Source organism: Arvicola amphibius, chromosome 8 (assembly GCF_903992535.2).
Source record: "Arvicola amphibius chromosome 8, mArvAmp1.2, whole genome shotgun sequence".
Lineage (NCBI taxonomy): Eukaryota > Metazoa > Chordata > Mammalia > Rodentia > Cricetidae > Arvicola > Arvicola amphibius.
In genome coordinates, this window is record NC_052054.1 from 112718584 (window position 1) to 112790672 (window position 72089).

The following is a 72089-nucleotide window of genomic DNA, read 5'->3' on the forward strand; positions in this document are numbered from 1 at the left end:
TGTTTTCACTCTACAAATCTAGCAGAGTGTGAGGGAAGGTAATCAAATGTAACACATAATAAGCACAAAGATTTACATGTTTTAAACTTGTATTAGGCAGTTTCAACACTTGGCTCATGCTGAACCCTTTGAGCCTGTACCCACGACAAACCCAAAAACATCTACGGCATCTGTGTGGCTGCCAGTTTCAAATCCTCGCACAATGATAAGACAGTGGAATTTTTAAATAAACCAAATGGGCTTTTTGGCCAAGCCTTTTTTCTGAGTCATGTGAAAATGTCTTTAACGCTGTTAACCAAGGTGGCTTGTGTTTTTCTTCACACTCTCAAAGGACTGAGGGGGAAGTGGGTTTGATCATTTGCCCAGCAGTACTCGGAGAATACAGTGTCCCAGGCAGGCAACCCAGCACTCAGCAGCCTCATTAGCATAATCTAGAGAGTCACATCCCATGAGGCCATACTTCCAGTCAAGGGTGGAGTCACAGGAATTGGCAAACCAAAGCGAAAGCCAAATGGAAAATCACAGACTCAACAACAGGGTGGTCCCTTTCTTTAGGCATCAGAGGGTACTGGGTGCTACAATACACCATAATTTCAGTTTTAGAAGTGAAACACAGGGAATCCACTTGAATCAGACCATCTTTGTTCCAGGAAGTTTACTAGATAGACATGCCCTTTGTAAATAAATTTTAAAACGAACTCTTTTCAGTTGTGCTGAAGGCAAAGTTCAGGAGTGCTATTGGGTGTTGCAGTGACCTTGGGCTCAAACCTTATTAGCAATCAGAGTGGCTGTACCCCAAATACACAGTGAGTTGTGAGATATGATTTTATTTGGGGGGTCTAAGCAACCCTCTGTAAGGCAAGTAGTGACCCCAAACATGCCCTTTCAAGGTTTTAAATGTTCAGTTCAGCCTATTTATGCTGGGGCCATCAATAAGAAGAGAAAACAACCAAATAGAAAATTGCACAGAAGTAGGAGAGTAGAGACTAGCTGGGTGGCCTGGGTTCCACACTAGAGACCAGTTCAGTACTGGAAACATCTCACAGCTAATGACAGTAGAAGACCCTTCCTAATTTAGTTACCAGGGCAACCTGATTATGTCCTCAAGGCAGGGTCATCTTAAGACCTCCAGGGGGCCATAAATACTCAGAAGAGCATGTTTCCCATCCAATCATCATCCAAGCCCAAAATGTCACTCAAAACAATATTTATACTAAACCATAAAATAAGGATAAGGAAGGACAACCAGGCATAAGAGCTAGCTTTTCCCATAATGCCTATTTTAATGCTTCTCCAATCTCATATTTATCAAGACAACTTTTTTAAAACCACAATTTCGGTGGCCCATTCTAGTCTGGATTTAGTGTTTTCAACTCTGCTTTGAGGAAATGGGTCAATATTCATGAACTCAAAGTTGGGTGGCCTTGGGACCCTGGGGGCAGATTTCTATGTAAATAACGAAGCACCAAAAGGACCCTCAGTGAACGCAGCTGTTTCACACTTCACTTTGGTATAGTTAGGGCCACAAGTGCTTCCTGAGTCTCTCAGACCTGTACTGAGCCACCTCAAGTCTCGTTTTCAGCTACACCATGAAAGCGGAGGAGAGCAGTATCCTGATGGTAGAAGACCTGCAAGAGAAAACACAGACTGCAGCCATAGCAGGCAGAAAGAGACTACATCGGACAGAGAAAGAACAACGGTGGAAAGTCAGGAGAGGTTTGTGATGGGTTAAGGGTAGAAACTAAGCGGGAAAGGAGAGGAGAATGTTTCTTGCTGCATTATAGGAATGAAGGTGATGATCCTAATGAGACCATGGGGTGGGGGGGGACAGTTAAGGAGTAAAGTACAAGGACGGCTATGGTGCCTGTGGCACACTACAGGCTGACTTGTTGCTTGTGTCTCCTTGTACACTCAGGTATACATTAATAGGGGCCTTTGTGTCTATCCAGAGCTTAGAAGAAGAACCGGGGGTCTCCAAGTGAGTGAAACTAAGAACCAGATGAGAACGCTCTGGGTATAAAAATCAATCACTCCGTTTGGAAGGAGTCGCAGGAGAGTGAGTTCATTGCTTATGTAGAGCTGCGACCGAAATGAGCTGGCAGAAACAAGTGAAAGGAGAAAGAAATTGTCTCACACACAGTTTCAGAGGATTCAGTTCATGGTTGCTTCTCCTTGGGTAGAACATCATGGTGAAAGAAAAATGTAGGGAGGACCTTGATCTCATGGTAGACAAGAAGCACAAGAGGAGGGGACTAGGGAACTGGATGTGAACTTTTAAGATCCCCAGGGCATCAGTTTCTTTTCCGTTGCTGTGGTAAATGTCCTGAAAAAAAAGCAGTTTAGGTTTTACTTTGGCTTTCCAGAGGGTTTACAGCTCATCGTGGGGGGGGGGGGGGGGGGGAGGAAGGCGTGGCAGTTGGAGCACAGAGCAGTCTTCCAGGCAGGAAGGAGACAGAGAACAAAAAGTAGAACCAGGTTATAAAACCTCAAAGCCACTGTGGCGATTTGAAAGAAGAGGTCCCCCAAAGGGATGGGTGTGATTAGGAGGTGTGACTTTGTTGGAGTGGGTGTGGCCTTGTCGGAGGAAGCAGGTCCGGCTTTGAGGTCTCATATATGCTCAAGTCATACCCATATATGCTCAGATCATACCCAGTGTCTCAGACCACTTTTTGTTGCCTTCAAGTCAAGATGTAGGACTCTCAGCTCCTGCTTCAGCACCTGGTCTGCCTGTACCCCACCATGCTGCACCATGATAATAATGAACTAAACCTCTGAAAATGTAAGGCACCCCAATTAACTGTTCTTCCTTTATAAGAGTTGTCATGGTCATGGCATCTCTTTGCAGCAATAGAAACCGCAACTGAGACACCCCATGACATACTTTGTCCAGGAAAGTTCTATTTTCTAACAGGTCCATGACCTCCACAAACAGCCCTATCACCTGGGGACCAAGTGTTCAAACATATGAGTCCCTCTCCACACACTGCCGTTGCTCCTGGTTGTTCCTACAGATGCCAGATCAGCACCCATGCCCAGTGTGGATGGGTGCCGTGTGTCTCAGCTGTTTAAACCTAGAGCAAGATGGCAAGAGTCTCAAGAATGTGCAGCTCAGAAAAACAAACTTTATGCGCCCTAAGGATTTAAGTAAGGCAGAGAAATTTCACGACTAGCTAGACAAATTGCTTGGTCCATTCCTGGGGTCTCTTATATCTGAGTCAGACACATTTGAGGACACTGGCATTTCTCCTCTCAATACAGATCTTGCCATTTTCACGTAAAAAAAAAAATTCCCAAATGCTCCTTCTTCATTACTTCCAACTTAGAGAAATCCAGCTGGGTTTTCTGTCTCTGCCTTTTTCCTCATCACCAAAACTTGAAGCCGTATCTGTGCCGTGGTAACGTCCCAGGGTTGGAAGGCAACATCCAAAGGGCATCTCTTCAAACAAATCATCCACTTATAATCTTTATCCCTTCTTCTCTTCCTTACTATTCGACATGTCAGGTATTGCCTCCATGTGTCTTGAGATCTATGTAAGATGGGAACAAAAATTCCAATTCTATAATTTATTCAGGTCTGAAGCCCTCTTCCACAATTTTATTTAAAAACAAACAAACAAACAAAACAGGGAAATGTTTAGTCTCACCATCTATAAAACAATCTAGCATCATTCTAATTTTATGGATCTTCTTGATATTCCTTCTTTGCCACCACCATGGACACAAAGACAAGTGTAAGGTCTTGCCCTGCCCCTACCCCATTTCTCCAATTTCTAAAGGAAGCAAGGGAGAGGAGTCATTGACTTCATTACAGATTCTAAAATAATGCTGAAATATACATAACCCATTTAAAAATTTGGTTTCCTGGGGGATAGAATCGTAGCTCATTGGTATAGTATTTTTTAAATCACATATGAGACCCTAGATTCTGTTTAGAGTGCCAGCTCCCTCCACCACCAAAAAAAAAGCAGCCTCCCCTCCCAATCTGTCTCAGCATTAGGCCATTTGCCTGTCGGACATTTCTTCAAACTCCCTTGTGTCCAACATTGCTCGGACTCTCTAAGAACAGAACTATTCTGTGTTGGCTTCTGAATATCCCTCCTGGCTCTTTAATTGACTTCAGGCTCTTTATCTCCGGCTATCCCAAACATATTAGTAGAGTGTTATTAAAAACAAAAGCAGTTGTGTCCACCCAGAAGGCTCGGTGACAACCCCTAGGATGATGTGGTTTTCATACTCATTCTCCCTACACACAGAGCAGTTGGGCAACCCTGTAGCTACACTGAGACCTGTCCTATCTCTGCAATTCCCACACGCATTCAAGAAGCCCTTGCCATCTGGTCCATGAAATAGCCCCAGCCAGATGCCCAATATCAAAGGCACAAGGGCTTTGGAAGTACTGACAGTGAAAGACAGCACAGAGCTTCCCAACCAATAAGTCACATTTCATTCATGTGCCGGGAGACCAGGTGGATAAACATGGCAGGATGTTAACAAACCGAAGACCATGTTTATAACCAGGAAATATTCCCAAAAGTTGAAATTCTGTCTGAATATCATTATGTGGTTCAACCTATACACTTATGAAGCCAGTAAATATTATTTTGAGAAATCTTGGGGTTAAATTGAATAGTGTCTCTGTAGCGGCAGTTGGAGGAATTTGGAAATAACCGAAAATAGTCCTTTTAGAATAAATCAGTTTTAATAAAAGGAGAATAAGGGAACTTACAAAGCCAAGGCTCCAGCAAAGCAGAGAGTGACGCGGTGGGGGGGGGGGGCGGTGAACAGGGCGTCTATCCCCAACCCGGTTCTTTTTAAAGGTACCTTTCTCCCTGGGGGCAGCCACACCCCCGAACGCAGGGATTGGGCCAGCTGCCCCAACAGTGTCTCCCCTGTCCATCATGGAAACCTTGCCGGCTAAACGGATCATTATCTTATTATTTATTTATTACTAGTGACAAGTTCAGTTTGGAAAATGTATACAAAGTTCTTAATCTTATTTTTCAGAGTCTTTTCAACAAAGAACGAAAGTATACAAGAACTATGTTTTCATCTGCTAAGTAGAATGCAGTTGTTTCTGTTTTGCTTACTGTTTCTTCTTGATTTCTAATAATTTGTTAGTTTTTAATTATGTTTTTTCTCTCTCTCTCTCTCTCTCTCTCTCTCTCTCTCTCTCTCTGTGTGTGTGTGTGTGTGTGTGTGTGTGTGTGTGTGTGTGTGTGTGTGTGCAGGTACAAGAAGGGTGCCATGGTGCAAATATGAGATCAGAAGAGAAGACAATTTGAGGGAGTCAGTTTTCTCCTCTCACCATATGGGTACTAGGAATTCATCTCTAGTAATCACTCAGTGGCAAGTCACGGATCAAACTGACCTCAAACTCATGAAGATCCACCTGCCTCTGCCACCTGAGTGCTGGGATTAAAGGCATGTGCCACTATGCCCAGCCCCTGTTAGTTTTTGAAGGCAATAATTATCTCAAATTTGATCATAATTAGCTCAAAAAACAGGATTCTAGGCATAAGTCTTAGAAAAACAGAATTAGAGCTTTTATAGTTTGGCTCATTAGTGTACCTCTAAGGCTCGTGTGCTGAAGACCTGATCCCCAGCTGATGGAAGGTGATGAAAACTTTAGATGAGACTGAAATGGAAGAAACGCATCCCCGGAAGTGTGTCATCAAAATGTAGAACCCCATTCTCTGCCCACACCTTCTTCCCTCTGTCTCCGTCTCTCTGCCCTGGCCATAGACACTATAATGTGACACATTCCGCCCTCTTAGGAATGATCCACCAAAGGCCTAGAGGGATGATATCAAGAGACCATGGGCTAACATTTCTCAAACCATAAGCCATAATGAATGTTTCCTCTTTACCAGTTAACTAATTATCTCAGATATTTTGTCACAGCAAGAATAAGGGCTATAGAATTACATGACTATTAATTTTCAAAACATATTTAAACACATGTAAGCACAAGAAGAATCTTGTAATATTTTAGAATCTTAAATATAGAACTAAATGTAAATTTCTTTTATTATTGATATTTCATTTGTATTTTAATAAATAAAGTTTGCCTGAAGTTCAGAGAGTAAAACAGCCCCACTGGTCAGCCTTACAGACCAGGCAGTGGTGACACACACCTTTAATCCCAGCTCTAGAGGAATGTAAGTTGGAAGGAGACGGCTCTCAGTCACAGTCTCATTCTGGGGTTCCTGGAGGCAGGATCGCTATTTCAAACTGAGGTCGAGGTAAGAGCCAGTGCCTGGTTGTTTTGTTTTTCTGACTTTCAGGCAAGTTTTATTTACTAAAATACAGATAAAATATCACTACAGTTTTATTGTTCTTTTGGGTATTTGTGGTTTTCAATAGTTTAATAGAAATTAGTTTTTAATGTTTTTTTTTTAAATTCAGTTAGCCCAAAAACTTTTTTTGAAAGGTCAATATTTGGGGAACCACAAAAGGCCTATAATCCTCTTTATTATCATTCATTTAATTGGATTTAAGCTTTTCTGACATTTATTTTCTCATCACAATGATCAAGTCTTTGATAAAAGCCAAAAGGCCATCACACGCACAGAACATATAGAAAAAGTTAAAAATGTGGTTATGGCCCTATTTAGGCAATGTTAAGGATAATAAAAAATTTGAATCCATGAGTCACAGTTGTTCTTTGCTGCTGTCTAAATAGCTTTCTACGGGCTAACGTTATCAAGGGAATCAACAAAGCCAAGAAAATCAAACCCAGCACCTTTTACACACTACCTACCTCACAGAGAAAACCTTTAGAATTTTAAAATTAACCTCAAATATAAGACTGGAAGCAAAATCTTTTTCCTTCAGCTGCCTCCTTCTGGCAGGCGCATGATTGATCTTTGTTCTTGGACAACGAAGAGCCTTCTACCCAGCAGAGAGGGGGCATCAACACAGCAGAGACTGAAGAAGAGCGGGGTGGTGACAGCTTCGCATTCCATCACCAGAGATGTCTCAGTAAGATGGTTCTGTGTGGGACTGGCACTAATAGATCCGTCCTGTCAGGAACAAAGATCACATTATTCATTGGATCAACTTGTGTGTTGGTTACAACAGTAGGAGACGGATCCAAAGATACTATAATCACAGTATCTCTTGCTATCCATGAAGGAATAGCTCCAAGATTCCCTTGAGGGTATCAAATTCATGAATGCATCAGTACCTTATTTTCAATGGTGTCATATTTGCATATAACCATGAACTTCCTTCCAGGTACTTAAATCATCCCTAGGCCTTTATAACACCTCAGACAACGTAAATTCGATCTCAGCTATTGTACTATATTGTTTACAGAATAAAAATGTGACTGGGAAAAGCCTCTTGACATGCCTGTGGGGGTTATCGGACTTCCTCTTTATGACGGGAACTCACCCACCAGCGAGTACAACTCTCCCAGGCTGGGATGCTGGTACAAGGAGAGCAAGGCGTGGATCTGCTGTGTGCATGTATGCTGCTCTGCTCCCTGATTATAGATGTGATGTAATTAGTTGCTTCAAGATCTTACCACCTTGAATTCTGCACCGTAATGCATGATACCCTTGAACTGAGACAGAATTCTCTTTCCCTTAAGTGACTTTTGTCTGTGTTTTATCTCAGTATCAAGAAATAAAACTGAGCCCAAAGACAAGAAAAGATAGGTCTGTACATGTTAAGTACAGATACACACACAAAAAAATATATTCTTAACCTACAGTTGATGAGATCCACAAACACAGAACCTGGAATCCAATGAGCCAACTACACACTTAGCAACTAAGAATGAGTGCTAAAAACCTCTCATGGTATCCCACGTTATGCATTTGAACAGCTTATATGGATATCCTCGCCTCTGCATGGAGGTCATAATTCTGAACTTCTTGATCTCGTGACATGACACAAATCACATGTCTAAGACATCATCAACTGTAACCATTTCTGTTACAGAATTATGGATTCACAAGGTTAGTGGCTGTGTGGATTCAGGATGGAAAAGAGCTCAGAACAGAGGTGACATTTTAGAGAACTGAATGTACTATAGAATCTGCTTACAAGGACAATGAAGAGTCTTCTCCTTAGCAGAGGTGGGGCATCAGCACGGCAGAGATTGAAGAATAGTAAGATGGTGACAGCTTCACACCCCATCACCAGAGACTTCTCAATAGGGTGGTTCAGTGTGGGTTTGGTACTAATAGATCTGTCCTGTAAGGAACAAAGGTTTATCAAGTGCCCGCCAGAAGGAGGTAGCTGAAGGAAGAGCAGGAGAAATGGTGTCAGAAGGACGCAGGGTGGGAACAGCTAAGATTGTTATTCAAGTGATTCTTCTGTGACTCCTGATGTCGACAGATACTGATCTCATCAGCTAGGATTGATGGGCAGGAGCCAGGTTCCTGGTGCTCTGTAAGGGCTCACAGATGGTTACTGAACAGGTGACAAAAGCCAGCACAGACAGACTCAGTGACGCCCCCAGCAACCTGCTTCCACCCGTCAGCGATACTAGACAATGACTTTCCTCTCCTGAGCCCCCAGATGGCTTCCGGACACCCTCCTGTCCACCCTCGGTTCCAGCGAGACACTCAAGACAAATATCAGCTCTGCCTTTACACACTTTCCTGGCCTTTTAACGTCTCTGGGTGACTGTCACATTATCCACGGAGAGAACCAAAGTGAAGTTTAGCCTCCAATAACTTTCAAAGAGGTTGGGAGAGTCTTCTGGCTAATTATGATGCTCAGTGGTTCCTGTCACAGTGACCTTCGCTTCAGACATACAGAGATACATAATGAGATACAGCAGCCTTCGTGGAGTTACCCAGTCTGAGCACGTTCACACGGTAATGCCAAGCAGTTGCTCAGTCCTTAGCCATCTGCCCTCCCCTTCCTGATCATCACACTGCAGAGGTGACAACGGGACCTCCTACTTCAGCAGGCTTGTTCTTTCAAAAATGGCAGTTGGAAGGAAGCGCTCGATGCAGCACTGACAAGCGCCTGAGAACACAGGGGATGTGACCTAGATTCAAACACATCTCCATTGTTTATTAGCTCCGTAGCTTTGGGAGGCATTACTGGATTGGGACCTCTCCAAGTTCATCTGTTGAGGTTCTAACCCTCAATGCCAAGTGCATTTAGAGACAGGAGCTCTGGGGAAAGCATTAGGGTTAAATGAGGTCGCAAAGATGGAGTCCTAGCCCACTGAAAGTGCTGTCAATTGTAATACAAGGAAGAGACACCAGGCTACTCAGACGTAAGAGCATGTGAGAATCCACAGGAAACAGACCTGAGATAGGCTGACCTTCCAATCTCCAGAAGTGTGAGGATACACATTTCTCTTGATTAAGCAGTCCAGTCTGTGATATTCTGTTACCATGCTGACAGGCTTTGTAATCTGTCTTGGATCCTTTCGTTATAGAAATAATCAGAGACACAGCCTCAAAAGGCTAGTATGAAGGAGAAATGAGCTAATATCTATGAAGTGATATTAGGCTGGCCCAGAAAAGAGGCTACACACACACACACACACACACACACACACACACACACACACACACACGTCTTCATTTTAATGGTTCAACTCATCACTTTCACAGATTTATAATGTGAAGTACCATGAAGTCACAGCCAGACTTGAAAGTCAGAATCCTCTGGGTCAGGATTTAATAGACTGGTGACTGCGTGGTCGTAACCTGGCATCATTTCAGTCTTCTCTATGCCAGCTGCTATTGTGAGGACACCTCTCTGGCCTCACTATAGCACAGGGTAGCAGCTAGGGGCACTGGGAGAGAGCTTAAAGCGAGTTATAACCAAGAATCAGTCACTGCTCCAAGTGGATGAAGCAGGCAAGGTCTCTACGGTCCTGGCACAACCATTTTACCATGGGAGGCAGATACTGGAGAAACACAGCACAAATAGAACAGTTTCAGAGAACAGCTAACTACGCTGACTGGGAACAGGATGACAGGTGTCTTAGTCGGGGTTTTCACGACCAAGACCAAATTCAGTATGGGGAGGAAGGGGTTTATTTTGCTTACATTTTCATATCACAGTTCATGAATCACTGACAAAAATTGGGGCAGGAACTCAAGCAGGGCAGGAACCTGGAGGCAGCAGCTGATGCATCAGCCATAGAGGACTGCTGCTTACTAGCTTGCTCTCCATGGCTTGCTCTACCTGCTTTCTTATAGAACTCAGGACTACCAGCCCAGGCATGGCAGTATCCACAATGACTTCCACATCAATTACTGATTAAGAAAACATCTTAAAGGCCTGCTTCCAGCCAGATCTGATGGAAACATTTTCTCAATTGGATCTCTCCTTTCAGATGACTGTAAGCTTGCATCAAGTAAACATATAATTCGCCAACACAACAGAAAAGGGCTTCTCCACAGAAACAAGGCTCCCACTGAGAAGTAATAATGAGAAAAAGCCATGCACGGCCAGGTCTAGGGAACAGAGTATGTGAAGATCTTAAGTAGAGATCAGTGTTACTGAGATTCTTAAAATCAATAGTAAGTAGGGATTGTGACAATTCATTAGTCCTCAACAAGACCTCTACCAGGAGATCCTTTTACTCTGTGCACGAGGGTTTCATTTATTATAATGGAAAAGAAATCCATCAGCACAACTTTGGCCATCTGATAAAAATGGAGGCTTCTACCAAGGACAGCTGTGAGAGGAATATGCATTGAAGGGGAAGGCAGTGGCAGATGAAGAGATAGAGGCTGACATGGAGAGCAGACAGAAGCCACGAGAACGCACGAATGGCGCAGCGTTGTGTGAAGGGCAATCTTGATTGGCAACTCGATGGGCTGGCAAGGTGCCTGGGAGGTCAGTGAAGCACACCTCTGGGTGTGACCATGAAGGCTTTCCCACAGACAATTAGATCAGGAGGGCTCTGGCATAGTGTGTGGTCTAAGCCAGTGATGGGGTCAAAATGGGAATAGACTATTGGGAGATGATGGAACTGTGGAGAGCAGGGTCTGGTGGGAGAAAGCAGGTCACCAGAGTGATGTCTTTAGGGGTTATATCCTGCCCTGGCCCCTCCCTATTACTGTTCCTCTCTACTTCCTGTCTGCTATGAGGTAAAGAATCTTCTATGTTCCTATCGCCATGCATTCTTACTAAATACATGGGACCAAACCAGTGAGAACTAAATCATCTACAACCATGAGCCAAAAGAGATCTAACCTCTGTGAGCTGTCTATGCCGCTGGCATTTTGTCGCAGTCATGGGAAAGATAAGACATGGGGTTGCTTAGAAACAACCTCGGTTGAATGCATTGTCTTGAAGATGTTGAAACAAGGACTATGAAAAGTCAAGGTTGGGTTAAGGACGAACAGCAAGATGGTATTAGAACTGGGGCTAGTGCCGAACTGTCCACTCAAACCAATTGATGCCAAACAGGTGACTCTTTCCCTCTTTTTTCTTGTTTGGATGGTGTTTGTTTTCCAGGTGTAGGCGGCTCATCCTGTGGCCCTGCCTAGCCTGAACTCACCGTCTTCCTGTTCTGCTTCCCAAGTGCTTGAATTAACAGTGTGTGGCCTCATAGCAGGCTCAACACCCAAGCTCCTGGGTGCTGAATAAATCAGTGTTTGGACGTCTGTTAATTATCCCAATAGGCTCATTTCTTGTGCTTAAAGGTGTTCCACTTTGACTCAAGGACCAGAGCCATTAGAGGTGAATTTTTTAAGTAGGTTCCTAGTAGATATACCGAAATCGAAAACACCTTGGGAAATTTCTGAAAGAAAAAGGAGTTTCATTCAGCATTTTAGGTTCCCCACCCCAGGAAGAAACCTATCTGAACATTCCTCTCTCCACACACCGGAGTCCCAGACATGACCATCTCTCCTGTGTGCGCCTAGGCCACCCGGCCTATCTCCTGACATCTGTCTTCCATATTTCAGCTGTTGAGATTACTCCACTTCCACTCTACACTGACAGACAGTCTCGAAGCAGTGTCTTATTCTTGTCTGTGACTCCATCCCAAATGTAGGTGCTCCACGACAGCTATGTCAGTGAATCCAATGATACATTAATGTACGGTCGAAATAATGTTTGTGCCCGCTTACTTATTTAGTACTGAAAGCTTTTTTTTTAACAGACACTGAATCATAATAAGCATCAAAACGATGCCCTTTAGTCAAACCAAACCAGCATTCACCCATAATATAACCTATTTATACCTAAAAGAAATAGGATGCAGCACTAAATAAAAATAGCCTAGGGAGATTGTTCAGTGGGTAAAGTGCTTGCTGATTAAGCATGAAGACCCAAGTATGGACCCTTTGGTACATATGTAAATGCCTGGAGGGTGTGGTGGCCCACCTATAATCCCACAGCTTTGGGGACTAGAGACAGAGGAATTCCCTTGGCAAATTGGTTCAATAGACCAATTAATTAATTACAATTAATCACTCAGTCAGTGAGTGCCAAGCTCAGTATGGTATGTAAGGTGGAGAGCAACAAGGAAGGCACCTAAATATCAAATCTCATCTACACACACACACACACACAGACCCACACACACACACACAGACCCCCCCCACACACACAGACCCCCCACACACACACACGCACACACAGACCCACACACACACACACACAGACCACACACACACACACAGACCCCCCACACACACACAGACCCCCCACACACACACAGACCCACACACACACACACACACACACACACAGACCCCCCCACACACACAGACCCACACGCACACACGCATTTACCCACGCACATGGAAACATTAACACACACCCATGCATACATGCCACAATTTGTTTTGTTTTGTTTTGTTTTGTTTTTTGTTTTTCGAGACAGGGTTTCCCTGTAGTTTCTAGAGCCTGTCCTGGAACTAGCTCTTGTAGACCAGGCTGGCCTCGAACTCACAGAGATCCGCCTGCCTCTGCCTCCGAGGGCTGGGATTAAAGGCGTGAGCCACCACCGCCCGGCTCACATGCCACAATTTGTAATTTGCAATAAAATATCAACAAACTCATGATGTAACTATCCTTGGCGAACTAATGGAACAAGGAGAGGCTCATCTCTTCTGTGGTACTGGGAACATCCCTGCAATGTCTGCTGGTCTATGTGTGAGTCAAGGTGACACCAAACCACAGATGGCTTTGCCATCAGTGGAAAAATCTACCAAATCCTTTAATACCTCTGGATAGCCGTTGAACAAAAGACTGATAATTGTGACCTTTCATACCGACATACGAAAGTCTGTTAGAATCTGTAAATGTCAAGGAAATCAGCTCTTTCAGGTGCAGGAGCACCTCCGGCATTTTAATGCCCCTGCGTCATTGGCCCCACCCACTAGTTAACACCGAAGCCCTCCAGCCCTAATAAAGCGCCCTCTAGGGGGCAGCATTCTCCCCAGGAAACGTTCTGCTGTAGACCTCCAGACTAACCCCTGAAACAGCTCAAAGGACACTTTCTATTTGAGAGGCTTATTCTGTCCCTCTGCTAGTAACTTGACACGCTTTTTATGTTCTCGCTTTGTAATAAATGTGAAAGCAATTCTGAGTTAGAGATAGAACTTCTCTTGAAAAGGAAATCAAAATAATCGAAACTTGCAACATGAAACAAAAGCTAGTGAAACCCCAAGTTTCCAACAGCTCTCTCCCGTGTGGATTCCCACACATACCCTGTAGTTCTTTAGCAGTCGTGACCCATTTGTGCCCACTAGTCAGGGTAAAACCAAACGATGAGGAAAGAACACTGATAGCCCTGGGGCCAGTGGCAAGGTTGTGCTCTGCACCAACAGGCAAACCACTTCAGGACCCCGTGGGAGAAAAGGAAGACGCAAATCCATGCAGCATCAGATTCATCTTTCAAACCCTCCACAGCTCTGTTTTACATACTTGTTTTGTGCGTCTCTTTGTGGACTTGAATGCTCCCCCACAAGTCATCAATCTTTGAAATACGATTTAAAGATAAGAGGCTATGTGGCAAGCAAGCACAAGTATACAGGCTTGATGAAAGACAAGGGAGACCTTGGGTTTTAGGAGTGCCTGCAGACTGAAGCTGGAGGACCAAGTTCCTCCTGTTGCTATGGTAATGCATGAGCGATGGCACATCTTTTGTGCTCTTCAGAAACTGGAGGCCATTTGCAGTCACCCAGTGTTAATGGAAATTTCCAGAAAAAAGAAAAACAAAGGAATGAAGGGAGGAAAGAAGGAAGGAAGGGAGGAAGGAAGGAAGGAAGGAAGGAAGGAAGGAAGGAAGGAAGGAAGGAAGGAAGGGGAGGGAGGGAAGGAAGAAAGGAAGTATAGGAGACACACATGATAAACATTCTGCAAGGTGATTAACTGATTACATTTTCAATAGCTGTAGATAGCTGGAACATTATGTTAAGATTCAAATATATCTTGGACTGCCCTTAGTCTTCTACGTGGCCATGTATTTACCCCTGTGCTTGACTTAAAATCCTTGTGACTGTTAGGTGAATCTCTTTGGAACATACAAACAGACCCCCTAACATCCACCAACTAAAAAGATAAAAATGTCATCAAATAGCATATAAGGCTTATAGCAGAGATTTCTTGGCCTACCTGATGTTTCCACTAAGATATTTTAAAAAACATCTTCACTAAGGATTTTCTTCGTTTTGTTGCTATAAAAAAATACTTCATGAAAATGTTACTGCATTGGACAGATTTGGGATAACTTAAATCTCTGTCTCTGGTCCATGGTCACGCACAACTACAGAATAAACTGTCTCTTATCCTTTTGAGATGAGACCTGTGTTTTTTGCACTAACATTAGCATGGAATTAAAAGAAAGAAAGGAAACTGGTAAAGAAGAAAGGAAAATGAAAGGGCATATTCCATTCCCTAAAACTCAGAGAGACACAGCAGACATTCACAAACACCCCTTTTCTCCTCCATTATGAGGATTCTGTCTGACATGAAAAAGTCATTTCCTCTTCCTGCACCTGCTAACCCTTTGTTCTCTCATGCTAATATCAGTCAGCTAAAATTGACTGATTGTGTGCATGGTGATTATAGAATTACACTATTAGGCAATGGAAGACCGAGAAAATATATCATCCTGGGATTTCATGTGATAACTCGTAGAGAAAGAAAATCTCTTCTGGAATCATTTGAGTTCTTGTGGTAGTCTGTCTCCTGAGTCAATCCTATCAATTCCTTCCTTTCCAATGTACATGTTGTTTCTCTCTTTGAGGGGCAGAATCAATTTCTTCTCCTGGTCTATGTAGGTTAGATTTATGACTTCCTTTTAACTGACCCATATGACCAGACTAACATACTGAGACTTTCGAGACTAGGTTTTAAAAAGCATCTACCTACTCCATCTTCTTCGTGATAAACCAGCTACCATACAATAAGTTCAACCACTATGGAAAGTTATGAAGTAGTCCAAAGATGGCTTTGGAAAGAGAGATAAAACCTCTCAGTTCACATCTTTTCCAGGTCTCCCAGCTAATAAACCAGATTCAAGAGCAAAGACTTGGGTCGTCTGATCCATCTTGGGTAGTCTAGCCCTAGCTTCCACAAGGAGCAGAAAAGCATCCAGCAGGGCTCAGCCCAGGCTGCAGAAACATGAGAAATAAAATGCTGCTTCTTTTGTTTCAAGAACAAATATTGGGGGTGGTTTGTAAAACTACAATTGAAAATTAAAATAACGTCCAAAACTAAACAGTGTATTAAACTTTGAAGAACTTCAGCAACTGGAGACTTAGTGTCTTCCAGTCGCCGTTGTAATCAAATAGCATAAATGAAATCACTTATGTTTTGCAGTATAAATAACATACTTGAAGGATAAGTAAACTACTTGAAGGATATGCCTTTATTATTCTCATTTCAGAGACAAGGGACGATGCTTATCCACGTAGCAAGTAACAAGCTTCAGATGCAAATAGCAGGTTTGTATAAGTGACTACTGTACACAAGATCACAGTTCAGGGGACTTGGGGTAGATTTGGCAGAAAACAACACAAAACTCAGCAAAGACGAGATGCTCCTTCAGGGGAGAGAAGTGGAGTAGATTTAAGATTCTGGGTGGAGTTTATAAAGCATAAAACACGTGGCTTAAGAACAAATGAAAGCCTAAAAGAACAATACCTACAACCAGATGAGGCCAGCATGGAAGTCAGGCTAAGAGTTTTGAGAAATGGCTTTGCCTGGTGTAACATGAGGGACCTGCTTGTTGGGGTTTCTGTCCTGCCCAGTTCCCCACAGCTGGAAAGCCCCAAAGAAAATCACACAGAGTCTACATTAGGTTATAAACTGATTGGCCCATTAGCTCAGTCTTCCTATTAGCTCTTGTAGCGTATATTAACCCATTGTTCTTATCTATGCTAACCACATGGCTCGGTACCTTTCACAACCGGGTAGGTTACATCTTGCTTCTCGATGGTTTGGGCAGGAATGGGAGGAATGGGCTTCCTCCTTCCTAGAATTCTGTTCTCATGGCCCCGCCTCTACTTCCTGTCTGGTTGACCTGCCTATACTTCCTGCCTGGCCAATCAGCGTTTATTTAAAATGTGATTGACAGAATACAGACAAATCTTCTGTACCAGCGTGATATAATCTGTCATCTACTGGGGGCTATGACACTGAGGTTCTGCCTTCTATCTATTTGGCAATTTTCTATACATTAACAGGACAAGGGAGTGCAGAAGAGAATTTGAGAATTCTTTGAGAATTTCAATACAATGAGTTTTATACATTGCCCTGGCTAGTTATATGTCAATTGGACACAAGCTAGAGTCATCAGAGAGGAAGGAACTTTAACTGAGAAAATGCTTCCATAAGATTGGGCTATAGGCAAAACTAAAGGGCATTTTATTGTATTTTATTTTATTTATTTCTTCTTTTTTCAGGCAGCAGTTTTTTCTCCCTCCTCTTCTTCCAATCCCTCCTTCCCCTTTCCCCAAGATCCTTCCCTTCAGAAAAAGGCAGACATCCCAGGGATATCAACCAAACATGGCATACCAAGTTATATTAAAACTAATAATATCCCCTCATATAAAGGTTGGACAAGGTATCCCAGTAGAAGAAAAGGGTCTCAAAAGCAGACAAAAGAGTCATACAGTCCCCACTCTCACTGTTAGTAGTCCTATAAGAACATCAAGATACACAATCATAACATATATGCAGAAGACCTAGGTCAGAATCATACAGGCTCCCTGGCTGTCAGTTCAGTTTCTATGAGCTTCTATGAGCCCTGGTTAGCTGGTTCATTGGGCCGTTTTCATGTGGTGTTTTTGACTCCTCTGGCTCCTACAATCTTTCCTCACTCTCTTCCTAATAGGCTGATGTTGAAGAGTCCATCCCAGTGTGGGTGGGGATACCTCTGGGCTGGTGGTCCCGGTTTCTATAAGAAAGCAGGCTGAGCAGGCTGTGAAGAGCAAGTCAGTAAGCAGAACCCCTCCATGACCTCTACATCAGTTCCGTTGTAACTGGGTATTTCTGCCTACACCCCCAGTCCCGCAACAGCTTCAAAAATAACCACTCAAAGGCTTAATTATAATTACAAACTATTTGACCTATTAGCTCAGGCTTATTATTAACTAACTCCTACAATTTAAATTAACCCATTTATAATAGTCTATATTTTACCACAAGGCTCATGGCTTGTTGCCTCACATCTTGCTTCCCCAAAGCTGCTGGTATCTCTTGACTCTGCATTCTTTTTTCCCTGTATGTCTGTTTGAATTTCCCTCCTGGCTCTATTCTGCCTGGCTATTCATCAAATCAACTTCTTTATTAACCAATGGCATTAAACCATAGTCACAGCATACAGAAGGGCATCCAGCCTCACTCCTGCCTCCAGGTTCCTTCCCTGCTTGAGTTCCTATCCTGATTTCTTTTGATGATGGACTGTGATGTGGAAGATTAAGCCCAATAAACCTTTTCCTCCACAACATGTTGTTGGTCATGGTGTTTCATCACAGCAATAGAAACCCTAACCAGGACAAACATATTCACCTGCAAATCCAGGGAATGTGTTACAGTTCTTCATGAAGGCTTCACTGGGAATTGATATATGCATCCATGCATTTTTAATCTCCTAGATGACTTCAGGATGAATTATATTTCTTTCTTTCTCTCTCTCTCTCTCTCTCTCTCTCTCTCTCTCTCTCTCTCTCTCTCTCTCTGTGTGTGTGTGTGTGTGTGTGTGTGTGTGTGTGTGTGTGTGTGTGTGTGTGTGTGATGTCATGTGTGGGAGAGTGTTCATGGAAGACTGAAGAGGGCATCAGATCTCAACTGGAATTGCAAGCAATTGTGAACCAGCTGACAAGATCTCTAAGAACTGAACTCTTTCTGTGGAAAAGCAGGAAGTGCTCTTAATCACTAAGCAATCTTTCTAGCCCTTCCCAGACAATTTCAATTGTGTAGGTAAGTTGGAGATCTAACTTTAAACAGATATATCTTTTAACTCCAGGAAGGAAATAGCTCAATAGCAATGACCCCTTGAGCTCACATCAGTCCACTGTGGGAGATTACTATTTTACATACTTCAGTCCAGATTTACCCTGCTGATCTAGGTTTGGCAAGAAAACATAAAAGACGCCCCCCCCCCATGAATCTGTTTGATCTGTTGGCCCTTGCAGGTGTAGAAGGGTTGGTAACATCTGGTGAGAAAATTTGAACATATTTGAAACAGAAATAAGTTTGGAATTCACTTTAACAAATACCAACACTAAAGACAAAACAAAAACAATAAATCCCATGTCTTTATCTTTTCAACGACCCCTTCTAAAATACTCTATACAATCACTGAATAATCTATCACTCCTCTAACATATGATCCTTCCAAGCTTTTTATTTTAAAATTTTTATTTTTTGCACTTTTCTCATCTATGCCTTCTTTAGCCTAATGGGAAGCATGATGTTTCATGAAACTTTGCCAACTAATTAGTAGTGGGGGTTTTTCCTGGCCTCTTTACTGTAAATTTCCTCAGATCCTAAGCTTTTATCTCTTTTGTGATTGGCATCATGCCAACACTGCTTTCTTTCACAAGATCTCCTTTCTGGCCTCCATACAATGTAAAACAATTTATGCACGTACACACACACACACACACACACACACACACACAATTATTTTCTATTTTAAAAGTAGAGTAAAATCAATACTACTTAAGACCAAATGAGTAGCAACATGGCTTAGGAGACTCCATCAAGAAGAGTGCACAGGGATATTCAAACGGTAAGGTAGGAGTAGTTGCAAATGGTTTTGTGGCTCTGAGTATGAAATTTTTCATTTCAGCTTTTCAGCTAAGAATTCCTATATCCTCCCATACTTCTAGGCACCTTTCCTATTGCTAGTGCCTAGACATTGATAGTTTCTCAAACACTACCCAACGCTCTAGTCCCAAGTTATCGCAAAACCATGCCTGCCCTGTCCCTAGCAGCAGAGAACTTTTCCCAGTGGATACCCCATGTTGACATACTCTGTTCAGTGGGTGGAGGTGCATACGTATCTAGGACACTTTACCATTTGAACGATTCTACAGCTAGGTCTCCAGGGAGTTATCCAGAGTCACAGATAAAGGAGGTAGCGCCTAGCTTTCCATTTCCTTTCTCTTGGCTTTTCCTTCTCAGAATAAGAAGGGATTTCCAAGAATAACAAGTGAGGATGACTTGGATACATGTCAGTTCAGTTGCTCTGCTTGAAGGCAATCTTCTCTAGCCATTTGGGGAAGCATTTTTGGGTTTGCAAAGTGGGTAGAGTTTCAAAGTAGAACCCATTTGCAGACATCTATTTCCTGGAAGCCATAAATATCCTTTCCAAGTTCTTTGCTAACTTGGACCTAACACAGATTTGGCAGGGAAAAGGCTGGCTTGTTTTAGGAGCTGAGATTTGGTGTGGTTTTATTTGTACACTGTTGGTGTCTCTCAGAGTGATAGAAAACCAACATGAGTTAACCTCACTAACCACACTAACAGGAACCAGAATTGATGACTGTAAATTTCATTATAAAAAAGTGGCATTCAAAAGTCAATGAGTTGGCTGTCTCCAGATACCTACCATCTGCAGTGGAGGTTGTCCATATGAATGTCATAACCAATGAAGCATCTCAATATTCATCAAAAACTTGCCTTCTAATCACAGTCAGCATGTTCTCACTTCAAACCTAGACATATTGGAGTAGTTGCTTCTAGTTAACCTAACTGTAATATCCTATGCTTTTGCAATATCTTGGAAGTAGATCTGACCACCATCCAAATTTCTCTTAAAGATTTGTTAGCTTAGATGCTAGATGGCCTCCCAAAACCCAGTCCAGGAAGACCAACAGCAGACCTGCCTACTCCATCCGGCTTTTGTTCCAACAGTTAAATATTCTTACTTCTTTTTTCTAAATTCTTAAATGCTTCATGAAACACCCCCACTAAATCATGTGCAATCAATAAAAACAGGAGCATGGTGAAACTATAAATCTGGAGGAAAGCAGGCACTTACCAAAAAAACAACACTGGTTGGCTTGTAAAGCCATTTATATGGTTTGGACCATGAGAAGGTGATGGGAAAGACCTCATAAAAAGTAGGGAGGGCTTGAAATGAAACAGCTAATTGAAAATACCCAAGCTCGGGCAAACTCCCCTGAGGAAACCACTTATGTAATGTGATTTATGGGGCTCTGGGAAAGGTCAAAAATGCCAAAAGTGCTACCTACCCTCCCCTGCCTCCCACAGGCCTCAGAGTTCCCCCATTTCTCATTCTGCCCTCGGTCTTCACATTTCCTGAAATTTTCAACTCTTCGCACCACTGCCTCATTAACTTGAGCCATATATAAAGTCGTACGCCATCAGATGAGCCGCTTGCATTCAGCAAAACTCTGGGACAGAAAATGCATGGGTGGCGATGGGGTGGAAGCAGGATTAAACCAGGTGTAGAATCTCTAAAGGGTGGGAAGGATGAAACACCACCGAGAGGGACCTTTAATCCTAAATCAGAGGAAGAAATAAAACCAGTTCATAAGGACAGAAAACGGAAGGAAACTAATACTGGATATACAGCAGCTACTATGTATCATGCTGAGGATGTTAAGGATTTCTATGCATGTTCTCTTATTTCATATTCGGAGTCACCTACTAGCTGCATACTATAGATGCTATTTTTTTTTAGCTTATAAAACTGTGAACTCTGGGGAGATAAGAAATTTGAGAGAGTTAACAAGCTGTAAAATGTAAATGTAGCCCTACAGCCCTTCACTGTGCAGCCCAGCCATGATTCCAAGAGGCTTTCTTGCATGGAGTCCTTGTTCTCTGCATTGTCCAGAATGTCCAGCATAGCGCTTTTCTCTTTGTGATATAGATTCTCAAGAAAACAAGACAGAGAAACTGAGGTCTGGAGAGACGCCTCAAGGGTCAAGAGCACTAGTGATTCATGCAGAGAACTAATGTTACCTTCCCACTCCTCACAGAGTGGCTCATAACTATCTGTAAACTAGACCGCGGTTCCAGGGTATCAGAAGCCTTCTTCTTGCCTCCTCAAGCCATACACAGACATGCAGGCAAGTTACTCACACAGATAAAATAAAAATTAATCAACCTTTTATAATTAAAAAGGGAGAATAGACAAGCCAAGAGCCAAATTTGCTTTCTGTATAGTTTTGCTTTAAATCAATGGTTTTTGAATTGTGCTTTTCACCATGCGAATTTACCGTCAAAGGGAAGACTGAGCAACAACCCAGTCTACCCACCATGGCAGCCACCCTGCGCATTGGCAAAGTCACAGGACTACCAGATAAAATATCACTGCAAAAAGAGGTGTTAATGAATATCCCACAAGTAAGACTACACTAATGTCCTAAAGGTGCATAAGAAGGTGTACATCCCGAGGCAAATGTACAATGGAACATCACTGCAAAATTACTGTGTAGATGAGTTTGTCAATCATGCTAGATTTGCAAGAGTGTTCAACAGTGGGCATTCTTAAACAAGGCAAGAAGCAAGGCAAAAGGAATGCACATCAGAAAATAGTTGGGCATTTTCATATGAGATGGAAGTGGATTACAATATGACCCTCCCTACTTTTTATAATGTCTCCTCCTAAAAACCCTCAGGTAGTTACCAAAGAGAAGTGAAAATATATATCTTCACCCAAAACTTGTACATCAATAACTACTATATCAGCTTAACCATAAATGCTCAGGATTACAGATATTCCAAATACCCCTGAACAAATACATGAATAAACAAACTATAAAGTCTCACAAATGAGATATTAGTCAGCAGTGAACATGAAATAATAACTGATATATTCAACAATAAGGATGAGTTTTGAAAGCATCCTGCTCAGAAATAGAAGTAAGACTGCATTAAAGTCCAGAGGCAGATACAATGTGAAAGTCCTGGAAAGAAAGACCTAATCCACCGAGGTTACAATCAGAGCAGGAGAGCAACCAAGATTGGCATGTGGTGTGGAAACAGACTGAGGGGGTGCAGCCCTTCATGGCGGTGATGGAACTCTTTATCTCAGTTGTGATTACAGCTGATTTGATGCAGAAGTTTGTCAAAACCCAAAGAACACTCACATAAAATGTTTGCCTTGTACCTCTACAGCATCAATTTTGAAACACACCCGGGAATTGTTAAGACACAACTGAGTCTTGGGGGGCCTTTTACTTACTCAGTCCTTTATCTGTTCCAGTTTTTACTCAGTTCTGTTCTCCTCTTGAGCCCCATGAAGGATGGTGACCCCATCTGTCCTACAAGCATTGAGTCGACTTCATTACAAAAATACCCTAGGACTAATGCCAGACCTAATGAGCATCTTAGACCACTTGGAAGAAGAAAGGATATTTTTGGCTGTGGGTAATTGAACTTCACTTCAAATTAGAATCTAAGCTGTTATTTTCTCTGTACTGAATCCAAATCACTCAAATTCCTGAAATCCATCCATAGTTACTCTCTACCTGATGCCAAAATGTCCTGATGAAAAGTGAAATATTAAGCCAGCTTTGTGAGTTCTCCGTCCTGAAATCTAAAGGCTCAGCTCTTTGGCAGGCCAGCTGAGCAGTCAACTGATGCTCTCACTGTGGATTGGGAAGTCTCAGAACCTTACAGATGTGCTATCTGCCGATGCTGCGTTTCTCAATATCAGAGACCCTGAAGACTCCACTAGAAAACTTTTAAAACTCATAAGCACTTCCAGCAAAATTGGCAGGATACAAAATTCATACACACACACACACACACACACACACACACACACACACTCACTCACTCAGTAACCTTTCTATATACCAAGGACAAACACTGAGGAAAATATCAGAGCGACAAACCCATTCACAATTGCCTCAATAAAATAAAATACATCGTAATAAGCCTAAACAAAGAAGTGAAGGAATTCTAAAATGGGAAATTTAAAACACTAAGAGAGAAACTGAAGAAGATGCTAGCAGAGAGAAAGATCTCCCATGCATATCGTTTGAAGGAATCAATGCTGTGGGAATGTCTGTAGTACCACAGACTGTTGACATTCTCAACGCAATCCCCATCAACATTCCAACACCATTCTTCACAGAGACAGGAAAAAAAAGGCCTTAATATTCACTTGGAAATAAAAAAAAAAACCCTGAATAGTGAAGACAATTCTGAGAAAACAAAACAAAACAAAAAACCAACTGATAAGGCTGGCCAGCTCACCTGATACCCGATTTCAAGTTATATTTCATAGCCATAATAACAGAAACAGCATTGTACTGGCATAGAACCAGACAGATAAATCAGTGGAACAAAGTAACTGATCCGGATCCAAACCCACACAGATATAGCCTCCTGATTTTTGACAAAGATGCCAGAAATATGCAGAGTGGAAAGACAGCCTCTTTAACAAACAGAGCTGAGGAAAATGGATAGCCACGGGTAAAAGCATGAAACTGGATCCTGATCTTCCAGCTTGCACAAAAAAATCAACTCTAAATGCATTGGAGGCATTAATATAAGCCCTGAAACTCTAACATTGATAGAGGAAAATGAAATCAAGATATAGGAATAGGTAAGAACTTCCTGAATTAACCTCTCGCCACTCAGGAAATGAGGCCAACAATCAACCCATGAGACATCATGAAATGAAAAAAAATCTTCTGTACTACAAAGGAAACAGTTAATTTTGTATGAAGAGACAGCTTCCAGAATGGAAAGAAATTTTTGCCAGCTATATATCTGACAGAGGATTAATACCTAAATAACTCAAAAAAAATGTAAGCTACCCAATAAAAATAAATGGGCCAAGAAACTGGCAGAAAGCATTCAAAGAAGGAAGTACAAATGGCCAATAAATTTTAAAAAAAAAATCGTGATGGAGCCATTGTCTCAGTATGCTTTCTACTGTTGTGATCAAAAGAAAGCAACTTGGGGAGGAAAGAATTGATTTCATTTCTCACTTCCTGGTAACAGTCTGGGCAGGACTCCAACAGCAGCAACCTGGAGGCAGGAACTGAAGCAGAGGCCGTGAAGGAGTGAAAGTTACTGACTCCCTATGGTTTATTCAGTTTGCTTTCACACACAAGCCAGGACCATGTGCTCAGGGGTGGCACTCTGCACAGGGCTGGGTCCTCCTAATCAAGCATTAATCAAGAAGATGCCCCACAGACTTGCCTGCAGACCAATCTGGGGGAGGCATCTTCTCTAGGAAATTCTCTTTTTTCAGAAGACTTGAGTTTGGATCAGTTAGCCAAGTAGCACAACTGTCCTGAGAAATGCAAATCAAATGACTTGAGATTCCATCTGCCTCGTCTTGATCACAATGGCTTTCTTTCATCAAGAAAACCAGTAACAGCAAGTACTGGTGAGGACGTGGGAAAGGGCATCCTTACCCACTGCTGATGGGAGTGTACTCTGGCATGCACTACAGAAGTCAGTCTGGAGGCTTCTCCAAAACTAAAATTAAAACTCACACCTACCCTAGATCTGCCACTCCAGGGCTCTCCAGACGCTCCTAGAGACTCTTGCACATCCGTGTTCATTGCTGTTCTCTCACAATAATAAGGAAATGGAACCTGGATACCATCAATAAATGAATGGATGATGCACATGTAGTTTACCCAACACCCCAAATTCAGCAGGAAGAAGCTAGATCAGTTATTGCCCCATCCCACAATGTGAAGGTTACCTCTTCAGAAGGGGGCAGGGGTGTTAAGAAGAGGTGGTAAAATTTGGATAAACAGAATAAAAAGACCCCAAAGAAAAGTAAACAGTTTCTTTCTTGGCTAAAATTCAAAAAAATCCTTGCTCCTCTTGGCAGTCTAATCCTTGGCAGAGACTGTATATGGCAAAAATATTTGGGGGATCCTGGTATCTAATTTGGTTCCTAAACAATTCTAGGGTTAGCTTTCCAAAGAGAAGAATAAGATAGCAAGAAAACTCTGTTAAGATGAAACCCCTTCTTGTCTAGAGAATAGTACTTCTTGGGACAGGTTAATCACTTGGTTAAGGGACTAACCCATAGGCACGAGGACTCACATTAAAACCTGAACTATCAATGATAACAATGATTAGCTTTTACTAGAACCTTCAAATGACTGACATGTTGGCTAAGTTGGGGAGGAGCAGAATGTGAGGGGGGGAATATTTTAATCAAAAGCCCAGCAAAGACTCTTATTTCCTGAACTTTCCCTTTGTGATGATGAGCCAGTCACATCAGATTATGACGTCAAGCTCCCACCAATAGAATGAGAAGCATCAGCACCTACATCCGCGATAAAAGACAGGAGTCACATTGACCATGGTGTGCCTTGCTAGCCTAGTTGGATCTTGCAAGTCTTTTTTGCAAAAAGAAATTACCTTGCTGAGTGAAGGAAGGAAGGAAGGAGGAAAGGGAGGGGCAAAGGGAGGGAGGGAGAAAAGGAGGGAAGGAAGAAGGGAGGGAAGGCATATACACTGTAAAATTTTACTCAACCATGAGGAAAAGTAAAATTTGCAGTAATATGGATAGAACTAGAAAATATAACAAGTAAGGCATCCAGGCAAAGAAAAACATCTTCTCTTTCAAGTGTGGATCCTAGCTTCTAATTCTTACATATTTGTATTTAATAAGAGTGGGGGGCAGGAAACTAAAAAAGGACCCAGGAGAGAAAAAAAAGAGGCCTTAAGAGAGAGGACTGGAAGAACACAGCATATGTAATTTGAAAGCTGGATGAGGGATGCAGAGGCAGAAGCAGGCGGGGGGGGGGGGGGTCTCTGTAAATTCGAGTCAAGACTGGTCTACAAAGCGAGGACCCTAAGACAAGCCAAACTATTACACAGATAAATCCTGTCTCAAAAAAAGAAAAAGAAAGTGGATGAGGAAATACTAGGGGTGGAAGTGTTCAAGCAGGAATGGGGAATGGGAGAGAGAAAGCGATGTGAGAAAGGCCAACCAGAACTCAGTATTATGAAAATGTGACACAGAAGCCTGCTAGCTTGTAAACTACTTCTTAAATTAAAAGAATTGTGCAGATATGTCCTGTTTCTAAAATTCCTTCCAACAGCCACCCCTTCTCCTAGGGATCCAATGACAAATGAAGGCCCTATTCTAAGGTACAAATTCATTCTGGAGAACCACTGGGTTGACTGTGCTCCTTTTCAGAGCATAAGTAAAGGGTTATTTACAGGGCAATGAGTGCCTGACCTTAAAAGCTTTACCCAGAAGGGATGAGGTCTTTCCCACAGCTGCATAGTGCGGCTACCCACTGCCGGTCTTCTCTGGCTTCTGTACTCTAGCTCCTCACAGAGTCCACATACAGTTAAGGCAAAATTGCATGCATCAGGTGCTAGGAAGAAGGTATGTATATGGATGAGGGTTTCCTGACCTTCCCACACCTCTTGCAGGGGCTATAAACAGTCTGCAGGCCCAGTCGGGATGGTCTTTAGCAACAGGGTGCAGCTGAATGCCCCAAGATGATGGCTGCTTGAAGCACCACCAATTTCAGTATAGGTCTTCTACAGAAATCAAAATGCAAAGGCCCAATGTCCTTCATTACCGGTAGAGTAGAATCCAGGGCAGTAAGAGAATAGAAATTTAGATTACATAAGATTAGAAAATTAGGAATTCTGTTCTAGTTTTATTTCTGTTGTGATGATAAAAATATGCTGACAAAAAGGGAAGAAAGAAAGAAAGGAAGAAAGAAAGAAAGAAAGAAAGAAAGAAAGAAAGAAAGAAAGAAAGAAAGAAAGAAAAGGAAAGGAAAGAAATTTAGAGAAAGAAGAGATCATTCCACTTACAATTCTGGGTTACAGCCATCATTACAGGGTCAACACAGAAGTCACACCACATCCGGTCAAGAGCAGGGAAAAGCTAATGTTCTGATGTTGCCTGTCTGCTTGTTGCTTACTTGCCTGCTTGCTGCTTGCTTGCTTCACTCATAGCCTTCAGGACCCAGCCTAGGGAATGGCACCACCCACAGCAGGGTGGTTTTCCCTATATCAATTAACAATCAAGGCACTCTCCCATAGACATGCCTGCATGACCTGATCTACAAAATTCCTCATTAAGACTCTCCAGGTGATTTTTAGATTAGTCAAGCTGATGGTTAAAGCTAATCAGCACAAATTCTGTTCAACTGCTGCTGTTTTAAACTGGCTAAAATGAGATAATGAAAAAATGAGATAACACCTATCCATCCTTTAGAAACTTCTTTAAAATGCTTTTAATTCATTGAGAATTCTATACAATATGCTTTGATCATATTCATCCTCAACTTTTCCTCCTAATTTCTCTCAGATCCCATCCCTACCTCCCTACCCACCCAACAACTTCATGCTTCCCCTCTCCCCATAAAGTCAAATTTTTGCTGACCATCCACTCCTGAGTATGGGGCCATCAACTGGACTATAATCAACCTCTCTCGGGCTTAAAGGAAAAAAACCTTAAATAAAATAGACTCTCCCTCTTCCAGAAGCTAGCAACCATCAATAGATCCTCTGCTAGGGATGCGATGTGCATACTAGCACAACCACGGTAAGTTCCTATGTGCAACTGCTTTGTTATGTCCCAGAAACACTATTTTGATATAGTCATCTAGCATCTCTGCCTCTTGCAATCTTTCCACTACCCCATTTTGAAGCCTGTTCCCTCCTCTCCTGAATATCGTCTACCTAGAACCTCTAGTTGACAGCTAACAAGATTTTCTAAGAATGTGTTTAACCCATGAGGCATAACTCGCGTTCTTACACAGTGTCCGCCACTACTAATATTATAAACCCACTAAGTACAAATCCTAAAATTCTATGCACACAAATTCAAGCACATGGAGAGTGTTCAACGAGTGATCATTGGGTAATCTTCTGCATAAAATCTGAATAGATTGGATCACCAAGCTCTTTCTGTCTCCATATTCACAATCAAATGGTAGTCGTGGTCAGGAGAGATTTGAGACTTACTTTACTTTAGTCCTAGTTACTAAAAGTTGAGTGTCCTAAGGTTTGTTGCTTTTTGTTAGCACAAGAGAACACTAATGTCAACACCAAATAAGGTTGCATCATTCCTGGAATATGACAGGAATGTTGTAATACGATGAAATTTAAATACAATTATAAGTGCTTGCAGTTGCTGTATTAATATTAATTGAAATAAACCAGTAACACAGGTTGGGTGTTCCACATTTGAAATGTTTGAGTTTAGAAGTGTTGCACAATGCTTTTCTTTCATTCTTTTTTTTTTTGTTTCAGAATATTCCCAAAATATGTGGGTACTTTATATGGGTATGTGTGTGATACATATAAAATATAGTGCAATAGTTGATTAGACCCATCTAATAAATTTGGGTATGTTTTACATATTCTTTACACCATAATTTTCTATAACATTTATAGTAAACTGCATTATGGCTGTGGCCATCACATGAGGTCAAGTTGTCAAGTAAGACACTTAAAATGCTTTGGATTTTAGAAAAAAGTGAAGATTCTAAGATTGGGTGTTTATAACATGGCATCTATCATTTTAATCTTTCCTACATGGAGACACTTATCCAAGGATTATAGGCATGTTAAACTTGATGTCAGTGAAAGGTTCTGATTTATATTTATCGGTAAAACTATAGATATGAAACCTAATTTTTACATTTTGAAGAACATTTTTATATCTCCTCCAGCTATACCTAAGTGGAAAATAAATTGTTTTAGACAAATGCAGTCAAATTTTCCCTAACACTTGTTTTCAAATTTCATGCTCCATAGCCTATCATATTTTTCCATTTTAAAGAATCAGACTTTGAAAACTGAAAATATTCTTAGATGTCAAATTCTTCTTCTCCAGTCACATTTTGATTAAAAGTTTAGCAGACTTGTAGTGTGAGGGCTACATCTCCTGCACTGAGAACATGCTCTTAAAAACTTTTGAAGAATGCTTAGAACGCTTTTATATGAGGCAAGTATTCCCAAGCTTGAGTCTCACATATTCCCTCTGTCTGAGCTGTCTGTCACTGGGGAGCTTGAAGAGATGGGTGGATAAGGAGAGCACTGAACCTGACACAGTGAAATCAGATCAGAACTACTTAGAAATTTCCATAAAATAAAAGGGGAAAGAAGAATCTGATTTTCCCATGAAAGGCTAAAATTCAATGAGTTCCTCTGCAAATAAAATAAGTGCACTGTCTGTGTGGGATTTTTTTCATTTTTTAATATAAGAAAAACATCTAAACAGTTTGGAGGTATGGCTTCCCCGTCCTTGTTAACTACTTAGTATTTTCTGCCCTAAAAGAAAGGGGTCTTTGTCTCAGTTAGGTTTTCATTGCTGTGAAGACACACCATGAGCACGGCAACTCTTACAAATGAAAACATTCAATTGAGGGGGCTTGCTTACAGTTTCAAAAATTCAATCCATTATCATCATTGTGGGGATCCTGGCAGTGTGCAGGCAGACATGGTCCAGGAGCTGAGGTTCCTACATCTTGACTTGGAGACAGCAGGAAGTGGACTCACTGTCATACTGAGGGAAACTTGAGCAAAACAGAGCTCATAGTCCACTCCCACAGTGACTTACTTTCTCCAAGAAAGCCACACCTTCTAACAGTGCCATTCCCTCTGGGGGCCATTTTCTCTCAAACCACCACAGTCCTGTTTTCCCTTGGCTACCTAGAGGACTTGGGAAGATGGGAAGGTTCACAGTGAAGGCTGAAGATGAATGTTTATGGGATTAATGAGTAAGTGAATAAAAATGACCGTACTTCCTTCTTTTCTGGTAGCATTCCTATGTCTACTCTGAGTACTGCAGTGACTGCAGTGTGAGAAGACAGTGCTACTATGCCCCTTCCTGGGATCACTAAAGCCCCATTCAAAACATTCACAGTGGCAGGTCATGACCAGAGGCTGCTCTCTTCTTGGGCCCCAACATGGCTCACCTGCTTGTTGACCCATGGGAACCTGCTGGCATCTCTTGGCCACGGGATTTATTGCACCACAGGACTTTACCCCAGAGAACCACAGGCTTGGTCTCAACCTTCTTTTGTTTCCAGTGTAAATGTATAAACACAACTCTCACCTCAAAAGGGATAAAAGGCCATTTATTCTGGAGCCAAGTAGAGTAACCATGGCCCAGAAACAGAGATTTGGATTACCCTAAATCCAATGTTCTGATGTGATAACAGTTTGATGAAGTTTTTATAGTAACAGAAAAAAAATAAATTCATAAATAAAGACATTTCTCAAATGCATTGGTGGAGAAATGAGTAGACAAGTTCAAACAAGGCAGGGGAATCTATGTTCTAGGCCTCAGACATTATTTCTGGATACTCTGAGCCTTTGGTTTGGTGGAAACTAATGATCTGGTAAGTTAGCACATTTCAAAAATGGTTTTGCCTATAATTGCCAAAATGGTAGATCAGACACAGAGATCAAGAGATGATTATTAAGGGGACTGAAGATAGCCCAAGATAAATCATGACTAGGCTCTGGGCCTACACTCCAACCCCTACACAATCATTGAAGTTCTAATCAATTAATCAACCCCACAGATGGCTCAATGGAAAGTGTTGTTCTTTCCAGGGATAAGAATTTCCCTTCACACCAGTTTGTCTTTGAGGCAAAATGACATTCTCAGCCCAGGGATGCTCACATGGTAGTCCCGGTCATCTGGATGGTGGTTTGGGGTTTTTAAAATGCTTCGTTGCATTCCTACGTGGCTTGCACACTCATGAAGAAATATAGACTATCTATAAATTACATAAGAATGCTCTCAAGTTTAAGGGAAAATAATTTATCATCTTTCCATGGTTCTGTGGGAAATGAGGAAAAATGGCAATGCAGAAGCAATAAATTAAGTCTTTGCAAACTTATGTGGAGTTTAGGGTAGCTTTAAACAATGCTCCTTATTTCTAACTTGTGAGATAAATAGATAGTAGTGTCCTAAGGATGGCTGAGATTTTGTATCTAGAGGGGCTGGAGAGGAAGCTCTGCCAATACAGTTTGTCATGTGAGCATGATCCCTGGCACTCACATAAAAAGAAATTGCTAGACATGGTGGTATATACTTACAGTCCCAGTGTTGGGCAGATGGAGGCAAATGGATCCCTAAACCTCACCGGTTACCCAGCCTAGCTTAATCTTCCAGTTCAGGATCCCAGTAAAAGATCCTTTCTCAGAGAACAAATCAAAATGAACAGTTATTGAGGAATAACAGCTAAAGTTGACATATGGCCTCCACACATACACAAATTCATAAATACCTACACACACACACACACACACACACACACACACACTATATATATATATATATATATATATATATATATATATATATATACTTGGCCGCTCATGTCTTCTTTCCGGAAAATCTCGACTTACTTGGTGCCTGGGCATGCTGCCATCCTGGTCAACTTTCAATTGCTCCTTCTTTTCCTCTCCTTCCTCCAGCAACCCCCGAGAACTAGCTGGTCCCTGAAGGACAGCACTTTGCCCTCTCCTCCCCTCCGCTCCCACTCACCCCTTGCTATTTCAGCCACGTGTAAGGTTTCACGTGCCTATATTTCCATCTGCCTCCCACTCCAGATTCTTGCAAAAAAAAAAAAAGTTCCCATACTTATTTTCCAAAAGTTTTCTGGATGTCATGTCAACACCTACAATTCAAAACTTGCACCACAATAAACTTCGTGCAGCACTTCCTTCCTGGGTGATATGGTCTCCTTCATGTTTAACTTCAGCTGTCGCTGAAACTGTGGTGTGATGTGGTACAGTTAAGGGGTGGTCATGGAAGCATCTCCTTTGTAGACGAAGCTCAATATTTCAGGAATGATACTTAGAGATCGGGTGGTTTGGTTTCCCCTTCCCTACCTCTCCTCATGCTGGGTTGTCTAGTAGTGTATTCTACACAACAGCAAGGTCCATACCAGACGCCAGTACCTAGATACTGCACTCTAGAACTATAAGAAGTCAATTTCCTTTCTGTAGCGATGATGGCACCCCATTACAGCAGCACAAAGTGGATTAAGACACCCATAGTTTTGTTACCTGGATTCCCATTCTCAATTACACATAGTCAAAACCTTATTATTGGTAATCTTTCATCCCACCCTCTCTCTTCTTCTCTAACATTCAAATAGTAGCTCAATGTCATTTATTTCAGCTCCTCCGTATGTCCCACTTCCCAGTTTCCGAGCACCCCATCCCCATACACCCACTCTCCGTGCCTCTTTCCACTCTCCCCCAAGCACTCTCCATCCCTCTCCCTGAGGCCCTGACTTATCTGCCTTCTTCAGTTTATCACGCAGCAGGGCACATTCCAACAGAGACTGGATTCTTATCATTATACACCACTGTCTAGCCTGCTTCTTCCCAGCGGCATAAGAGATAAAGCGAGGGACGACTACTCCGGGGCTCCACGTCTAAGAGAATGATTATTGGTACGGCTGCTGGTGCCTGCAACATCTGAAGCCTTAGTCCAGGTCTGAAACGCCAGGGTTTGCTTTCAAAGGTTATCACTCACACCCGAAAGCACCCTGCACAGAGGGAAGCAAGAGCGTAAGACCCTCCATGCTGCTGGAGCTGAAAAGAAAGGAACAAAAATAAAACGAACTGCCAAAACCCAGTAAGCAATTGCGTTGAGCCTGGTTTTCTCTCCCTCCTATTAATAGCAGCTCTCCCTTCATTGAGGCTTCTAGAGAAATCGCTTTGCATTGCCTTAGAGAACATCTTCTCCTCTGACCACATGGATCACCGCACAAAACACCCTTTATTAGGGTTTGCCCATTCATAGAAAGGATTGTGGGAGGAGAAGATGGGGATGGCATTGGGGACAGTACATCTCAGGACAGCTCAAGGTGAAACGCTTGGGAAAGAACACCCTTGAGGTCTTTGGTCTCCGCTGAATCTTTGGAGAGAAACCATGGCGTGTCGACCATAAGGACATAAACCAAATGGCAGGAGGACTGAGTTGTAGCTCATACTGCTTCTCTCTCCTTCTGGGACATTGAGCAGGTCACTAATGTGGGATTGTGTTAGATGACCTGGAAAACATCTCCCAATGCTAAGTGTCCAATCAGTACGGTCACACTCTGTATTAATCAGACAGAGGAAGATAACTTGTGATGTAATACCCAAACCACAGAGCCTATCTGCTTTTGTAATAACTCAGATCTCTCCAGAAGAATTGTTGTCTGTGGTCACATTCTTCCAGCCTGGCATGGGCTTCTCCTATGTGTTGTCATATGGAACATGTGATCTCATGGGTGGCATGCAAAAGGAAGGGTGGCTTTTCAATGACTCTGCTCACAGGTGGCATACCGTTTCTACTCTTCTGATATCCAGAAACCCTGGTGGGAAGGGAGGGGGGATAAGAGGAGGGAGGAGAGATGAATCTTCATGTTCTAAGAGAGAAGAAGTGAATGCTGGTAAATTCTCATCATATCTGAACAGTGGACATTAGTGATTGATTCCCCATCAATGAAAAAGCTTCATTTTTCCAAATGCTTTATACAGAGTCCTGACACTGTTTTGAGGGTAGAGAAGATGCTGCCATATTCAATTTACCGGTGAGAAAACGTGTTCAGAGAAGTTGGCCAAGATATGTGATATCACAGAACTCCCTAATGTCTAAGGCTGGACTTGATTCTGTGTCTCTTGCTCTCTGCTTTCTAATGGCTAAAAGAATTCCAGGTTTTCCTATTAGAAGACTTACATCTGTCATTCATTAAACTGACAAGCATGGGATCTCGTTAAATCTTGTCCAATTCGCTTTCTATTGCTGTCATAAAACACCATGACCAAAAGCAACTTGAGGGAGGAAAAGGGTTTATTTTATCTTATAGCTTGTAGTTCATCATCAAGAGAAGTAAGGGCAGAAACTCAAGGCAGGAATCTGGAGGCAGGAACTGCAGGTGCTGCTTTTAAGGTTACTCACTGTGGTTTGCTCAACTTGTTTTCTTATACCATGCAGGCTCATCAGTCCAGAGGAGACACTCCTTCAGTGACCTGGGCCCTCCTCACATTATCAATTAAGAAAATGCACCATAGGCTTGCCCATAGGTCAGTCTGGTGAGGGAATTTTCTCAATTGAGGTTCATCTTTCTAAAAGAACTCTAGGGTGTGCCAATTTAACATAAAGCAAGCCAACACAAGCCTCTAATGTGAGATAGCTCAGTTGTTAAAGGCACCTGCTCCAAAGCCTAACAACCTGTATTTCATCCTTGGTAGCCATGGGATGGAAGGAGAGAACAACTCCAAAGGTTGTCCTCTGACCTATGCATGCTCACACGCTTGCACACACACATGCAATCACACCACACACATACACACATTGTCACATATATACTCCCCAACACACATAAAATAGATCAAATGAAAAAAAATAAAGACCTAGCTGACAGTCAGTCCTTGGGAAGATTGACAGATATAATCAACGTGAAAGTGCCCATCACAGAGCAAAGGGTAATTGACCACTACGTCTATTTCATCCACTTAGCTACATCCCAGTGTGGGCAGACTGTTCAAAGATACAAAACCATGTATCTTTAATACCCTAGGGCCAGAGCCCCTGCCTGTAGAAATTCCCTTTAAGCTTTATAAATTGACCAAAAGCAGAGTTGATTGCATTAGAAGTCATCAATATAGGAACTATGACCTCCTTGGAGGTCAGGCAGGGGGTGGCATTTTCCCAGCACCTGATATAGTGCCTGGAACTGCACGGAAGCTCAGAGTGCAGTTCTCTTGACTAGACCGAGTGTGTGTGCTGCAGCATACGTGCTGAAGGGGAGTCATGGGCTGCACACCATGCACTGTAGGTACGGTCACCTTTGCTTCTTTGGGGTGATGACAAGAAGCGAGAGAGGAAAAGAGGGAAGGAGAGAGAGGAGGAGGAAAGAGGGGATGGGGGAGGAGGGAAGGGGAGGGGAGAACAGTGCTAGAAAAGACTGAACAGTGGCTGAAAATTGAGAGGAATAATGGCGTGGTTGCTAATGTGAAGAATCATTTGATCATATTTCACAGCAAAATAAGAAAATTGCCAGGAATGAGAGAGCAAGATCTCAGCCCCATGATGACAGGAGTACACAGAGAGTGCAAGAAGAAAGTGGAGGAAAAGAGAGGACACAGTCCCTGCCCCCCTTCTTTGACAATGACCTGCAAAGGGCAGACTCAAGTTCATCTCCTGAGGCAAAGGCCGAGCTTCAACTTCAAAAACCAACTAGGATGATCCAGCACCAATGGGCCACAAGCTCCTTCAGTCAAGTGACCTTGGCTGCTTGTTTCCATGGTAACAATGCACATCCCAAACTGTTCCTTCCTGTGTAAGAGAGAGGGGAAGGCAGGATTTAACACTGGTTTTTTTCTCTCTCCTGACCCTTCTCCTTTGGCAAATTGTCTCCTTCTTCTGAGTATTGCAGTCTCCTGAGAAAAGCATCCCCAGAAGAGGATGTTTCCGTGACCCTATTTGCAGATGCATGCCCGGGACACAGTTTTAAAGGAAGATGGAAGCTGCGTTGGCTTTGGTTTCACACGCGCTGGGTGTTCCCCAGCCGCTGGCTATTCCTTTCATGACCAGCTCGCCAAAGAGTAGGCCCAGCATGTTATCGTCATGTTGAAAGAGAGAAGTCAGAGAGGATGGAGAGCTTCCCTGAAGCTCCAGAGCGCGCAGTAGCAGAGTTAAACTAGAAAGTGGACCCGACAAAGCTGGGCATCTACCAGCCTCCTCAATACATGGTTCTCCTGTAGTCCAGCCCTAGCCTGAGGCGATGCCCACTGCCTTGCTGCAGCTGCCTGAATGTCTGCCCAAGCCCCAGTCTCTGCCTCCACAGTGTAGCCTGGAGTTTTCTTCAGCGATGAGCCCTGACTTTTGAGTATGGAACTTAAAAAGTGTGGAGTTCAAAATGCATTCTAAGATCAATATTCTGCCTACCACATCTCAGGTTAGAGTGGCATTTTACAGGACGATTCATGATCACTTTCTCCACTTGAACCATGGATGAGCATGTCTTCCCACAAACCCTCCAATCACAACCCCCAAAATCTGCTTTCCGACCAAGATGCGGAGCCAAATGCACTCAAGCCTTGACTCAACTTCTGCCCTCCCTGGGAGTTTTGATCCCATGATTCTGTCCTGAACGAAATCGCTTCCTTTGCAGTATCTCAATGTAACTCTAACATACAAAGGTGTAGTTAGAGCAGCATGGAGCCGGCAGGATGGCCCGTTTACCTCATCCTGTGCCATTCACGTGCTTTTGAAATATGTTTCTAATATCTGAGGTGCACGGGGCCAAGTTCCCTTCGCAGTTTTTCACACGCATGAGTCAATCCACACAGACCAAATCCCTTGGGCCTTAGGTTCTGCTTAGAAGTTCTTTTTTTTTTCTTTTAAGGAAAACAAATATTCCATTAAAATGACACAGTGTACTCTGCATATTTTTAGGACAATTAGAGTTTAGAATTCCCTCTTCTTCCGCCCATCACAACAAAATGTTTTCTTAACTATTTCCTCACCAAGAATGAATAGAAACTGAGGTAAAGTTTTCCTTATCTTTAATATATTCTTTTTCCATGCTGCTTGTCACTCATACTGGATGATGGATTGAGGCCACTGCTGTATTATTCCAGAAGGATCCAGGCTCCCGTGCTCCGCTGCCAGATCAATCCTTCTTAGGCAATTCTTTGCAAACCTATGGAAACATTTATTTGAAATAGAAAAGACAGAAAAAACTCACGAGAAACAGACACACATATAGCTAAGGAGATTTTTTCCCCTTGTCTGCTTAGTTTGAAATTGGGGTCATAGGTTTTGGGTTTTTTTCCTCAGCACTTCTGGCTGTGAAAATGACCTAAGAAAGGAGAAGCTACCTAGGCTGGCTATGGCTCAGCCTGTGAGACAGAGACACCACAAGGCTAAGAGGAAGACCTCGAAACCGTTCTCACTGGGGAGGAGTCTGAAACAGACCCCAGCTGTGGACTTTGCGTTTGATTGCGTTCATAAGTCTGTTCATATGGCAACACCCCGCCCGTTAAGCCCAGACTGCTGGGGCCACACATGTGGATGACGTTTGCCAAGTCAGGGTGCAAATCAAATGTTTTCTTGCAACCAAATTTGGAGAGACATCTTAGCAGCACTTGCCAAGCCGCTCACATTCAAGTCCAAAAGCTCCCAGGCCTTTGCAGAAGGTGATGTAAGACCATCCTTGGCTCGTTTTCCAAAGTGTATCAAATGATAAAAATGACCCTACATGCTCACCGCGTGGCCAAAGACATGGCTTTGTGGGAGCCTGACCCTGGAGGCGAGCAGAATCCCGTGATGCCTTGCATTAGCATAAAAACTAGAAATTTATGTGTAGATTGAAGGATCAAAGAAATACGACTTCTCGGGGGAAAAATGTGTTTATTTAAATTAAAAAGTATTGTGAAAATTACAAACCATTAAATACAAAAGAGAATTGTCTACAACTCAATGTATGAGAAGGAAGTATATACATCACTTTGTAATAGGCGCAGACAGACTTGCACCAAACCAGGATTAAGCAATGGAAAATGTGACAACGCACATGTCTGTCGCAGTAAAGTTTCAGAATTCAAGTGATTCCAGGCAAGAGGCCAAACTTAACTTGGCTTCTTTCAACTTAAAGAGCCCCCTTTGGAGTTGATCCACATTCTGAATCTTAAAGTGAACAGAGGGCCCCTTTCCCCCCTCCAATGCAAATTACCTCTACCTCTGTGTCAAAAACTGATTGAAAAACCAGCTCTTATACTGTTAGTCCCTCCCAGGGACAGTAGTAACTACTTTGTCTCCAATCCAGGGAGAGCTAGGATAAATAAAAATTAAAAAGGGTTTTCATTAGAGTCCAGCTTGGCATTTGGGTTTTTTTTTCCTGCTTACTCTCGAAGGTCTTCGGTGGGCAAAAGACCTTCTGCAAGTTCTGGACCACAGGACGACATGGAGCACTGGCAAGTGACCCTGTGAACCTCCGTTTAGCCTTCTCTTTCCCTCAGCTGGGAACTTTAACATCCTCCCTTCTACAGAACTCTGCAGAGGAAACTGTGCTGTCTGCCTCTTTGGTCCCGTCCTGGGAAAGCTACATTAAGGATGGCTGCTGCTCAGCCCCAAATTCCCCAGTTACACGATCTAGTCTCCAACTGCGCCTTTAAGTCAACACATCCTTCTCCAGACTAAGCGGCCAAAGGGAAAATACTCGGTCCAAACTTCCTCACACCAGGCCTTGGAGGATTTATCACACAGTACAAAGTCTAAAGATGTCCTCCCAGCCCCCTGGGGCTGCACAGCCTCAGGAGCCTCATGAAGGCAATGAACCTCATGATGACAAGCCCAGGACCACACAGTAAATGAGCGTCAGAGCTCAGTTCAGGAAACACAGTGTTTGGACCTCAGCTCTGTGCAATCTCTCCTGAGTATGCATTTCTAGGTCTCAGCTACGTGACAAAACCCCACATTGTGAGGCCCACACATGTCCTCTCTGGCTTCGGAAACCTCGGCTGGGAAAAAGAGCCATAGCAGAGCTATCGATGCTTTTGCCTCATATAACCCTACCATTACCCAATCTGTAAAGGTCAGGAGTGCCACCCTGAACAGCTATCCTGAATGCGGGCTTGATTCTGTGGAAGCTCTCTGACAAAGAAAGCCATGCTCACCTGCAATGCTGTACAGTCACAAGTTAGAGTTCAAGCTCACAGGTGAGACAAAAGCTCAAAATAGGTCATAGCTTATACCCTCCGCTAATGCGGAAATATGTACACATTGCTTTCTCTTCTTGCATTGTGCAAACAAGCTGGGTTCTACCTCCAGCTTTCTCCATTTCGCAAATTGCCTGTCAAGTATTCCCCTTCATAATCCAAAAGACCTCCCAAAGAAATGTGTAACTCTCTGTGACCAAGTGCCACAGGCACACAATAAAGATACTTACAGCCAATTAGATCTAGAAGAACAAAGCTCTAGGCAAATTAACAAATCAAAAGTAGTCCTTCAGCCTGCCCTGGGCAGTTGTCAGCCCTGGGCACAGACAGATGCTGCAGAAGTTACCCAGGGCATCCAGTGAAAATAACAACACATTATCCAGCCAGATGCTGAACAGAGACCCCCAACACCCAGACCCCAGAGTCGATGGTCATGCTGGGTGTCTCTGGGACTTTTTCATTGGTGGGTCCAAACCACAGGAACCTTGAGGACTCCAGATGAGCCTTGTCTCTCCCTCCCCCATTTTGGGGGCTTGCCCACAGTCTGCTCAAAGTGGCAGCTGCAGAGCAAAAGTGAAACCAGGCACTTGATAAATATCTTTCCTCGGTCAAGCGTGGCTCACGGAGCCACCTCTAGGGTCCTGGGGGTGCTAGGAATTCTGATGGATGTTTTCTGAAGACCCTTCACTGCTTTCATTGAGAGGCGTCTCAGAGGTCTCCTCCAACTCATCGTCAGCCCCTTCCTCCTGGATAGTGAGGTGCACATCTGGAGAGGAGGACTCAGAGCTCACGCTATCCCCTTCCATTGAGCAGAGGGTGCAGGACAGCGCAGGCGCCACACTCTCTTGCAGCATATTCAGCATCACGGGCACCTGCGTCGACCTCAGGCTGGACATCATGGGCAGCGGCTTCATAGCCTCCCCCCACAGCCTCTCCTCGTCTTTGTACAGCAGCAAGAGGCTGGACTTCTTCTCGCGCCTCTTGGATTTCATGTAGCCCAGCATGATTCCGATCAAGAAAATGCCATAGAAGGACATAACAACCAGGACATAGAAGTATTCATTGCCATTGCCACTGCTGTTACTAGGCACACGGGACTCGAGGGGGCTGCTGGAGGCTGCAGCGCTGGGGTGTGTGCTGTTCAGAGACTCCATCCTCAGCATTGAAACGCTGCTCACACCGTGGGGATCTGGGGAGAAAGCTGCAAGTTAGACCTTCCTCGTGGATTCACAGGACAGGCAGAAGGCAAGCACATGGCTCGTGAAGTTGCAATAGATCGAAAGAGGTCATCAACAACAGGAATGAAAGAAATAGCAGAACGGAAGGCATCTTGTCAAACAGTTAACAGGGGTTAGCACTGAGGGCTTGGAGCAAGTAAGAAAGCAAGGGAGGAAATGGAAGAAGAGAGAAAAACTTTCACCAGATAGAAAGATAGTTAATAAATGGATAGATGATAGATAGATAGATAGATAGATAGATAGATAGATAGATAGATAGATAGATATACTTTATTTTCATTTTGGAAAATAACCATGCATTCATTCTAAACTTTAAATATTATAGACTGTATATGAATTCATAGAAAAAATATTATCTTAACATTCAAAAGGCATGCTTTAACTGGCAAGGCAAAAGCAAACTTTGCATTTTGTTTCAAAAGCTTCTGCTTTCTCAAATCCAAAGTTAAGATTCCTTAGAAGAACAAAAAAAGCAAGAAAACTTTTTCTATTAATAGTTAAAACTATTCCTCTTGCGTGTCTCCGAAGACAAGGAGGCTCGTTCACTTACCAAACGCTGACAGTTCGTCCCAAGTGTGGAACTCCTACACGGCTGAATCTGAGGACGTTTTCCTTCTGTGTCAGGCTCTGCGCTCTGACAGCCCCGCTGCTGTCCTCGGGATATATAGTCAAGTCACGTGTTCCGGGAGAAAAATTTACAACAGAGGTTGACTGTGGCGGAGCCAGCAGTGAACTCAAAGCACTGCACTTCCACTCTCTGAACTTCGCAGCTGGGATGAGAAAGGGGGAGGGCAAGTAGGAGCTGCTTGCTCCTCCTGCCTCAGCTCAGAACAAGATGCTTCAGGTGGCCAGAACTATGTGCAAAAGAGGAGAGTGTACTGTGTTTGAAATGTTACCCCAAAGCCGACTGCCACTAAGGAGAAGTTTATGTTTCATTTCCCTTGCAGGAAGTAACCAGTACGTCATCTATAGGTTTTCACAGGAAATCTAGCCCTGTCCTTAGAATCAAAGACAGTTGGCAGCAAGCACAGAATTTATAGTGAAGGAATTATGGTTTCCATTTTAAATTCTTCTACTAATTGAAAAACCCTTCCGTAGCCAGTGCCTCGGACTGGTGTGGTAAAATTGTTGGCTAATGAGGGACAGGACTGTTCAGCAAGCAGAGTTCTAAGAATCCTATTTTAAGCTCTTTTCCTCTGAACCACTCTAAAAAGACAAGGCTAGCTAGCACAGGTTAGCCCTTTAAAAGCAGAGATTCTACCTGCCTCACACCAAGCTCACAAATACATTCTCTAGGGTCTCTTTGGGAATCTCCCAGATTCTACCCAGAGATCGGTGGACATCTGTAATCCAGTGGTTGAGAGGCTGAAGCAAGGGAACTATGATTCCATGTCAGCCTGGGCTACAAAGATAAACCCCGCTGGAAAATAGAAATCTTCCAGGTTCTCTTTTTAGTGATCTGTGTGAGGTGGAAAAGTGGCGGTGAGAGCCGTTAAGAATCCTATAATTATGGCCATGCCTCTGAAGCAACCACACATCCTCGTGTATCTCAGGCAGGTCATGAGAGAAGCAGGTATTCTCTCAGTGAGCCACCAAATGAGGATCAAGTTCTAAATACCTATGCGGGCCCCTTGTGAGTGACACGGGAAGAATCACCAAGGTCTTGGTCACCAAGTCACTTGCTCCCTGAGATGTTTACTCTAAAAGGTTCTCACTCTAAGTCCAAGCAAACTGGCAGTAACCTGGACTTCACCTCCAGCAGCCTCCGATCTAGGAGCTGCAGTGGGACTGGCATACAAGCCAACCCTAAACAAAGCATCACGGAGGGGTCTACTGTCACTGAGTTGAAGCTGAGGAGAAACACAGAAACCTTCCTCTGACTGTGTAGCACACATATGGCCCTTGTGCCACAACTGTCTTTGTGAGTCTGGCTTTGTGACAGACGCAAATTCTGACAGGCATCCTGAGAAAAGAGTTGAGCCAAGAGTCCATGGTCCCAGACTACTCACCTGATGCTTTGTCCTGTGGTTACCCCAAAACTCCGCAGCTGGTGCTGAGGTCTTATCTGCTGATGATCCCGACACCAAGGTCATTCATGCAATGACATTTGTTCATATCAGTACTGTGTGATATATACTCTGCCTGTTCAAAACTCCTCAGCTACATGACAGACCTGGCCTTTTCCACCCACCCTCCACATAAGGGCTGTCAGACGTCCATCCCTATGTGCCCGGGGTGGCGTATCTGAAGGGTAGAGTAGGAAAGACCTGTGAGAAGCATTCCTGTTGGTACTTGCTGTAGTATTATTGCTCATGGACCTCGGGATGGATGAGACTAGTCATCACTGCGGGGTGGGGTTTGCCAGGCACTGCAAACTGGACAAGACAAGGTAGGAAAATGTGTCACCAGGTTTAAGGAGCGGGAGCTACCAGGTGTGGGAAAGACAAGCAGAAGCTGAGGAGCCAGCAAAATTAATCCCAAGCCTGAGCCTACAGCCCCAAGGCACTAAAGTCAAGACAGGTCCTGGCTTCTGGAACAAATACAGAAAGAAGGCCAAAGGACTAAGAAACTAGAAACAGAGGGAGGGTCGAATCCAGGGCAGGGATTGTCACAGACGCTGGGGATTCTAAGAAAGACCCATGAACCCACAGACCACCTGTTGGTGACCCCGTGACCTCTGAAGCTCCCAAACTCTGCAGGGGTCTTTTGAGGAAACAATTCAACTGAGCACTGTCCTCTGGCAGAGATGATTGCTCCAATTATGTGGTTTGATGCCATGGTTGGGTCCTCCCCCCCATTACCAAAGCTTCTTCTGGTTGCTTCCTGGTGTATAGACGGTCTTCCTCCAGACTTTCCATTGCTGCTCTTCCTTTCTAACTTGCCCTACCCTCAGACTGAAACTCAAGATTTGGGCTTGCAAGCTCCTACCCTGTCTCAGAAGGTAATGTGGGGAGTGATTGAATGTAGCGGGCATGGTCGGCCGGCAAGAGAGCAAACCACCAAAACATGGATCTTTTAAAGGTATTTGTGCCCCTCAGACAAGGGATTGGTCAGCTACCCCATCAACTGAAGAAGACACATCAATGTCAGCTGCTGGCCTAGCCATATACTCTCAGTGGTGAGCACACTTACACACACATGTGCAGCACACAAACACATACATACACATACACACCCTGACTCATACCTCCCCTCTTAAAATGAAATTATCTGAAAATATATTGTTGTTTAAATTTATAAAACAACTACAAAGACTGTAGAAAAATTGAGATGAATTCTTGAGGATGTTGGTTTAAGGACCCGAGTTTGGTTTCCAGCACTCAAGTCAGGCAGCTCCCACCCATCTGTGACTCCCACTTGGAAGAATCTGACACCTTCTTCAGGGCTCTGTGGGCATCAACACACAGACATACAAAAATGCATATTACTAAAAAATAAAAATAAATAAATGTTTTAAAAAAATAATCAATTGATTATATATTTCCAGATCTGTTTCTCAACTCTTTCAATAAAATCACTTTAAATTAACATTTTAAATAAGCGTGAGATATGTTACAGTCAAAACCCAGCGGGATTAATCCCAAGCACTCAGACGAGATTAAGCATGTGCAGGGTGGTATGGCCATAGTCATACATCCCTTTCCCTCAGAAAGGAGAGGCAGGTGCATCTCATTTGAGGCCAGCATGACCTATATAATGTGTTCTGGGATAGATACAGCTACATGGTAATACCATGTTTTTTAAAAAAAAAGTTATTTACCTAGGTGTCTATTTTTTACCAAACTCACATCAAACCTGTGAAATATTACAACCATTTCATTTTAAAAAAAGAAATCAAAAGGCCAAAGACTAAGCAATTTTCCCCAAATTGTACCACTAGTGATAACACCAGGAGAGAGAGAGACAGACAGAGAGAGAGAGAGAGAGAGAGAGAGAGAGAGAGAGAGAGAGAGAGAGAGCGCTTTTCTGTATGGGTCCATGAACACACATGTGTGCTCATGCATGAGGAGACTAGAGGACCGTGCTGTGCATCTTCCCCAGCTGCTCTCTGCCTTATTCTTTAAGATAATTTCTTTCAATTAAGCTTGACCTAATTGATTTAGCTAGATTGGGTAGCCAGTGAGTGAGGTCCAGAGGTGTTTCCCTGTCTCAGCCGTCCCAGCTCTGAAATTCCAGATGTGTGCCATGGTGTCCAGCATTTTACATGAATGCCGAGACTCGAACTCAAGTCCTCATGTTTGAGTGCCAGGCACTTTCTCTACTGAACCATCTCTCCCTGTAGATTCAGGGTTTGAACACAGTTCTGCGGAACACCAAAGCATGCTTGCTTCTGCTCTCCTTTGTCTCACTGAAAGGAAACTAAAATGTAATTCAGAGATAATAGGAAATGAAAGTTTGGTATTTATTCAGTTTCTCTGGGGTTTTTATCAGTCTTAAAAATATACATTTAGATGACCAAGTTCTCAAATGTAAGTATGAACATTCCATTACAAATTGTTATTTTTTTCTGAAGTTCATGGTATTCTCAACATTAGAAGCTGTGCTTCCTTAGAGTATTCCAGAAAGAATATGTCGGTGAAAGGTCAATACCTTTGCCCTATATCCATGTGACCCCCCCAATACAACCATTTCCCTTTAGCCTAGATGCACAGCTTGTCTTGTCTCATGTTTTGATGTAGTGTGTTGTTTTCTTTCTCTCTCTCTCTCCCCCCTGACTCATGCCGACACACACTTTCTCTGGAGCTCTCCGTATTGGAGTACTTTCATTTCCTGATGACGTCATTTTCACCAGATGACCCAAGAGTCCCTGGCCGCACATCTCTGGAATTATGTTAACAGCTTCTGTGACTAAACAAAGTCCATGCTGGGATAGCAGCAGAACCATGAATCTCATCGGATTAAACACAGAGGGCAGAGATCTGACCCAGCTCTTTCTCATCTATGCTACGTGACTGGCTCCGTTGCTTAATTTCTCTGTGTTTTCGTTTTAGCCACCCGCAAGCATGTCAAGAGGCAGGCGTGTCAAGGAAAGGATCGTTAATTGTGCCAAGATTCTCATCAGTATCCCATCACCCACCAGGCTCTCCCACTCACTCCTGAGCAGGCTGCGCTGCAGGTCGGGCAGAGCTGTGCAGAACAAACCCCCTGTGCCCACCACTGCTTTTGCTCTTCCAGAAACTCATTCTGAGAAGCTGTATCTGGGAATGCTCGTGGTGGGTCACCCCTGAGTCACCCTCCCTGAATGCAGAGTTTTCATCATTCCTAGTACTTGGAATAAGACAGGAATAGGGCTGGGTATCTGCCAGGTATGTAACACAACCTCTGGGTCCTCCCTATAACACCAGCTATGCTCAGGAGGATAAAGCTATGATCAGGATGTCTTAGACATCATCCAGAGATGGCTGGGAGGAAAGAACCCACACCTCATGACAGTCGAGATTAATGCTGTTATTAGCTCACATTTATTATTTATTTTTCAAACTTTTCGCCTGGTATTTATTTGACGAATATTTGGATAACGCCTACAAGGTACCAGGAATTGCTCTAAGCACTTCTTAGATGTTAGCCTACTTAAGCCTCATAAAAACCCTATAAGGTGGGGCTAGAAAGATGGCTCAGCAGTTAAGAGAACTGACTGTTCTCACGGAAGACTCAAGTTCTGTTCCCAGAACCTTTGTCAGGAGACTCACAACTGCCCATTACTCGAGCTGCAGGGGATCTAATACCTCTCCCAACCTCCTTCAACACTTGCACTTGTGCACACGTGTTCACATGCACACGCAAACTCGCATACAACTGAAAATAAGTAAAACAAATCTTCAAATTAAAAACTGTAAGATTGTGTTAAATTGACTTTCCCCGGGAAGATGTGAACAGTTGCTCTGCCCAGACAGATGCCAATGAAAGGCTAAAGCAGAACCACACCAAAGCCCAAGCTGGCGAGAGCAATGAGTTTATTGGGCTTCCTTATAGAGTGTAGCCAAAGGGTTCCCTGAGTGTGGGTAAACCCAAAACAGCTGTAGCACTGCAGAATCCCCCACCATGAGATCAAGGAAGTTTCAGTAACCCCCTCTCTCCACTCCCCACAGTACCAACTGGGAATCCAACCCAAATCTTCTGAAAGAGCAACCAGTGCTCTTAAATCATTGAGTCATTGACTCATCTTTCCAGTCCGATAAGAGTTGACTAGAAAAGTTGTGGGATCTGCCCCAGATTTCATCACAGAGTAAGGAAATGGTGGCTCTAAAGAACAAATCTGAATAGTGGTGGGAACCAAAACCAAGGCTTCTGGGACACCTTGTAGGACCTGCTTCTTTGTCCTAACCATCACGTGTGCTTAGCTTAGAGCAGTACCAAGCACATAGCATGTATCCCCTACCATCATTAGAAACACCGGAGGAATGCACAAAAGAACAGACAGTGCATGGAAGCTCCATGCATCATCTAACTTACATTTAAATTTGAGGACCAAAAATTATTGTTCGCTCTTCGTTCCCAGCACCTAAGATGGCACCTGGTCCTCAGTGACCGTAAGATATGTGTTACCTGAGTAACAAGGAGAGTGTGCTAGAGGCTCTTCTCAAACTTTATTTGATTTTTGCAAGAGACTAATGAAGACAATGAGCAGTGTTTTTTCATAAGGGCCGATGATGAAGCCTAAAGGGTAACGTGTCCTGTCACACAGCAGGAGGCAGTGGTATTGGGAGAATACGTCCCACCTCCTACCGAAACAGCGCCAGACACATAGTCCCTTTCTGGGACACACAGTGCTCAACGGCTGTTGTCCACTTCCTCTGGCCCCACTAATGAAGAGGTCAGGCTGAGAAAAGGATATTGATGAAGAGCGTCAGGGATTCCAGCTGAAAGCAGAACAGACACTTGTTTTTGTTCAGTGTTCTAAAGCTTTTACAAGATTTCCTAAGACCTTTTAAGTATCAGAAAGTTGCACAGGAACCCCACCAAATCCAAGATCCACTTAGCTCTAATTCTTGCGTGTACCAGAGGTGCCTTGCTCTGGGAAAAGACTCACAAGCATTTAAGAGCATTTCACAGCTTGTGTTGGGCTTTTGCAAACCAGACTAAACTAGGGATAGCAGGAAGTGGGGATCTCCCTTCCTCCAGGGATCTGCTTCCTGTGACAGTCAGTTCCCATCACCTTTCTCCATCCGGCTCCTCCAGACACAGCTGGGATTCTAACATGTGGGGCAGCCCAAGGCAAACAGGCTTTTTTTACTCCTCTTTTGAAGAGTCTCTCTCTCTCTCTCTCTCTCTCTCTCTCTCTCTCTCTCTCTCTCTCTCTCTCACACACACACACACACACACACACACACATGCACATATAGATACACACAAATACACATATACATACCCATATATATACACATGCACACACACTTAAATGCATAAACCAATACACATATACATACATACACATACATACACACACTCTCACACACAGAGACACACAGAGAAATACACACATCCATACACATGCACACACACATATATATACACATGCACACACATAATACATACACAAATACACATATACATACATACACACTCTCACACATACATACACTCAGAGAAATACACACATCCATACATGTGTGCACACACACAGGCGTGCGCATATTAAGCAAGTGGTCAGTCACTGACCTGCACCGCTAGTGGCAAGAGTGTCTTTCTCTCCATAGTTGTGTTTTCAGAACCAGCCCAGCTGAACAAAAAGAATGAACTCCTCCTCAAGGAGGCGCACCATAAAAAATGATGCAGTCTGCCTTTACCTGGCAGGCCACCCTGGGACCTGCTCAAGCCCGAGGTGGATCTTCAGGCAAAAAATAATTGTGAAAAGCCACGTGTACAAGGAAAAACAAAGGGCATGGGTACCACAAATAATGGCTGTAGTCAGGGTCATGCCAAGAATATGAGCTCATTCTGACACCAAGAAATAATTCTTGGAAGCACACGTGCAGAAAAAAAATGATGTCAGAAAATGCTGGCTCAGGCCAGGCGTGAGTGTGAGCAGAAATGAACGCGCCCTTTTCTGTTGGGGTCTCCTGCAGATTGAGGAAGATGCGTGCAGAGTTGTGACCAGTCATTACTCAGGTAAACTCAAAGCTAAGTGTCTCAGGGTTAGTATTCCCCAAATTTTCCCATCATGCTCCTTGCACCATGTCTCATTGTGCATGATGACAGTATTTGTGTGATCTGTATCTGTTTATCCACTGAGTGACAGATTCACTTATTCAAATAAATGTATCTGTCCTGCAACCCAAGCCAACAGACACCTTACAAATTCAAAAGGTCAGCCCAACACAAAGGAGAGTAAGTGAAAAGCAGAGAAACACAGGCTTGGGGGCTTTTCCAGATCCTAACCTCGTGGCTGAACCATCAGCTCAGCTCTGGCTTCCTCTTTGAACTGGGAAAGTCATGTTATCTACAATGAGTCACACTCTAACTCTGTACTATAGGCCTGTGTCTGCTCCGTGCAGGGTCACATGAAACTCCTCACGCCTCAGGGATAGCCTAACATGGCAGTCGCCAGGCTCAGGCTGCATGACTAACAGCCCAGAGGAAGCCTGGGTGTTTAAGGAAACTTCTGGGAAAGGAGAGAGAGAGAGAGAGAGAGAGAGAGAGAGAGAGAGAGAGAGAGAGAGAAAAAGTATATGTGAGGCTTGCACATGACTATTATCCCTAAGCTCAGAAGCTGGAGACTGATGGTTAAGAAATTCAAAGTCATTCTGAGCTGCATATCAAGTTTAAGGCTGGACCAGGTACACAGGAGACTGCATTTTAAAAAAAAAAGCCAGTGATTTTTTTTTTAGATGTGAGAGAAAATTTCACCTCTTTGGCAAACCTGTAAAGAGTCTGATTGGATTGTCCAAGCCTAGGTGTGGGAGCATAAGCATCTCCATTGTGGCGAGAGATAGTACAGTGTCCTGTACCACATGCCTGGACCCTTTCCACACCCTGCCACTTGCCAGCACTGAGCAGCGTACTTGGTGGTTTGCCGTCAATCATGTTATCTCCACTTGACTGAAACTGGCAGTCATGAAATGATGTGTGAGCACTTGGTCCCATGTCCAGTGCCTTTATTCTTTATTCTTTATTAGCTAGAAGTACAAGTGCTTATCCGTACAATATACCTAATATGCTTGGCATTTTAAAAATGAGATCTAGTATTTACATGATTAAATTTTCCATTATAAATGATAAAAAGCAGTAGGTTTTTTTAATTGACTCATAATATTATGTTAGCATCCTTTCTACCTAACTCCAGCATCCTTTCATCGTTCCAAAGAGACACAGCATCCTCCCTGGCACTCAGGGCCGTCACCCCTTCCTGCAACCTCTGGAAACATCCACTCCGCTCTCTTCTTTGAATCTGCCCAGTCTTGACATTCACGGAAATAAGGCTTGACAAGACAGCTCAACAGTGAAAGGGGCTTTCTGATTGTCCAGAAGACCAGATCTCTATAGCCAGCAACCACATCAGATGCTCATAAGCACCTGTTGCTCTAGCCATGGGGCATCCAGTGTCCTCTTCTGGCCTCTAAGGAAACCTGCACTGATGTGCACATACCTACACACACACACACACACACACACACACACACACACACACACACAATTTAAAAGGAATAAATCAAATAAATCTTGGAGGGCTGACTCAGCAGTTAAGAGTAGCTGCTACTCTTGCTAAGAACCTGAGTTCAATTCCCAGAACCCCCATCAGGCAACTTACAACCACCTTTAGCTCCATCTTTAGGGAATATGACTCTCCTTCTGGTCTCCATAGGCACATGAAAACACAGATGTTCATATACTCACAGAGACACATACACATAAAAAATCTTGAGAGACAGAGCTATACCTATGGAGTTCTTTGTGACTGGCTTCCTTTGCTTTGAAAAATGTCTTCCAGATTCAGCTCCTTTAAAAAAAATTTATCATAGTACTTAGAATCTCATTTAGTTTAGCTACACTGTCTTAGCCTGTTCATACTTCTATGAACAAAATTCCATAGACGGTAATTTCTAAAGAATAGACATTCATTTGACACTTCCAGATGTGGGAAGTCTAAGATAAGAGCAGCAAAGAGCTAATGTCTAGTGACATTCCATTTCTGTTCCCAGGAAGGTTTCTCCTCCTCCTCCTCCTCCTCCTCTTCCTCCTCTGTTTCCTCCTCTCCGTCTTACTCTTCCTCTTCTTCCTCTCTCTCTTTTCCTTCTTCTTTTCTTCTAGTCATTATTGTCATGGTCACTGGCCACTGCCGCTTCACAAACTGAAGGCAGAAGGAAAACTGGAGCAGAGGGTCCTGCCCATTTTCCTCCTGTCTAGGGCACTAGCTTTTCACACAGTTGTATAGTGATTATGTCTCATGTGTAGAGACAGACGTTCACAGCTCAGCACTGCCATTCACTTTCCACTGTACTGACGCTCAGGACCAAGGTCAGTCTTGAGCAGGCTCATATCTTCATGCGTTAGATGGCTTTCTGGATCCCCAGCAACCTGTCAACATGTTTCAAAGTCCCAGTAAATGTCCCATTCTTCAGTTTTCTCTTTTAAGATGTCTTACTTTTCTTTTTTATAAATCTAATAGTTGCCCTTCCCCAAACTATCCACTGTCCCAGACAACCACAGAGTCAATCAATTTCCTTTGGTTATTTCCAACAAACATCCCTGGGTACAGAGTTTTTCTCACAGGGCAGGATGAGAATTAAGTTAATAAAGATAACCTTGCAAATGGGGTTGTGATGGTTTTAATCATCAACTTGACACAACCTAGAATCGCCTGGAAAGAGTCTCATTGGGGGATTGTCTACACTGGGTTTACTTGTGGACATGCCTTTGAAGGATTGTTAAGTTAATTGGGATGAGAAGACCCAGTCCACTGTGGGTGGTACCATGCGGTAGGCAAGAATTTCTGAATTATATGAGTGGAGAAATCAAGCTAAGCCAGCGCACAAGCATTCACTTCTCCCTTCTCTTGAATATGGATATAAGACTATTTGAAGTTCCTGCCTTGATTTTCTCACAATGACAGACGAGATCATGAAATTGTAAGCTAAAATAAGCTCCATTTTCCCCTACATTGTTTTTTGTCAGGATAATTTCTATAAAAGTCTTCCAAGAAGTAGCCATAAAGACAACATAATGGCGGCCCTTGGGGAATGGGTCCTTAACAGAACTCTGGTCCCATCCTGCTCCCCCTGGTTAGCTGCCTGGCATGTAGTAACTGATGGATAGATACCAGTGACTAGTGTTGTTGCTGTAATCATTACCTCGTTCCTCTCGATATTGAAAAAAAAAACATATTTTTCCATCTGATGGATGAAGAAAGGGAATAAGAAAGGTTAAGGAATTCTCAAGAGTGATGTAAGTAGCTTTGACGATGTTGCTATGGAGAAATAGTGAGATGAATGCCAGGCCTATGCTGTCGCATGCCACCAACCAGTCATAAAAACAGCCAAAGCCTAGAAGCAGGTTGAATAAAAGCCAAGTTCCATGTCTGTGCTCATTATGACCCCCAAGCACTGGGGTCTCCCTCTGCACTTCCCTGTTTTCCATATATTCAGAAGATAAAGAAGATAAAACAATCTATGCACACAGTAGTTTAAAGAAAGCCCCCAGAGAACAGGGAAAGTAGAAATGGAGAAAAGACTCCCAAAGGTACCAGTGACTGGAAAGAAAGTGTGTCCTCCTCTCCATCTTGTATGTTTGAAGATTTATTTTACTCATTTGTGTGTAGAGGTGAGTGGGTGGGTGAATGCCTCCTAAAGCCACGGATGGGCAAGTGCCCACCAAAGCCAGAAGAGAGAATTAGACCCTTAGATCCAAAGTTACAAGCAATTTTAAGCCAGGCAATGTGTACTCTGTGAATGGAACTTCTGTTAATCGCCCCTCCCTGTACTTCACTTACCAGGTCAGACTGCACCTTCCTCCTTGACATCATTTTTAGGACATGGGAGACCACTTCCTACCTACAAACTTTAAGCAGAGACTGCTCGTTTGTTTCCCAGCCACTCAGACCCAAATAATTACACAGAAACCATATTAATTACAACACTGTTTGGCCAATAGCTTGGGTGTCTTTCTAGCTAGCTCTTTCATCTTAAATTAACCCATTTCTATTAATCTATGTATTGCAACAAGGCTGTGGCCTACTGGAAAGGTTTTCCAGCATCTTTCTCCTTTGGCAACTACATGGCATCTTCTTGACTCCACTTACTTTCTCTCTGTATCTCTTTTATTCTGGCGATATTCTGCCCTGCCATAGGTCAAAACAGCTTTATTCATTAACCAACAAGAACAACACATATACAGAGGACATCCCACATCAATCAGCCACTACTGTATGTCCTGTAAAATTGTCCATATGTTTGGATGAGAACATGGATGGTAACCATCCCAGAGATGGGAAAGGACTCATGTGTCCTGCAGCTTTTAAGACTACAGGGAAGGGGGAAAAACTTGGGAGGGCAAATGTAAGGACCAGAATCTAAATTCCTGAGTCACATGTCTTCCTCATCCCTACCAGAGTCATGGCCGAACTCTCAAAATATAAAATAAGACTGGGGGTAGATAAGGCATCCGGTGGAAATCAGTGAAGAGCATTGGCCTTCTGAGTTCCAACTCGAGTTGTGAGGACAACAGTACCATCATGGGCCAAAGACAGAAGACACTTTGTTCAGCCCCCGCTTGCATTCCTCATCAGCATCTTATCCAGTCCCTAGTAAGATGAGGGGCTACAAGAGCTTGCTCACTAAAGCACTCACTCAGTCAGAACCAACTATTCCTCTCCCAGTAGAGCCAGGGCATATGGCATCCATCTTGAGGTTGATTTGGACACAAGAACACTTCAATAGATGTAGGAAGGGAGAAAGAAGACCAGAGAAAACATGAAGGTCTGTAACCATTGTAAATAGGGAAGCTAAAGGGATGTTTCTTTTGACAAAGAAATAGGATGTTCCCTTTGGGTCAATGTGCCCTGCAATGTGCTGCTGGAATTCACCCCACCTTGCCCAGGAAGCTCTGAAAGAGCCGTGTGTCCCTGAGCTGCTGTCTTCTGGGTTCGCAAAAAGTTCCCTCTGGTGCCCTGTGTCCACCCCTTCCCTATTCCTCCCACCTCCCACCTTCACTTCCCTCTGCCTCCAAGGCCTACTCTAAGAAACAAGACCCCATGCCATCCTTAAAATACTTCTCTTCCTTTGCACTAAGGATATGTTACCCATCTCTGCTCTCCAAAATGCTGTACTATGAGCAGCTTACGTTTCTGAAGACATCAAGGGTTTCTGTGAAGCAGAATGTGGTGTTTATCAGGCTGTGAGTTCCCAGCTATGAAAACATTTTATTCACATTAGGTCTCCTCACAGAGCCCATCCAGAGCCCGACTGATATCATATGAGCAACTATCTATTCAATTTCTCTATGTTCTAGCTCGTTTCTGAAAAAACATCCTCACAAGATGGCTACAATTGTCAACTTCTGCCTCATCACTGCCTCTACTATCTTAGAACATTTTCCTATCCTCAACACAACAAACCAGCAAGTATCTGCAGTTGGTTCATCCCACGCTCACTCCCACCAAACTCCTCTTCTCAAACACACGCCCAGCCCAAAAGAGACCATCCTCTTGCCTTGGTAACTAGACACTAGGGAAAAGGGCGGCAAGAAGGAAAAACTGAGTTCAAAGACTATGGTTGAGAAGGACTGCTTTGAGGTTTGGATAGGATCCAGTTCTCTGATTCGGGGATTCATTCTCAGGGAAGAAAGATGAGTCCTGGGAATTCTCAGAGAGAACAGTGGAATTGCTTCACTCCTTCAGAGGGCATCCAAAGAAGGACATTGTGTAGCTGAGCCATGTCAGGTGGGGCCCTCAGAGGCCAGTAGTCCACTGCAGACTTTCTGCAGTTGGATGCTACTATAATGGTATGACCTGACTTGGAGAATGGAGGCCTGTCTGGAGCCCAAATTCTACTGCAAAGGAGGAGGGGACTTCAGAGGTCATCTCACCCTGCCCTTCTGTTTACAGACAAGAGTAGGACTAGGGAGGAAGTAAATTAAACAGTTACCTAGAGATGTCTTCACAGACCTTACTATCCAGTGCAATCTATCAGGTTCACCTGGAGCCTCCAACTAATCACATGGAGGGCAAAGCTCAAGAGAAGAGAAGAGGGAGCCACACAGAGCAGAAGAGGGAAGGCCAGAGCAAGGACACAGATAATACTACACAGACGTTGACGCGAACATAGCAAAAGTAACAAATACATCTAAACAATTAAAATCTGCCACTGAAAGAAGATTGCATAAAGAAATACATTTTGTACCTCTTATTCCCATTTGTGCTGGGAATTATCAGTGGATGCAAATGTAACAGTCAAGCTACAGTGTGACCAGGAGCAGCTCTTAAAGAAAGCTGCTGCTGTCTTTGGAAGAGGACAAAAAGGACAGTAGGGGAGAAGAAAAGCCAAGGCTTGGGGGGAATTTGTGTCAGCTGAATCCTGCATTGCTGGCAGTCACATAGTCATCTGCCTTGTTTGTTACCTGAACTATTTCATAAGCAAGGAAAATAAGCCAATTGCTCAAAAAGAATCAGATGCCCTCTCTCACTGCCCCCTTCTCTCTTCTGATGTGATGTAGTTTATATATGCAGATGCACAAAGAGAGAGGGTAAAATAAGTAGGTGGGTAAGTCAGTGAATAACTAGATGGAGAAACAGACAGACTGACAGCTGGATGAAGAGTTATTATTATCTGCCAAGTCCTTTTCATGAGCCAGTTTGTTTAATCTTTGCAATGATCCATCTTGCAGTTGAGGCACGGAGAGGCAGAGTTCACAAAACTCCTAGGTGGTGAAGCCTAGGACCAAAACCAGATGACTCCGACTCTGACATCATGCTGCCTGCCTCACCACGAGGATGCTTGACACAAAAAGGCTGAGAGCATTTCAAGGTTAAAAACCCTTCCTTGAGAAACCCAAAGGATGGTGGAACTCAAGGGGGAAGAACGGAGTAAGTGAGCAAGTAAAGGGACAAAACAAGCTGTTCATTGGGCAGACAGGAAAAAATGTTCCCCAGGAGGCCTCCATGGTCAGCCTGACTTCATCCTGCAGCTGAAGGGGGCATCCGTCACAGAGGGGAAACCAAGTTTCTCCCCACATATACAGAGATGCTGAGAGACTCTGATTTGCCATCCGGTGTGCACGGTGAGTCTCTTCCATCATCTCTGCTTGTGATTGTTCTGCCAAGGATCAAAACCAGGGTCTTGGGTCTGCTCTGCACATGCTTCCACTGGCCTATATCCCAGTCCATCACTCCTGTTTTACTTGGGTCAGTTGATGCACAAACGCAAAAATGCTTTCTACATTTTTCTGCTCTGTGGGTCCTGAAAAATCAAACTCAGATCATTAAGCATGGTGGTAAGTACCTTTACCTACTGAGCCAATTCACCATCCTGTATTTAGACTTTTAAAAATCCATGATGATACAAAGTTGTAGGACAGAAAATTCATTCTTTTTTTAATTCTTTATTTGTTTTATAAAAAATTTCCATCTCCTCCCCTCCTCCTCCCCCTTCTCTCCCCTCCCTTCCACCCATACTCCCACTCCCTCCCTCTCCAAGCCAAAGAGCCATCAGGCTTCCCTTCACTATGTTAAGTCCAAGGTCCTCCCAGCTCCCCCTAAGTCCAGGAAGGTGAGCAACCAAACTGACAAGGCTCACAGTGAGCCCGTCCATGCTGTAGAGTTCAAGCCCATCGCCGTTGTCCTTCATTCTTAAAACATTTTATCCAAAACTGAGTATCAAATAATCACTCTTAAAACTCATTCTCAGTCAAACTCGGACACATTCTTATTTTAAAATTATATAGGTAGATTATTTAGAGCAAGAACTCTAAAATCCATGCCATTTCACAAACCGCTTTAGGTCTCTTGGTCTTACCAATGAGGTTGTGTCTAAGTGATACATAGATAACATTTAAAAGTTTAAAACATGGTGGCCTTTTTGTATTAATGACAGTGTCCTTTGCTTTACAGAAGCTTCTTGGTTTCAGGAGGTCCCATTTATTCATTGTTGCTCTTATTGTCTGTGCTACTGGGGTTACACATAGGAAATGTTCTCCTGTGCCCATGGGTTGCAGTCTACTTCTCACTTTCTTTTCCATCAGGTTCAGTGTCGTCGGATTTATATTGAGGTCTTTAATCCATCTGGACTTGAGTTTTGTACATAGTGATAGATATGGATCTATTTTCATTCTTCTACAGGTTGACATCCAGTTATGCCATCACCATTTGTTAAAGATGCTTTCTTTCTTCCATTGTATAATTTTAGCTCCTTTGTCAAAAATCAGGTGCTCATAAATTTGTGGATTAATATCTGGGTCTTCAATTAGATTCCATTGGTCAACATCTCTGTTTTTATGCCAGTACTGGGGCTGACTGAGAAGCCAATGATAATGGCACTGGGATTTGTATCTACTGCATATACTGGCTTTTTGGGCTCCTAGTCTGTTTGAATACATACCTTCCTAGGCCTGGATGGAGGAGGGTGAGGGCCTTGGACTTCCCACAGGGCAGGGTTCCCTGCCCTCTCTTAGGACTGAGGGGGAGGGAAGGGGAAGTGGAGGAGCAGGAGGAAAATGGGAGGAGGGGAGGAAGTGGAAATTTTGAATGGTATTATTTATAAAGCAATAAAAAAATTAAAATTTGAAACTTGGTTAACATCATTGAGATAAGAAAACCTTTAGCCCCATTTCTCTGGCTAGTTTAGTCTGTCTTTTCCATAGAACAACCTCTAATCGTACCAAAACCTGCTCATTTCAATAGTTTCAGTAGCATAAGAAATGGGACTTATATTGCCAGAATATGCGCATGAGAGACAATCTAGTCTAGCAACTTCATGACACAGAAATAAGCTAAAGCCCAAAAGAAAGTGTTTCCCTGGAATAAACAATAGAAGCTGACCTATCCTGGGCACGTTTCTCAGAACAAACTCTGAAAGAACACAGGGTTGGATGGGTAAGACATTTCTCTAAGCCTCAGGATACATCATCTCCTTAGGCTTCATTCTCCTGTTGCTATGACTAAGATCAACATGGCATCACGCCTGGTACTGAAACCTGACCCAAAATCCCCTAGCTGACTAGGTACCAGGTTCCAGGGGAGAACCAAGTACTATTGTTAAGCTAAATGGACATAGTAACAAACTGCACCCTAAGTTCTTATCTTTCTACACACAGATGAGAGCATCTCTTGAACCTCATCAGTGAAGCTTCTTTTGCAGTAAATAAAAATTAATACAGAGACCACTCAAAGTACAGAGAATAAGAAACTTTGGGGTGTTCAACGCTGGATGGGAATCTGTACCACGACCCCTCCCTCCAAGGCTCAGGGGCAAAAAGATGGTAAAAGACAGAGACATTAGATATCTACAGCAAAGCTGAATTTACTGGGTGTGACAATGCCATTGCACACATGAATTCAGAGTGGCTTGGATTACATGCATAAGACTTGTACAAGATCAAGCCAGCTAAAATCTGTGTAATAGATATAGAGGGACTCATGAAGTCCCACCCCTATCTGAAGAGCTATTAATAATTGATGGTGGCTAGGGGAGGGTTGTCAGTGTTCTTCAGGGATGCAGGACCTGAAAATTTTCTCACACACAGGTAAAAAACTGAGCTAAATAGACTCAGTGGATATTAGAGGGAAAGAAACGGGCAGAAAAGAAACACAGAGAAATAAATTTGGAGGGAAAACTAAAGTAAAAGGGAGGAATTGGAAGGGAGCGAATGTGATGTAGATTTAATCCAAACACTGTATGGGTATCAAAATATTAAATGTACATGAAAAACTGTAAGTGTGGTTAATTCGAAAAGAATCTACAATGAGCAATCATGGGGACCTACATTTTACATGGAAGGATATCTAAAGAGCATGGAACCCATTGCAAACAATGTTCAATATAAATGCCTATGTTTCTAGAGAGCTCACACAGAACCTAGATAAACAAAACAAACAAATTTTAAGATACCACAGCCAAAACAGAGTGAGGCTATGAAGATCCTTCTTCCCACTTCCTTATTTTAATCTTGTTTCACCCAGAGTTCCGCTTCTAAACCACTGGGCTCCAAAGGTCACATTATGAAATTACTGATCTAGTTCAGTTCTTCTGTGTCACTAAGGAACAAAAGCATGGGAGTATGTACTTATTCATCCAACAAGACTGAGCATCAGTCAGAACCAGAAACCAAGTTTCTGGACTCCTAAGCAAGACTGTTTCTAGAGAGTCGCTACTACAGGTGAGCTCACGTAGTCTCCTCAGTAACTTCCTACCTACGTTGACAGCATTTTTATGGACTCTTATCTTCTGGTTCCAAGATCAGTGCCTACAGCTTCCTCTGCATTCACTACCCATAGATAAAGGGCAACCAGCAAGCTTTTAGAGCAAGATATCTCCATCCGAGGTGACAGGAAAAGGTGTCTGCATCCTGTACTGCCCACCTGAGCTCTCATACTAGTTCTCTGAGTGAGTGAGTACCAGTCAGTGCAGACAGAATGGAAGCATGTAGAGGCTGTTTAGAGTGTTAGACCATCCATGATTCTCAGTTGATAAATAACACTATGCAAGCACTTTGTAAATTGAAGAGCAATTTATAGGTGAAACTTCTGGGTCTGAAAGTCCACTTGAAAGAGAAAGGAGACTGGTCAATGAGTGCAATACATGGACTATTGACATTGGAATTACTAGGGAATTTCTGCTGGAATTACTAGTGAAAATAGAGTCTCCTAAAGATGCAGTGGGGAAGGCCTTGGTCCTGCCTCAAGGTGATGGGATAGGCTTTGTTGACTCCTCCTTTTCTGAAGAACAGATGGGGATAGGGTGAGGAGAAGGTGGGGGAGTGAGAGGAGGGAAGAGATGGGGAATTGGGATTGGTATATAAATTTTTTTAAAAAGATTGTTTTTTAAAAGAAAAAGAAAATATAGGCTCCTAGATGAAACACAAATCTGTATTTTCAACAATCTCCCCAGATGGATCTTCTGAGAATGCTCAAGAACAGTGGAGAAAGAAACAGAGTCATCACTGGCAAATAGACTTGTGGTCTAAACCTAGGTTTTCTCTCATCTATGACTGTGAACTGTTGGAAGAAACCTCATATCCTTCCATATTTCCCATAGCATAGCGCCAGCGTTCTGGGTAAGAGCAGCAAAATGCTGGGCTAATAAGGAAGCATTCATGCTTGTCAAGGGATAATCTGGTCCCTTTCCAAATAATTGAGTCAGCTGGTTCTCTGAGACAACTCCCTGTTGTAGCATAACAGAGCCCTTCAGGGCAGGTTGACCTACCTCTTCCATCAACTGGACAGCAGTTCCCTCCCACGCGTTGTGGGAGGTGGGGGACAGGGTGTAGGCAGAGACTGCTTGTTTGTTCCCGGCCACCCAGACATGAAATAATCACACAGAAACTACATTAATTACAATACTGCTTGGCCAATCACTTATGCATATTGCTAGCTAACTTTTAAATCTTAAACTAACCCATTTCCATTATATTGTATTTTACCACAAGGTGCCAGATTTACCAGTAAAGTTCCTGGGCATCTGTCTCCTTCAACAGCTACATGGCGTCTCTCTAACCTTACCTTCTTTTCTCCTCTATCTCTGCTTGGAATCCCTGCCTTGCTCCATTCTGCACTACAATAGACCCAAAGTAGCTTCTTTATTAGCCAATAATAACAAAAGATATTCACAGCGTACAGAGGGGAATCCCACATCAGGGGGAAGTTGTTTCAAAGTCAGGTGGGGGGCTGTTTCAAGGCCCCAAAGTCCCTTTTAGTTTCTTTGTTTGGAGGGTAGAGTAGTAAAATTAATCTCTTCTGTATCATCATTTTATTCTTTCTTCTTCTATTTTTTTAATTAACACACATTCATAAGAATGAAGTTCTCAGGAAATGTGAACTTCTATTATTATTATTATTATTATTATTATTAATTATCACTGTTATTCAGAGTTGGGAGGAAATTTCAAAAACAATTTCAACTAGAGACAAAGATTAAAGGTCAATGCAGAATTCAAATGGAAGCTGGTATGAGGTCTCCATTGAAAGCATTTTTTATTTTTTTTCTATTTTTGAGATTATAATATAATTACATCATTTCTCCCTTTCCTTCCTCCAAACTTCCCACATGCTCTTTCTTGCCTTCTTTCAAATTCATAGCCTCCTTTTTCATTGACTGTTCTTACATGCATGCATGTATACACACACATATTTTATATATGTGTGTGTATCTATATATACATATATGCGTATATGTATATATGTGTGTATACATACATGTACTCACACATACATACATACTCCCAAATATAACCTGTTCAGTAGGTGGTTTTCAGAACTAGAGATGACCCCAGGCTGTTCATTTCCTGACATCCCAGACTTTCCTTTGAAATATAGCCTCAATGACCCTGTAGTTTTGTGATGGAGGCGGGTCTTCTACCAATCTGTTGATTTCATTGGTTAATTAATAAAGAAAACTGCTTGGCCTAATAGGTTAGAAAATAGGTGGGTGGAGTAGACAGAACAGGAAGAAGGAAGTGAGGTAGATGGCTCAGACAATTGCCCTGCCTCTGCAACCAGATGCGATGAAGCTCCAGCCCAAGATGGACGTATGCTAGAAACTTCCGGGTAAGGCACCACTTCGTGGTGCTACACAGATTATTAGATATGGGTTAATCAAGATGTGAGTAAGAGGCTGAAACTAATGGGTCAGGCAGTATTTAAAAGAATACAGTTTCCATGTAATTATTTCAGGGTAAAGCTAGCCGAGCGGCCAGGAGCCGAGTGGTGGGATGCAGCCCGCCGCTCCCATCACTACAGTTTTGGCATTCTGCATATCAATAAAAGTTGGCACGATGTGGTGACATCAAGGTTTGCTGCCAGCTTGGATCATGGCTGCAGTGGCCTCTAAATGTATGCATAGCTGAACACTGTGAAATAAACCCTACGGAAACAACCTTAGGTGGCTCTTAGTGAATGGGATACTCTGGAAATGCTTTCTCTTCTCTTGGAAAAGTCTGGTAAATGAGGTTACAGTCCTTTCACCTGGAACTTTATAATGTGCAGGGTTTTATTGCTTCGTGGGATGCCCTCGGGGCACCGTTCCTTTTGCCCAGATGCAGAGTGCCTGGTACTAATCTCTTCAGAAATCACACATTCTCAGCCCCAACTTTACCCAGATTTTCTGTCCAAACCACCTGTCTTTGGGTCTTTCTGATCTGCTTTCTGCTCCTGACTTACACTGTAATTGTGGCTTGAAATAGCTAGCAATAATCATGCCACCGCCCAAATGTTTCAGTGTCTTGAAAATTCCTCCACCAGATTAACTCATCTATCACCCTTGAACCTAGACTCCCTTGAAGTCTCGACACAAACAAAACATAGACAAATTCCTTGCTGGACCATAACATTGGTCTGAAGTCAGATCCCCAGTAGCATTCTTGTAAGTATCTAGACTCTTATAAGAACACCCTTTCCTGTCTTTGTACATACCAGCATTCAGTTTTCTGAATTCCTGAAAGACCCGCTCATTAATCTCTAGTATACATTTCCAAACTTTTCCAAATTTTTTGAAACGAAAACCAGTTGCAAGGGCTAAAGAACAACCCAGTCAAATTCAGTCACAACTGTTCTTTCGTTTTCTGGGTGTGTGGGGGTTTGTGACACTGTAACAAATACTTTTTTTTTCCCCTCATGGTTTATTTTTTTTATATTTAAAAATTTCCATCTCCTTCCCTCCTCCTCTCCCCTCCCCCCCCCTCTCCTCCCCCCTCCCTCCCCTCCTCCTCCCCCTTCCCTCCCCTCCTTCTCCCCCTTCCCTCCCCTCCCCTCCACCCATACCTCCCCTCCCTCCCTCTCAAGGCCAAGGAGCCATCAGGGTTCCCCACTCTATGCTAAGACCAAGGTCCTCCCAACTCCCCCCAGGTCCAGGAAGGTGATCGACCAAGCTGAGAAGGCTCCCACAGAGCCCGTCCATGCAGAAGAATCAGAGCCCAGAGCCATTGTCCTTTGCTTCTCAGTCAGCCCCCGCTGTTGGCCACATTCAGAGAGACGGGTTTGGTCGCATGATCCATCAGTCCCATTCCAACTGGAGTTGGTGATCTCCCATTAGTTCTGTCCCACCGTCTCCATGAGTGAACGCACCCCTCTTGTTCCTGACTTTCTCCCTCATGTTCTCTCTCCTTCTGCTCCTCATCAGGACCTTGGGAGCTCAGTCCAGTGCTCCAATGTGGGGCTCTGTCATTTTCTTCATCTATCGTCAGGTGGAGGTTCTATGGTGATATGCAAGAAATTCATCAGTATGGCTATAGGAACAGTGAGGTAACCCAGACCCAAAAAGATGAATATGGGATGTACTCACTCATAATCGGTTTCTAGCCATAATTAAAGGACATCGAGCCTATAAATTTGGGATCCTTGAGAAGATAATAAGAAGGTGAACTCCCAAAAAAAAGATATAGTAATCCTCCTGGATATTGGAAGTAGACACGATCGCCAGGCAAAATTGGGAACTTGAGGGTTGGGCAAGACTGGGCCAAGGGAAGATGGGGAGAGAAAAGTGTGAAGGGGAGAACGGGGGGAGCTCGGAGGAATGGGGTGCTTGGGATATAGGAAGGGTGGATATGGGAGCAGGGAAGCATATATCTTAATTTAAGGAGCTACCTGAGGGTTGTCAAGAGACTTGACCCTAGAGGGGTTCCCAGGTTTCCAGGGAGACGCCCCCAGTTAGTTCCTTGGGCAGCTGAGGAGAGGGAGCCTGAAAAGGCCAGTTCCTATAACAAATACTTTTTAAAAAATGCTTCAAAATGAGGAAAGGTTGTTTGGGCTCCGGTTACAGTTTCATCTAGAGTTGTTTTGCCCCATTGCTGACAACATCAGGGCTGAGAGAGCCTAGTGGACACTGTTCTCCCCAGGGCAGGCAGGACAGGAGAGCAAGCATCCCTGCACTATTGGGCTTCTTGTAGCCTTTCCTTATTTCATCTGGGTCCCAACCTACCAGGTGGGACTACCTATAGTCATGGTACGTCTCCCCACCCCACCTCCGGTAATTAATTGTCTCTGTAAACACCCTCCCAGACACACAGAGGGTTGTTTTATGAATCTCTTAGGCTTCTTTCTAGCCAGTGAAGTTTTCAGTCAAGTTTAACCATGACACTTCAGCTACTTTTCTTATACAGCACACCTGCCTAAGGATGCTAACACTCCCGGTGGGCTGGGCCCTCCCATGTGAATCAGTGTCCTCACTAGGTTTTATGTTGCTATGGCAAAACATTATGACCAAAAGCAACTTGAGAAGGAAAGGGTTCATATTATCTTATACCTCCAGGTGAGAGTCCATCTCTGAGGGAAGTCAGCAGAGAAATTTAAAATGGCGTGAACCTGGAGGCAGGAGCTGATACAGAGACCATAGAGGGATGTTGCTTACTGACCTGCTCACTCCCATCCCCATGGCTTGCTCAGCCTGTTTTCTTATACACCTCAGAGGTGACCCCATGCTCAATGGTGCTGGACTCTCCCACACAGTCACTAATAAAGAAAATGACTTACATACTTATCTACAAAAATAAACTTTTGTTTATTTTTTTTCTTACATACCAATCCCAGTTCTCCCTCCCTCCTCTCTCCCCCCCTCACCTTCCCCCATCTGCTCCTCAGAGAGGATAAGCCCTCCCCTGGGAAGTCAACTAAGTCTGTCCCATCACCTTGCTGAGGAATGACCAAGACGCTCCCTGCCCTCCCCCACACACCCCATGCCAAGGTATGAACAAGGTATCTCTCCATTGAGAATGGGCTCCACAAAGTTGGTTCGTGCATTATGGTTAGATCCTGCTCCCACTGCCTATGGAGGCATTTTCTCATGTAAGGAAAAAAGAAAACTCCCTACAGACATGCCACAGGCCAATCTAGTGGAGGCCACTCCTTAGTTGAGGGTCTCTCTCACAAGGCGACTCTGGTTTATGTCCAGTTGACAATAGAAACAAACCATAAAGTCCTATTCGTTTCTGCTCAGAAACTCCTATGAAAATATTCCTAACTCCCCCACCCACCCATTGTTTGCAGACTCCACTGATCTCAAATTCCCTCTACATACCCTGCTCCACACTCAACTTAGAGAAAACCATTTCAGTCCCTTACAAAGACCGGGGAGACTGGGAATCAGCAGTCTCCAAGCCTGGTGATTTCCAATTCTATGAGAAAACTATAGTGAGCTTTCCAGTATGGGGGTCTGCTCATACCCAGAAACAGTATAAGTGACCCTAACCTAGACTCCCAGGGATGTCTATCTAAAGGATGCAGCAAAGAAAGACAAAAGAAAGCATCTTTAGGAAACCACACCTCCCAAACTCCTAGCATATCCAACCTCGCCTTGGTTTTTACTGCACATCAATGAAGGTCATTGCACAGGACCACTTGAGAAGGAAATAAATGGAGTTGGCATAGAAACGGGCTTTCAAGAAAGACAAGATGCATCCAGTGTTATATCATTCGTGCATCTGTCTTCCAGTTGACCCTTCAAGAGAGGGCCACGTAAAGCGTTTATGATGCTTGGCTGACTGCCCGGTTTCTGCTAACAGGATTGAGTCAGGACTCTCAGGGCTGCCTGTGGACCAGGACTGTACTTCTCTGTCTCTCTGGCTGCAGTGGAAACGGTGATGAGCTGATACTCGGCATTTGCCTGTGGCAAGGCTGTCAGCTTATAGGGAAATTACAAAAGTAATTCCCAGTTTTCTCTACCTAACCTTAGACCTGTTTGGGATCATCTTGATGTATAAATCAGTTCAAAAAATGCTTGGAAAAGCAGGCTGTAAAGTACGAACTAATCAGGAAGCAAAAACACAAGTCTCTCTACTCCTGTGTCTTCATAAGCAATGTAGTGCTTCAGTAGAGCCCTTTTTACTAGATTTATCCATACATTTTACTGTTGGGGTGGCAATCATTTCTCCTGCCATCAACAGGTTAAAAACAAAGAGAGCCTAACAACGAAAATCCATGGGAGGCATGAACCCAGGAGACTCTGTGGTTCTGCTCTAGTGAAGAGAAGGAGCTTCCACTGCGATGCGATCCGGAGAACAAGTGAGGAGGCTCCAGGGAACCTTAAATTCTATCAAAAAATGAGCCTTGCAAATATTAGTGAGACTTACATCAGGCTCAAGTCTTCTGATGCCGTACAATAAGCCACCCTGGTTATTTCGTACAACCCCTAGCACAAATGATCCTCGGAGGGCTCCTCTAGACTATGTTCTCTCAGCGTCCGTCCAGGGTGGCAGGCAGTGGTCATCCTGAAATGTTGTCCACTGAAACAAGCGGTGCCTGAGCAGTGGAAAGCATCTTGGGGTGGGACAGCTGGCACTCATTGGGCAATGTCTTCTATCTGCCCATTGCCTTAAGACACAATCCCACCCAGACGGCAGCTGTAGTGTAAGCTGCTCTCTTTCTTAGTTGCTCAGAGGCATAGAAGGAGAGAGGGAGAGAGAGAGAGAGAGAGAGAGAGAGAGAGAGAGAGAGAGAGAGAGAGAGAGAGAGAGAGAGAGAGAGGGAGGGAGGGAGGGAGGGAGGGAGGGAGGGAGGGAGAGAAAGAGAGAGAGAGAGAGAGAGAGCTACACAGAGGCAGAGAGGCAGAACGCACTCCCCAGTGCCTGCCTTTCGGTCCCTAGCTTTGAAAGTCTCAAAGGATACTCCCACTGCTTCCTATGGGTTAGCAATGAGTCATTAGACTGCCCTATATTCAAGGGCAATTACATCTGCCTTTTATTAGAAGGAGTATCAAAGAATTCCCATGCATGTTTGAAGCCTACGGAGTGTTGTAAGCTCTGTGCACACATTCAAATCACTCAGTGAGCATTGTGAAAGGCCTGATGCTTGGGCCGGACCCCAACAAAGAATTTCTCCATGTGAAAACCAGGTACCAATTTCTTCACAGCATGCACCCGTGTCAAAGAATCATTGGTTTTAATAAGAAGGAGGTCCCTTTTCAGCATACAGAATAAAACCTAGCTTAAACTTTTCTCTTCTCAAACCAATCCAAAGCACTGCTTCTCAACAGCAAGCCAGTCCGGTAGCTTTGGTTCATCAGATATATCGTGAAATGTCTTCTTCATGCTTCAGATCCAAATGTGCAGGTTCTATAAATTCCTTACATATACAGTTTCCAAAACCATATAGTAGCCTAATAAGCTTAAATGAAAAGTATAAGGATAATTTATAATAAAAATAATGTGAATGCCATGAGATAAATGCTCATAGCAAAGACACTTCTACTATATATGGAGTCACCATGGAGACAGGGCTACAAATTTGTTGTGATGGAGACAAGAATGTCAGAAGCAGTCTGATATCATTGCTATGACTTTCCAAAAATAAAGCTATATCAGTTCTCTGAGGTGTCCATAATAAAATATCAAGGCTGACTTAAACCACAAAAGAAAAAACTTTTTCTCAGAGTTCTGGAAGCTAGAAGTCCCCTGATCAAGATGTTGATAGGTGTGGTTTCTTCTGAGGCCTTTCTCATTGGTTTGTGAATGGCTACCATGCCATCTGTCCTAACAGCCGTCTCTTTCCCTTATGGACATCCCTGATGTCTCTCTGAACAGGTTCTCATCCCCTCTTCTTCCAAGGATACCCTTCATATATGGTTAGGGACCACACTAATGAGCCAATCTGAACTCAATCGTCTCCTAAAGCCTTCTTTCTAAATACAGTCATCATAAGGTCTAAAAGCACTGTACTGGGCCTCTGAAATTGTGCAGGCTGAGAGAGAATTTATTTGTGCAGGGTTAGTGGGTATTGAGAAAGTCAAGCACCACCAGTTTTGCCTCACTAAAGGACAAGAACATCACTTCAATTGCTATGACATTTGAGCTATTCCTTAGAGAACAAAGTTGGGACCCTCGAGGAATTTGATTTAAAGGAATCCAGTATTCAATCATAATCTAAGTGCTTAACTCATCAGGAAAAAAAATACTATCACTTACCTTAATCGTTGAGGAACGTTTAACTTTTGATATTAGCTTTTCTAGAATTGTGACACATTATTGCTGTGTTTGATACTTAAGTGATCACAAGGCTTGTTGATATACTGCTAATTACCTAAGTAAAAAAGGCCTTCAAATAAAAGCTGACTCGCCCTTTATGATTTCCCAAACGGCCCAGCTTAACAATTCCATCCTTTCATCTAGTATGCAATTTAAAACTGATCACGTTTAGTAAGTCATTAGAACTGCCCCCTCCCCTTGTTTACGATTTGGAAAAAGCCAAAACCAATTGCCATTGATCAAATCAAATCAGGAACATCTCAGTGGTGAATGGGACCTTGGATTTGATATGATTTGATCTGCATATGAACCACTGGAAAGTATAAAGGACGAAAAAGTTGGTTATCCAGTCATATCGTTGTGCTCAGTCCCAGAACAAGTGGGGGCAACCCATCCAGCTCGGATAGACAGCTCCTTACCACAACTTAAATGAGAAGTCCAAGAAACACATGCGTGTGTGTGTGTGCACGCACACACACACACACACACACACACACACACACACACACTGTGATGTGTGCAACTTCTCTCCAACAAGCCATGGATTCTCCTCAGTGTGTGAAGCAGATGGAGGGCCTCCTAAGAGTACAACATGTTCCCTAGTGTTAGACTTTGTTTACAGTTGGTCGTCTCAAATTTTACTCTGATTATTGACGCTCCACAAGCACGAATAATCAGAAGTATTCACTGTACAAATAAATGAGCTGATCTTGAATGGTCCATTTTTACACAGCCTGAAACTCAACATTTTCATCCCATGTTGCCTCTTCCCTCCTCCGGCTCTGTTGAGTATTCTGACAAATAACACAATTCCAGAGGCCAGACAGCCTCACAAAGCTGGGGAATGATAATCAATTGCCTGTCTGTTTCTGCTCTCAGCATCTAGAAGTTTCTTCAGTGTGGAAAAAAAAGAAAAGAGCTACAGTTTCTTTTCCCTAGTAAATCTTCTTCTGATTATGACTTTTTCTTACATAACATGAGAGAAAAAATATGCTCTTGCCTCTATGTTGAAAATAGCAGACACCTTATAAAATATTAGGAGAAATAGAATCTATGAGCAATATGAATCATAATACAAATGACAGCAGCTTAATATGTATTTTTGAATAGATGGATGGATGATATGACAGGTTCAGTGATGTATAACCCATGAAGGTTATTGTAGTGACAGATACAGGCTCCGACTAGATACCATCTTTTAGGGGAAAGAAAGAAGAAATTATTTTAATTTCCTTGAGACCTTCAAAATCACATGGTTTAGATCATCGTGTTAGTAAGATGGGCTCAGTAGGAAAAGTGCTTCCCAACCAAGCCTGATACCTTATGATAAAGAGAAAGAGAGCCAACTACCAAAAGTTATCCTCTGCCCTCTACAAATACAACATGGTGCGCATGTATCTACACAAACTTTTTAAAAACATGTATTTTAGATAATATTTTAAAGTAATCATTATTTATATTTTAAGTAATTAAATGATCCTCAAGGACTTTGTTCTGGAAAGAATAGCTGGTGTTTACAGTACATGGCCTTCTTGTGACAGTACTTTGTGTTTGGTAATTTTATCCCTGCGGTATTCTGTCCTTGGAGTATTGGGAGTGTTGGAACAGAGTGGGACTTAAGAGTAGGCTCTGTGCCAGTAGTGGATAGCCAAGGTTCTCAGGTGTCCATCATGTTTCCATGGTGATCCAGTACCCTGTCACTTTTACACATTATGTGGTGAGAAGTATATATGCTACAGAATGTCAGAGAAGACAGTAACCAGAGCTGGGCTTAGCTAATCTTTCCCATTTCATCTTCCCGAGCACAATTAGGGAAATGGTCTATGATTGATTAGATCATACAAACATTGTTGATTTGAGTCAGCACCTCGACCAAAAATACCCAATATGAGTACAATTACAATTCAGTCACTCTAATAATAGTGCATTTGAAATATTCTGCTAATCATAGAAGAATTGAATTTGAACAACAATATTAATTTTTCTTCTGGGCTAGTCCTAATGTGAATCACCTTAGTGACCCTCGGACGGCTGATGTAAGGCAATTGTTAAGCATCACTGAACAGCTTCCTTGAAACCCAAGGAATTTAACAAAAGTGCAAAAGGTAGGTTTATTTGTAGGCCCAGCACCCATAGATTTCCAAGTCTTTGTAAAACCAATCACTATCTATTTCCTTAGTTGCTATGTTCCATACCTGAGAATAAAGTATATCAGACGTCCAAAACTAAATAAGAGTTCCCTCAAGAAACTGAGTTATCTTAGCATGGTGATGTACACCTTTAATCCCTACTGCTTAGGAAGCTGAAACAAAAGGATCATTATTTCAAGGCCATAATGAGTAACACAGATCTATCACTCATATGCATGTGTGTGCATACATATATTCTACATGTGTGAACATGTGAATATAAATATATAGATAGTAAGAAAGGCAATATATGCCAGGCAGTGGTGGTGCATGCCATTAATCCCAACACTCGGGAGGCAATGGCAGGCAGACTTCTGAGATTTTGAGGGCAGCCTGGTCTACAAAGCAAGTTACAGGATAGCTGAGGCTATACAGAGAAACTGTGTGGTGAAAAAAACAAAAAGACAATTTATAATCACATATACTGTAATACTCAATGTTCTATAGAGTTACTAATGAGTTCTAGCAATATAGTTCATTCAAATGATGGGTGAATATATATATATATAGAATAAATTTCAGAATAAATAAAAAATAAAATAACGCACCTAAGTTTTACACTAATTACATATTTGTGATTCTGTCTTAGTTACTTTTCTATTGCTATGACAAAATACTGTGGCCAAGGAAACTTATAAAAGAAAGCATTTAATTGGACTTACAGTTTCAAAGGGTTAGAGTCTACGATGGCAGGACAAAGTCATGGTGGCAGAAACAGTTGAGAGCTCATGATTGATCTTTGAAAGTAGGAAGCAAAGAGTGGGGAACACTGGGAATAGAGTCTTCCGAAGGCTTAAAGTCTGCACCTAGTGAAACCTCCTCCAACAAGGCCATACCTCGTAATCCTGCTCAAACAGTTCTACAGATCAGGGACCAAATATTGATGTATACAAGTCGCTGAGGGCTATTCTCATTCAAACCACCACAGCTATTAATTTTATGTGTCTGCTAACTGGGCCATGTGGTAGCCTGGTTTATTCTGACCACCTGAGTGTTTCTGTAAGAGAGTTTTAGGATGAAATTGGCACTTACATGACTACTATGAGTAACACGCATGCCTTCCATAATGAGGTTGGCCCTTATCAATACATTTGATAAATAACGAATGAGCCACCAAGTATAACCCTCTGGAAGTAGGAGACAAGTCTCCTTGTCTGACGTCCTTTGTTTCAGTCCCTTAGACTGTTGTATTAGAACACCATGCACTGGACACCCCACAAACAGTAATAGACTTCTTCTAGTTCTGATGTCTGGGAAAGCCAAAAATTAAGGCATCAGAAAGTTGAGTGATTGGTCTGGACCTGTTTTCTTACTCACAGATGTCTATCCTCCTGCTGTGCACTCAGATGCTGAAAGTGGCCAGTGAGCTCTCCTGTCAATCACTAATCTCCTGCCAAAGACACCGTCTCCTCTTATCATCATATTAAGGTCTAGAAATTCAACATGCAGCATCTGGGTGGTGATGGAAATACTGTACACGTAGCCACCTTTGAACCAGATATCAGCTTCCTCCTGTCTTTACAATATAACTGAGACACAAGCTCTTTTACACACATATAACATAAAATATGTAACATATATTATATATAAACAGAATATATATATGTGTGTGTGTTCATATATATTATTGGTTTTGTTTCTCTGGAGAACATTAATACAATATTGAAGTCATATTCTTTTTTTTTTTTTTTGGTTTTTTGAGACAGGGTTTCCCTGTAGTTTCTAGAGCCTGTCCTGGAACTAGCTCTTGTAGACCAAGCTGGCCTCGAACTCAGAGATCCGCCTGCCTCTGCCTCCCGAGTGCGGGGATTAAAGGCGTGCGCCACCAAGGCCCGGCTGAAGTCATATTCTTGATAAACTGTGTTATGTAAAATATATTCTTATTCTTATATGATTCCTATAACTATTCCTAATACAGTTAACCAAAAATTTTCAAATAACGTATGTGGATCATATTACAATTGTATTGGACTGCTCACATCAGTGTGTCATTTGTATTGTTTAGAGTTTACTATACAACTTTGTGCTGAGGATAAAGCTGTAGGTTCCACTGGGCAGTGATTTTGACAGTTGCTATTGGTCACTGACAGAGTTCTGTGTGAGGAAAAATTCAAAACAGAAGAGCAAAAGACATGAGGAAAGTACAGAAACCTTAAACTGTTCGCCATGTCTATAGAACAGTGGGGACCCAATGAGGAAGCAGGCGGCAAGAGATGAGGCTGAGGGGGAGCATGGAGTAGCACGTGGGGAAAGTCTTGATTGACACAGTAAAGAGCTCAAGTTTATACTGGGCACAGAGGCAAACCATGAAAGTTTCGAGCAAGTGACTAGTTTGACTAGGTCTTGCTTATTCTGGGAGCAGAGCAGGGATAGGGAACAGCAGCATCTGTAGCATGGGGAAGGAGACCATGCCAGGAGATGATAAGAACGAAAATTAGGTCAATGATGGGGAGAGGAGACAAGTTTGAAAAGCATGGTAGACGACTTCCAAAGCATCAAAGAATAC

The 72089-nt window shown here is 43.0% G+C and overlaps 1 protein-coding gene across 1 annotated transcript; it reads right to left on the reverse strand.

Moving 5' to 3' along the window:
- Positions 1–39650: 39650 nt before the first annotated feature.
- Positions 39651–40927, reverse strand: Kcne4 (potassium voltage-gated channel subfamily E regulatory subunit 4). The gene is made up of 2 exons (XM_038340823.1): positions 40852–40927; positions 39651–40252 (listed from the first exon to the last, which is right to left on the reverse strand). The coding sequence occupies exon 2, from the start codon at positions 40224–40226 to the stop codon at positions 39714–39716; it is 513 nt and encodes a 170-aa protein (XP_038196751.1). The 5' UTR covers positions 40227–40252; positions 40852–40927; the 3' UTR covers positions 39651–39713.
- Between the last annotated feature and the right edge of the window lie 31162 nt (positions 40928–72089).

What these genes read in the sequence shown, in the direction of transcription:
- Kcne4 (XM_038340823.1), bottom strand. Translation starts at nt 40,226, where the DNA reads ATGCTGAGGATGGAGTCTCTGAACAGCACACACCCCAGCGCTGCAGCC.